This window comes from Miscanthus floridulus, chromosome 5 (genome assembly GCF_019320115.1).
Source record: "Miscanthus floridulus cultivar M001 chromosome 5, ASM1932011v1, whole genome shotgun sequence".
Taxonomy (NCBI): domain Eukaryota; kingdom Viridiplantae; phylum Streptophyta; class Magnoliopsida; order Poales; family Poaceae; genus Miscanthus; species Miscanthus floridulus.
This window is the reverse complement of record NC_089584.1, coordinates 105364027-105434327: the sequence shown is the minus strand read 5'-3', so window position 1 is coordinate 105434327 and position 70301 is coordinate 105364027. Positions and strand designations below refer to the sequence as shown.

At 46.6% G+C, this 70301-nt stretch overlaps 5 protein-coding genes and 1 pseudogene across 11 annotated transcripts; all 6 read right to left on the bottom strand.

Moving 5' to 3' along the window:
- Positions 1–15359: 15359 nt before the first annotated feature.
- LOC136450399 (protein SPA1-RELATED 3-like) lies at positions 15360–24462 on the bottom strand. 3 transcript variants are annotated; one of them, XM_066450806.1, is made up of 7 exons: positions 22255–24462; positions 22019–22176; positions 17825–18767; positions 17603–17749; positions 17165–17476; positions 16435–16494; positions 15360–15944 (listed from the first exon to the last, which is right to left on the bottom strand). In XM_066450806.1, the coding sequence occupies exons 1-7, from the start codon at positions 22795–22797 to the stop codon at positions 15756–15758; spliced, it is 2352 nt and encodes a 783-aa protein (XP_066306903.1). In that variant the 5' UTR covers positions 22798–24462; the 3' UTR covers positions 15360–15755. The 3 variants fall into 3 exon arrangements, with proteins under 3 accessions (XP_066306903.1, XP_066306904.1, XP_066306906.1); XM_066450807.1 differs by lacking the exon at positions 16435–16494; XM_066450809.1 differs by lacking the exons at positions 15360–15944; positions 16435–16494 and having other exon boundaries at positions 17183–17476; positions 17580–17749.
- A 20666-nt stretch (positions 24463–45128) lies between these two features.
- Positions 45129–48021, bottom strand: LOC136450398 (ultraviolet-B receptor UVR8-like). Its single transcript, XM_066450805.1, has 5 exons — positions 47730–48021; positions 47456–47629; positions 46918–46953; positions 46674–46801; positions 45129–46565 (listed from the first exon to the last, which is right to left on the bottom strand). Exons 1-5 carry the CDS (start codon positions 47785–47787, stop codon positions 45270–45272), a joined length of 1692 nt encoding a protein of 563 aa, XP_066306902.1. The 5' UTR covers positions 47788–48021; the 3' UTR covers positions 45129–45269.
- A 580-nt stretch (positions 48022–48601) lies between these two features.
- On the bottom strand, positions 48602–52737 carry LOC136452883 (CASP-like protein 3A1). 5 transcript variants are annotated; one of them, XR_010758919.1, is made up of 6 exons: positions 52604–52737; positions 52295–52479; positions 51371–52080; positions 51113–51248; positions 48748–49048; positions 48602–48633 (listed from the first exon to the last, which is right to left on the bottom strand). XR_010758919.1 is itself a non-coding variant. In XM_066453465.1 (5 exons), exons 3-5 carry the CDS (start codon positions 51883–51885, stop codon positions 48833–48835), a joined length of 867 nt encoding a protein of 288 aa, XP_066309562.1. In that variant the 5' UTR covers positions 51886–52080; positions 52295–52479; positions 52604–52737; the 3' UTR covers positions 48700–48832. The 5 variants fall into 5 exon arrangements, 4 of the variants coding, with proteins under 4 accessions (XP_066309562.1, XP_066309564.1, XP_066309565.1 ...); XM_066453465.1 differs by lacking the exon at positions 48602–48633 and having other exon boundaries at positions 48700–49048; XM_066453467.1 differs by lacking the exon at positions 48602–48633 and having other exon boundaries at positions 48700–49048; positions 51371–51778.
- Positions 52641–53962, bottom strand: LOC136455072 (pentatricopeptide repeat-containing protein At1g77170, mitochondrial-like; annotated as a pseudogene).
- Positions 53963–54003: 41 nt separating this feature from the next.
- Positions 54004–54899, bottom strand: LOC136452884 (lachrymatory-factor synthase-like). The gene has a single exon (XM_066453469.1). The coding sequence runs from the start codon at positions 54755–54757 to the stop codon at positions 54212–54214; it is 546 nt and encodes a 181-aa protein (XP_066309566.1). The 5' UTR covers positions 54758–54899; the 3' UTR covers positions 54004–54211.
- A 1772-nt stretch (positions 54900–56671) lies between these two features.
- LOC136450397 (ABC transporter G family member 38-like) lies at positions 56672–66316 on the bottom strand. The gene is made up of 21 exons (XM_066450804.1): positions 65551–66316; positions 65231–65390; positions 65038–65114; positions 64884–64931; positions 64295–64385; positions 63893–64194; positions 63127–63408; positions 62681–62997; positions 62418–62578; positions 61986–62095; positions 61758–61908; positions 61450–61590; positions 61177–61340; positions 59622–59954; positions 59082–59372; positions 58916–58999; positions 58596–58729; positions 58018–58245; positions 57744–57915; positions 57322–57576; positions 56672–57224 (listed from the first exon to the last, which is right to left on the bottom strand). The coding sequence occupies exons 1-21, from the start codon at positions 66208–66210 to the stop codon at positions 56955–56957; spliced, it is 4431 nt and encodes a 1476-aa protein (XP_066306901.1). The 5' UTR covers positions 66211–66316; the 3' UTR covers positions 56672–56954.
- Positions 66317–70301: the final 3985 nt, after the last annotated feature.

Sequence of the window (70301 nt, the reverse complement as noted above, 5' to 3'; positions counted from 1 at the left end):
AACATCTGACTCAGATTGACAGAGACCTAAAACAGAGAAGCTTCCAGTCTAAAACAAAATTGAGTATGAGACTATGAAACCTTCAGGCGTTCAACGATTGCAGGACCAAGGCCGCATGATTCAGATTGCAGGATCAAAGCTGAAGTTGTCGGATCATGAACAGTAAGTGAGAGGAAAAAAATCCTAGAAGTATGTAGTGCTTCCAGCGACGTGCGTTGGGCGTCTGTGTGCGCGGTGGCCACGGTGAGCCTACATTGGGCAACAGCGTGCGCGGCTGCTGTAGGGAGCCTACGTTGGGTGACGGCGTGCGCGGCGGCGACGAGCCTGCGTTGGGCGACGGCATGCACAGCAGCTACGGTGAGCAGGCGTAGGTTTGGATCTCCGAACTCCTTCTGCCACGGCATCTTCCGAGTTCCGATCGACCGTGCAAGAAGATGAATGGGCACGCCGGCAACAAATGACGTCGTTTCTTGGTCCTGCATGCAATTGCTCCCCACACGGATGTAATCTCCTTTCATCTATTGTGCCTGAGTGGTAATCAACGTTGGTTATTTCCTTGTTGGTCCTGCATGCAATCTCCTTCCATCTATTGCGTCGGGCGGACTTCGATCGGGGCAGGACGTCGTTCTACTGGGTGGACGTTAACGTTCCCGGAGATTACCTTCTTTCTATTTGCCGGTGATTGACCATCCTTCTATTTCGCATGGTGCGGGCAGAGCATCGCGGTGGAAAAAAAATCATACGGGGTGAGGCGAAGTTTTTGTCACACCAAAACGGTGTCTCCTCTTTAGTCTTTTTAGTTGTGACAGAGAAGAGATATAGAACTCCTAAAAAAGAAGAGTTTTCCAACAGATTTGCTATTTTTCATTTTGTATATTAAAAAAATGCCATGTCACCAACAACCACAGACCTATTCTTGGTGCTTGAAACTTTCCATGAACCTATTCCTTCGGACTCATCCGCAGCAACATACTGGCGGCTCTACTCCTTCGTGTGAATAGAAGACTCCGTGCATTCTGGGCTCCTGGCGGCGACATCGCCATTGCATGCGTCACCAGCACGAGACGCTAATCTTGGCGGCGACAGGCAGCTGCTACCCTGTAGGTGTTCCAACCCATCATCGTGTATGTTGCTTTGCTTGATATCAAATGAGTAGATACATTGTTCATGCATCAACATATATATGCCCTGTTCGTTTGGCTGATAAGCCATGTCGGAAAATACTGTTGGCTAATTTGTTATGAGAGAAAAATATTGTTCGTTGGCTGAAAAAGTACGGCTTATAAGCCACGCGAACAGGGCGATATGTAATGGCGTAAATGTCAAAAGCAACTCCTTTACTGAATAATATAGATAACAAGGTTCATGCAAGAACATTAATCAATCTGATATATTGTGAACTAAAATGTTTTAGAAAATTAGACATGTCTCACACTATGCCCAAATCTAAAAATTAAAGATCATGATACTACTAATTTCCAAGCCGTCTTGCAAGTATTTTCTTCTATTGATCATCGTAGAACTGTTGTTGTCTTGTTGACATGGTGCTCATATCAATATTCATAATTCTTTTTTCTTCTCGATCCCACTTGAAATCAAATTTTTCTTTGTCAAGTTTTATCATTTCTTCCTGCAAGGCAAGGGCTTTTTGGCACATCTCTTGTTTCTTCAACTCCCTCTCCTCTTTCTTCAACTCCTTCTCAGCGTCCACCTCTTTCTTCTTTGCCAATAAATAATTTCTTTCTCAAGCAGCTTAATATATTGTGTAAAAAATAGTCATAAGCAATTTTTTCTTCTCATGCACTTCCAATTAGATGAGTGATCACAAAGACGTTGTACTACTATGTGAAAATTGCACATATTTTTCAGTTGAACAGACGCACTTTAGCTCTAATTCCTTACTTATGACAATGATTTAGAACGTTCAGCTGATGAACTCATGATTTCAACACAGACTGCAAAACTTGACTCACCAGAGCACACATCGAGGAATGGATTCGATGCAGCAGTAGCACTGTTGGGTGGAAGGACTCGTTGTCGCTAGCTTGCTTACGTCGCATTCTCCAACCAAGGCAACACCGGTGAGTCCTGCTCCTCCCATCCGCCTGACGCCGGAGCAATGGGGAGTGAATATAGGGTAGCACAGTTGGGATCTCCTCGGAGCACGTACGGTGGAATCTCTCCTTGAGGATGCTGCGACATCACGATGAAGAGGAAAAGACCGATTCTGAGGGGAAGCAAACAGTAGCTTCGGCGGTTAATGGGGTGGCGGTGGTAGGGGAGGGGAGGAGGCGATGGACGACCGGGAACCAAATCGAGTAGGTCAGGCCTGTGATCCCCACAATGGGAAAGTGGCTGTGGGGGAGGGGAGGAGGCGATGGAGCTGAGGACCGAATCAAGCACGAGCGCGGGAAGGATTGCGCATGCGATCGGAAAGTTTAGCATGAGTGTCGGGTTCATAAAACCTGGGGTCCCTCGGGGACCGGCTTCCACGCCAAGGCTCGGCCCAAGAGTCTAAAATGACAGGCTGGAAGGGCGGCCCAGTCACTGATCGGAAGGTCTAGCCAAAGAGGAACATCGCCTGCTCGTCGGCTACTTCGACCCACCTCTCCGACCGGAGCGTTCGCTTCGACTCTAGCTACCTTCGAACGGTCCCTCCGATCAAAAGGCCTGGCCCAAAACACTACTCACATGCCTCTAGGCATCAAACAATATTTGCAGGTACCGACATCTACCATCCCTAAAAAAGGCAGCACGACCTCCCACATGCATCTGACATTCTACAGTGACATCAACAGTGTTGTAGGCACCTACCATTATCTTGTACCCACTGGCGTGGGCAACAAGGCTCGGTAGGCATGGTCAACAAGGCTCGGTAGCATACATACCCTCACCCTCTCACTTGTAAAGCCATCCCCTTTATCTATAAAAGGGGACGTGCCCCCTCCAACAAAGGGAGAGCCCTTCTTGAAGATAACAAGCACCGATCAAGTTCACTAGCTCACGACCACAGAACCGTCGGGTTCAGACTCCAAGCACACACTTGAACACTTACTCATAGCGCAGCTCCTATCGCTCTCGGCCCTTCCGACCAGAGCCGACCGGACCTCCTATACACCCCTTCTTCGTCCTTCTCGTTTGTAACCCCACAGCAAACTTTGAGCACCTGGGCTCAGGAATAAAGTCACTAACCAACCCAAACTGGACATAGGGCATGTTGCCTGAACTAGTATAAATCCTGTGTCATTGAGCGCTAGGCCACCTCCGATCACAACGTACAGCAAAACTACAAATATTCACTAGTTGGTCACTTTCTGCACCGACAGTTGGTGCCGTCCATGGGGAAGACGCTGTACATTCAACACTTTTTGGTCATCGGATGGCCCACTTTTCCACCACCCTCGCCGTGGCGGGCTCAGGCGATATGATTCGTTTTGGCTCGTTGGAGTTTCCGCACTCTCGCCTGCTGGGATACGGGTTCCACCCGTCTTCGAGCCATCCTAGGCCTTCCTCTTCAGAAGCCTAGACTTTGTTGCCGACCAGCTCGGCGTGCTACACCTCCGCGAGGAGGCTCACATCTCGACACCCATCGGAGGAGCGCCCTCCATCAACTCCGGGACGCATGGCTTCGACGACGCGGCATCTGTGCTTCTTTCCGAGCAAAGTCTCTGCTCAAACCCTGCTGTGAGTAATGTACATGTTGTTACCTAGAGGAACCCCGTTGTCCCCGATGCAACCACCGTACGACCGGTACCCCTACGGCCTCGCATCTTCCACAGACACATATGCCCGGGGGCTCCGAAGGATGCCAGCGCCATGCACTCTCGCATCCGAATTCATGGGAATGGCAAGCTATGCTCCCACCTATTTCCTCGACCTCATGGATGACGATGGCGAGAGTGATGGCTCCAGCATCGGCGACATGGCACCTAGCCACCGTCCATCCTGGGAGTGCACCATGGCGGACGCTCCGGGACACCCGCCGATGGAAGCAGAGTCCTCATAGACTCGCACCTCACCGTGCTCTCGTATGGAGACCCCCGAGCTCACACGGGAGCACGGCGAGGCACTATGACAACAGTGGCTACACCAGCCACCAACTGCACTGGCACGCTCGGTGCACCACACTGCGCCCCACGTGCATGGACCGGTGAGCGGCGCCTAGGGGCACACCCGTCAGGTCCGGCACAACACCATGGATAGGGGAACTGATCCCTCGCAGTTCGCTCGAGCCAGTCAGAACATCACCATGGTGGCAATGCTTCTGTGTGGCCTGTCTGAGCCAAACGACCCTCGTGAATAGGTGATCCACCGGAACCTCCGGGCACTAGTGGAGACCGCCACCGTTCAACAAGCGGAGTGCTCCATATTGTGACGCCGACTCGCATCCTCGCTCTCCGCCAGGGGAACGAGGATGCGGCAGATGGGTCGCTCCACCTGATCACCGCTACAATCACCGAGTGCGGCATAGGAGGCTGCACTGGCACCTCGTCTTGACTTAGTGACCGCTCTGCACCAACCACCTATATTCACATGGCTCGGACCGAATCAAGACACATGCAGCAGCAACCGGAGTCCTAGCCCTGATGGCCTGGGACTATGGACCTTTATCCAAAACCCGCCAACAAATGCCGCTCCCACCACGCTCCGACGGAGGCCGGTGCAAGGGCAAGGCCAAGCGCTGGGATCAGGATGAAGGCCCCTCCACATAGAGGGGGAAAAGAACAGAAAGAATCGTCGCCGACTGGCCAACTCCGCGTTGGTCGCCACGGTTGATCATGCAGGCACGCAGCCCTAGCAGGGCCCTTCCGGCCACTTCCATGACCTCATGGAGAGCCCATCCACCAACCATGACTACCCCGTAAAACACCTCTATAAGGACTGCCAACTCCTCAAGCACCTTCTATGGTAGACCGGTAGGCCGAAGGAAGAAAAAGGCAAGGAAGCAGCAACCAACAAAGGGGGCGTAGCGGGCCAGGATCCAAATGACTAAAGGACGAAGTTATCTAACCAGACACGTACCGACCGAAGGACAACAACGACACCCATCTCTCCAAATGACTGGAACAGCTATGTCATTTTTTCCTAAAGCTTCAATCTTACCATTGTTTACTTAGTATATCCTCCTGTAAAAGCACCCTGACTCGAACACTTTCTAGCCCGGGGCACTCGGGGGCTCCACTAGGGTACACTACTATCATTATGCTTAATGACTACCTCCCTGTTTTGTTTACATATGGTGAAACTCCTTCCTACCCAACCAATGGGATAGTTTGTTCCTTAGTTTTTCTTTACATAGCTTTGCTTTAAAAACATTCCAACCAATCACACTCTGCCTTTCCCTATGGTTATGAGCAGCCGAGCCTCGCGAGCCATGCCCTGGGCTCCCAAGATTGTGGCCTATGGGACAAATGGGTAGGTATGAGAAAGAAAGAATAAAAAACAAACTTAAGCTAAGGGAAAACTGAGGAATGAAAGGGAACAAGCTCCCCCAAACGGAGCAATTCCATCATAGAAAACAAAACTGATGATAGTCATTAAGCACACAGTAATGTTTACACAGGGGCTCCCCCACAAACTTAAACTTCTACATTCACTAAATTACTTATATTTTGCAAGCTATTGGACCGGCCCGATGGCATCTGCTGTCGGAGCGACCGACGAGGGCGTGGGCTGCTCACTCCCCGGTGGCATGACATTTGGCTCGGTTAGGGCTAGGGCGACGTTCACCTCCGACCTAGGCTCTGCGCCATCTGTAGAGTGGGTAGCGTCCTCCCCACGCATGCTTCTAGCCATGTCTTCATGATGGACGTCTATCACCCACTGGGAAGAGACTTGCTTCGCCACCGACCTTGCGTGTGACAGCAAGCTCTCCCCGATCGATTGGATGTCCTCCATGCTCAAGCCTTCAGCATACCCACTGCAGATGGCAGCAAAGTCCAGGTTTGGATGGTGCATCGCCATCGAAGTCAGCACACCCGATGCTCTGTAGAACAGCCCGCTCCTGATAAGGTCCCGACCTACATCCGGGACCTCCACCAGCTAGACCGCGAGCGCACTAGTGCTAGGCGCCGACATGAAGACGTCTGAGATGACAAGCTGGGCAATGTTGCGGATTTGGTCAAGATCCCCCTCGAGAGCACGTCGCTCTTCATGGGACTTGGCTAGTTCCTTCACATTTTGGCTAAGGGTCGCCTTGATCATCTCCAGGTTCTGCTCCAGCGTCTTCACCTTTCCACCCAGCTCTGAGAGAAGAGCGACAAGCTTAGAAATAGGCTAAAGGAAAAACCAACAATGAAGAACAGAAAAGGCACGTACCAACGTGGAAGTTCTCAAGGATGGAGAGATCCTCTGCCTGTCGAGCCACCTGCTCACGCAGCTAGGCACTCGCATCCTCTGTCCCCATCACCCGACCTCGAAGCACGAGCACCTCCTGGTCCGCCTTCGACCGGGCCTTCCGCTCTGCCTCTAGGGCCTTCCGTGCCAACTCTAGGGCGTTCTGTGCCGACACCAAAGCGGCCCGCTCTGGCTCAAGGGCTACCAAGGACTCTCGCAATGCCACCTCAGTGTTTGCTAGGGATGTCCGCAACCCCACCTCGGTCTCTGCCTGACAGGCCTTCGCTGCCTCGAGCCCACGCTCGACGGTAGTCGCCCGCTTGGCTGCACGCTGCCCCTTCGATCAGGTCATGAAGGAGTCTTCCTACCAAAGCCCCCTCATGGCAGCGTACTGCCAAGAGGTGCGCAAGCTCAAGGACAAATTCTAGGGGATCGAACTGCATCACGTCTCTCGAAGGGACAACGATGTTGCTGATTACCTTGCAAAATTGGCCACTAGGCGGGATCCATCCCCAAGTGGGGTCTTCATCAATGATGCCCATGAGCCGTCCGCCCGCATCCTAGAAAGTCCAATCCAGACACACCCCGACGCCTAGCTGGTGCTCAGGGGCTCCAACCCTGATGCCAAGCCCACGCTCGGGGGCTCTGATCCCAGTACCTCTATGACAACATCACCCACGAACGTCGCCGTATTGGCACTCGATCAAACTGACTGGCGAGTACCACTACTCGCCTACCTCCTCGAGGAGGTTCTCCCACCCAAAAGGACTAAATCCTGATGGATCGCTCGACGCGCCAAGACCTTTGTCGCACTCGGTGATGAACTCTACAAATGGAGTCCGTCAGGGGTACTCATGAAGTGTATCCCCACCAAACCAGGGGAAGCAGCTCCTCCTCGAGGTCTAGGCTAAAATTTGTGGACATCATGTGGCCCTAAGGTCACTGGTCGAAAAAGCCTTTCGTTAAGGTTTTTACTGGCCCACCGCGCTACGAGATGTAGAGGAGGTTGTCCGTAGATGTGAAGGATGCTAGTTCTACGCTCGGCAAACACATCTGCCGTCATAGGAACTCCAAACCATCCACATCACCTGGCCATTCATGGTCTGGGGCCTTGACATGGTGGGACCCCTCAAAAAGGGCCCAGACAGTTTCACTCACCTACTCATAGCAGTCGACAAATTCACCAAGTGGATAGAGGCCAAGCCCATCACAAACATCTGCTCAGAAGAGGTGGTCAAATTCTTCCTCGACATTATCTACCAGTTCGACATTCCTAACGGTATCATCACTGACCATAGAACCAACTTCACCGGAAAGAAGTTCCTAGACTTTAGTGACGGATATGGCATCAGGATCGACTGGGCCTCGGTCGGACATCCACGAACCAACGGTCAAGTCGAGCGTGCCAATGGCATGGTCCTCCAAGGACTCAAGTCACGCATCTTTGACAGACAACAAATACATCGGACGATGGGTGGCAGAGGTCCCAGCAATCCTCTAGAGCCTAAGAACGACCCTGAACCGAACCATAGGGTTCACGCCTTTCTTCCTAGCTTATAGAGCTGAGGCAGTGCTGCCCTCCTACCTCGACCATGATGCCCTAAGAGTGAAGGCTTTCAACTGCGACCAAGCCACGAAGGCTTAGAAAGACACAGTCGACCTGCTCGAGGAAGCCCGCAAGATGACCGTCATCCGCTCCGCTCACTATTAGCAAACTCTCCATAGGTACCACAAAAGAAAGATCAGGGGGAGAATCCTCGAAGTCGATGACCTTGTACTCTAGAGGACCCAATCGACAAAGGAAAAACACAAACTCTCTCCGCCATGGGAAGGACCCTATACGGTGACTGAAGTAATCAGACTGGGCACCTACCGACTGGAGGACAACGACGGCAACGCTCTCACCAACACTTGGAACATCGAACAGCTACATTGTTTTCCCCTAAAATTTGGTATTACTGCTTTTTTAGTCAACACTTACTCCTGAAAAGCACCTCGGCCCAAATAGTTTTAGCCCAGGTCGCTTGGGGGCTACATAAGGGCATAATACCAAATATTACCTCATAATACCGAATATTACCTCTGTTTTTATTGTCATGTGGTAAGCAAATTTATCCCCGAATGGAAGCACATTTCCTTTCCTTTAACTATCCTACGTAACTTTGTTCTCACTCCTAACCGAACGCACCCCGCCACAACCTATGGCTACAAGCAGCCAAGCCCCGCAGGCCATGCCTAGGCTCTTAAAAAAGCTACAGCCTACGGAACTAACGGGCAGGTGCAGAAAAGAAAGGACAAAAACAATAGCTACGCCAGGATAAAAATAAGGAACGGATAGTGATTCTGTCATAGAGAACAGGACTGATGTGTTTATTAATACAAAAATAGTTCACACAGGGGCTCACCCACGAACGATGAGCGCGGGTCCTGGTCAGACATTTCTGACTGAAGCTCTCTAAATCCCGTCACTCTAGCCATCAAGGTGAGCACTACCAACCTCCTCTATTTCCTTACAATCATTTCATACATCCATACGCGCATTCATTCCATACGCCCGAACCTCCCAGACGATTCGGGCCCTGAACCATCCGGGGGCTCAGGAACTAAGCATCGCACGTGCAGTGAAATGCATCACAACATTCCGTGTTCCGTCACAAAGCGGTGGTTGCCTCATTCAACATGAGCAACCAACAGAGCTAGGGGAGAAAAACGTAGATGAGCCCCGTACGGCCCTCGCCCGGTCTAGCAGACTAGGTCATCTCAACCTTCTCGTTCGATCCTAAATCTCTCACCAAACCCACAGAATCTCCATCAAAGGGAGGCCGTTAGGCCACCCGGGTCGGTCTCTAGAATGACCTAGGCATCTGCCGGGTTGTAGGTAAAGGAGTAGTGGAATGTCACAAGAGGGCTATGCCAACCCCGTCATGAACGATGCTCGATCACACCCATTAGTGAACTCACCGAGCGTGTCACTTGAGCCCGAGCGATCGGGACAAGTGACAAAACTCAGCCCCTCTGGTTGTGAGGAACCAAGGATGGGGTAACGCACACAACTCACACCGACCCCTACTAAGGCCCAACAGGGCTCGGGGGCTCATGACAAAAAGCCTGGGACTGCAACCCCGAACTCGCCCCTTCTGACTGCGCTCCAAAAACCTAGGTTTGCAACCCTGATCTCGCCCCATCCGGCTACGCTTCCGACTGCGCTCCAAAAAAACCTAGGTTTGTGACCTCGATCTCACCCCATCTGGCTACGCTTTCGACTACGCTCCAAAAAACCTGGGTTTACGACCTCGATCTCGCCTCATCAGGCTACGCTTCCGACTACGCTCCAAAAAACCTGGGTTTGCGACCCTGATCTCGCCCCATCTGGCTACGCTTTCGACTACGCTCCAAAAACCTAGGTTTGCAACCTTGCTCTCGCCCCATCCGGCTAAACTTCCAACTGCGCTCCAAAAACCTAGGTCTGCGACCCCAATCTCGCCCCATGACTCTGACTCACCCAATCCCACGGCACGCATCGACGCCAGGATCAGTAAGCTCTGTCTCGTCCAAGACTGGCTCCCTCGTTCGACCCCATGGCACGCATCGACGCTAGGATCAATGAGCTCTGTCTCGTCCAAATCCCTTGACTGACTCCCTCGCTCAATCCCACGACGCGCATCGATGTTAGGATCAGTGAGCCCTGTCTCGTCCAAAACTAATTGCCTCACCCGATCCCACGGCGTGCATCGACGCCAGGATTAGTGAGCTCTGTCTTGTCCAAAACTGCCTCACCCGATCCCACGGCACGCATCGACACTAGGATCAGTGAGCTCTGTCTCGTCCAAATCTAACTTCCTCACTCGATCCCACGGCGTGCATCGACACCAGGATCAGTGAGCTCTGTCTCGTCCAAAACTAACTGCCTCACCCGATCCTAGGGCACGCATCGATGCTAAGATCAGTGAAGCTCTATCTCGTCCAAAACCCTTGACTGACTCCCTCACTCGACCCATGGCGTGCACCGACGCCAGGATCCATGAGCTCCCTCTCACCTAATCTCTCAAAACGACTAAAAAACCGCCTCGGCTGCACGCCTTGGTCGATAAAACATCATCTCAAACAAAAAAAACTCCCCCACTGACAACACAGGAAACCCCCCAGACGGTTCTGCCCGAACCGCCCAGGGGCTCGGGGGCTACACCCGTGGGTGCGCTCGCGCGCACCCGCCGACAAGACAAAAATCCCCCGGATGATTCTACCCGAATCACCCGGGGGCTCGGGGGCTCCTATCGGGTTCATAAAACCCAGGGTCTCTCGGGGACCGGCTTCCACGCTAAGGCTCGGCCCAAGAGTCTAAAATGATAGGCCGAAAGGGCAGCCTAGTCACCGACCAAAAGGTCTGGCCGAAGAGGAACAACGCCTGCTTGTCGGCTACTTCAGCCCACCTCTTCGACCAGAGCATTCGCTTCGACTCCAGCCGCCTACGGACGGCCCCTCCGATCAGAAGGCCTAGCCCAAAACACTACTTCTAACTTCGACCCTGCATCTTCGACCTGGGTTTGTAGGAACCCTGCTCACCGCTCTTTTCCGATCGGCACAATCAGAGCCGACTGGAGCCATCCGACCGGGGTCGCCCGCTCGGTGGGAACCAGAAGACGTGTGGAGAAAAGCAAGGCAAGGCTCATAAGTCAAAACCACTGTACCAGGGACCATACCCTGCATGGAACAGTACTCTGCAGCCACCCTGATACAAATAGTATTGTAGGTGCCAACATCTCCCTCTACAGTGTTGTAGGGGCCGCTAAAACTCCCATACGGTAAGGCCCCCAACGTGCCTCTGGGCATCGATAGTGGTATGGGCGCTAGGATTTACCGTACCGAGTGAACATAGCTAGACTCCTCACATGCCTCTAGGCATCAAACAGTATTTGCAGGTACCGACATCTACCATCCCTAACAAAGGTAGCACGACCTCTCGCATGCATCTGACATTCTACAGTAACATCAACAGTGTTGTAGGCGCCTACCATTATCTTGTACCCACCGGCGTGGGCAACAAGGCTCGGTAGCATACGTACCCTCACCCTCACTTGTAAAGCCATCCCCTTTATCTATAAAAGGGGACACACACCCTCCAACAAAGGGAGAGCCCTTCTTGAAGATAACAAGCACCGATCAAGTTCACTAGCTCACGATCACAGAACCGCCGGGTTCGGACTCCAAGCACACACTTGAACACTTACTCATAGCGCAGCTCCCGTCGCTCCTAGCCCTTTCGATCGGAGCCGACCAGACCTCCTGTACACCATTTCTTCCTCCTTCTCGTTTGTAACCCCACAGCAAACTTCGAGCACCTGGGCTCAGGAATAAAATCACTAACCAACCCAAACTGGACATAGGGCATGTTGCCTGAACCAGTATAAATACTGTGTCATTGAGTGTTAGGCCACCTCCGATCACAACGTACGGCAAAACTATAAATATTCACTAGTTGGTCACTTTTTGCACCGACAATGAGCGTGGGAAGGATTGTGCACGCGGGCAAGCACCATGGCGAGCGATTTCGGCAGATGGCTAGCGAGCACGGCGTGCTATCTATGCCGAGCGAGATTCCAGGGATAGCACGTTTGTTATTTTAGAAAACCATTTAGCACACCCGTTGGAGCTCAATTTTTGTTGTAAAATTCCAAATATAGCATACACAACAAGGATACCACATCTATTGGAGTTGCTCTAAGACATTACATGACTTTTATTATGCACCTAGATATATATATCAATGTCAAATTTTTCTCTACAACTAAAACATTCATAACTATTTCGTCCACAGGTGCGACACCAAAACCGCTCGCTCCCGTGCATCCCCAGTGCGATCCCGAAAAAAATGAAGCCCCACGGCTCCCTGGCGCACCGCGACTCCTCTCCCCCGCACACGCAAGACGTGATGACTACTCTCCCACGACGTTGCTCCGGGACGGGAGGCCACCAGGGCGCCGGACCACAGGACACCGGCCGCCAGCCATCCGCAGCAGCAGGAGGCGCATCCGGTGTCGTAGTCTTCCAAGCCCTCGGTCGTCGAGGAGACCGCTTCTGGCCGGTCCCCTGTCTCGCAGTGGCGGTGTGCACAGGAGGATGTCGATGGCGTGCGGATGCATGCGCCGGAGGGGAGCCTCCTAGCAGTGGCGGCGCGGCATCACTGATGCTGGAGCAGGTATTAATCCGCCAATTCATGCCTTAGTTCGGGATTTAGGGTTCCAAGTTTGGGGGAAAAATTGGGGATGATGGCGGCGCGGCGGAGGTAGACATCAAGTCAGAGGCAGGTTTGATTTGTTCTGCATGTTATGGTGCTAACCGTAGTTTTGTGAGAGAGGGTCTATGATCGATTCTAGCAGAATTGGTGCCTTCTGATTGCAGCAGCAGAGTTGTTCCGTTCCGATCAGGAGGGTCTATGATCAAACTAATCTGACAAGAGACAGTAAAGCAAATATACATCAGGAGTAAGTAGCGTATTCTTTCTGAACTCTAATCTATAATATGATTACAGAGTAGTCATTTTTTTCTCCAAACCATAGTTTTATGAAATCTCGATTTGGAATTATTTGCAGACAAAGGCTTCGAATTATTCAAAGACAGAGACTTCGAGGCATCTATGATCTCCAGCCGCACCATACCTCCTTTGTGAGGATCCTACGTTCCATTCCCTCTTTTTTTAATCATTTGATAATTTGGTGTATGATACTTTTTGTGTCCTTTAGAAAACCATACAAATAGTATTGTAATATTTTTTGAACTATTAATCTATTATGTTATTTAGTACTTGTATATATTAAATTATGAGACAAATTTTGAAATGGATTACTGAATTGCTAAATATGTTTTAGCAAATTGCACATGAAATTTTCTAGATCCGCGACTGTTTGGTTGAGATCATGTCAACTAGCCATCTGTTTAGTCACTGTTTTAGGAATTTGTGAAAGCATCTGACATCAGCCGTGTTGAATCATATATTACTCGAGCACTAAAAACTTCAATGACAAATATTGTTTTCCACTTGCATCTCAGGTGGCTAAGTTGCTAGAAGTTCTACCAAATCGATTGACCGCTGATGTGCTGGAGCAACTTCGTCTAAGTAAACAAGCATCGGTATAAAAACTACATTCTGGAATCAATTTCAGCGGCCACTTCTCAAAACTCTATTTTGATTTTATTTATGTATGTACTCATGTGTCAAGGTTGAGCTAGGTTCACGAGCAGGTGACCTCAAACAGATGCTTGTTGATCTCCTGAATGAAATTGCACCCTTGATAGATTGAGTGATAACATGACCTATTATGTCTTGCTATGCATGAGTGTTTTTCGGATTAAACTATGAAAAAAAAATATCGTCATTTGGTTGTTTTCATGTGCATCCCTGAGATAAACCCGTGGCGTAGACACGCCTAAACCCTAAACACTCGCAGGTTCCGGGAGCGGACGATGTTGGTGGCAAGCGGGCGGCCTCGACAGAGGCAGCGCAGCGAAGGAATACACGCCTGAACCCTAAACCCTCGTAGGTTAGCATCTATACTTTCGTCCTTAATTTATTCTATACTAAAACTACATAGATAAGATAGCAATGCGGATGTGGTAGCTGGATAGAGATAGCAACGCAACGTCCTGATATTTGCATCTTTCAGTTTTCTACGGATCCAAATCCAATAAATGAATTCTACTGTGGTTAATTAAAAACAAAAAAGGCCATGCCGTGCTCCCTCATGTGTAAATGACCGTGGACTGTGGGAGGATTTCATCAGAGTCGGACGGCCATGTCGCGTGCCCTCAGTTGAAAATGACTGTTTTTGCTTTGCCATCTTACAAGTTGAACTGGTTTACTGTTCTGTATAGTGTTGATGCAAATTTTTCTTCTGGTTATCTTTCCTGAATTGAAAATGCATGTCATGTGGTCAACATTTATTATGCTCATCTAAATCCCCAATGGCGTACTGCTTGAGGTCAAATGGCTACATTAAGAAACATGGCGTCAGGTAACTTCTTAATTTTTTTGTGAATGTCGCTCCGTACATTAAGAAACAGTGATGCGACAATTGAAGTTGATGTTTTTGTTTTGCATTCAAATTTAGAGTTATATTTTAACCATCTATCTTTCGTGAAGACTTATGTAATATTGATTAGAATATTATGATTGCGGTATCTATTTTAGATAACAGTATAACATACGCTCATACATATGTTATCGTGGTATTATGCGTTCCCGTTGCAACGCACGAGCATTTACCTAGTTATTGAAAATTCTTGTATCCTCTTGCACAGCTCCTCTCCTCACGTCTGCAGACGAACGCCGAGAAGTCCTAGGATGCGTAGAAAACCATATTGGCCCCGTTTGACTTGCTGAATTTTGACTGAAATTGGTTGAAAAATGCTATTCTGACTGAAATATTGTGAGAAAAAAACACTGTTCCGACTGAAAAAAAAAAAGAAGTTGAACAAGCCAGATATAGAGTAAGCCAAACGGGGCCATTACCTGATCGAAGGGTGCGCATGCCTGAAAGCTAACACATTTATCAATATTATATGGGGAATAAAAAAAGAGAGAGCTAAGAGCATCTCCAAGAACCTAATATTTTCTTTCCCAAAATAAGGAGGTTTACAACTCCTAAAAAAATATTGAAAGGAATAAAGAAAAAAATATTGGAATGAATAAAGAAGGCCATCTTTAAGAGTTTCTAATAATCCACTCCTAAAATAGAAGGTCTAAATTATCCTAACCATTTTTATATGTTCTTTCTTTTTTATACATTTGCATCAACGCCCTTCCTCCTTTAGATTAGTCGACAAACACGCACAGGGAGAGAAGATACACACGACTCGAAAACATGTAACTTTACGCGAAACATGATGACTTTTTCCAAGTTCTAAGAGATTAAGAGGATGGATTAGGAGTTGTTGGAGAGGGGTTTTTTCTCATCTTGCTAAAAACTAAGAATTAGAAAGGAATTTAGGGAACTCTTGGAGATGCTCTAATGAGCCAAATGCTGATCTTTGATTCAACAGACCCACTTTATACTTTTTGCCTTTCAAGTACCACTATCGCAAGAGCAAAAGCCTGATGCTGCTAGGTAAAAACTGGATTGATTGGCTGTACAAGTATACCTCGAACCAATGATGTACTAAACCTTTCCTTCCCACGCCTCAATTATGTTTCCTATTTATGCTACTTTTGCTACCACGCTAATCTGTAATCCTATCAAACCATGCTAAAATCTGTTACAGCTACTCCTACCTCTCCCAACTCTGCAACTCGGATTAAGCTGCACCTCGCACCGTTGGCAACTCTGAATTTAATTGCCACAAACTTTGAAGCCACACACGCGCACAACCTTGGTAACAAGTCAGTCCATTTATAGCCGAGACTCAGCAGATGCAAACTCCAATCCTCAGTCCATTTCTAAGATCTTAATGTTGCCGCTGGAGTTTGCAGATAGAAGAGTTGAAGACTGCCCTCTCCAGCTGACGCATGAAATGAACTGTGACTGATCATCAATCTCCTGGCCTGATATAGGGTCTGTCACGCTGAACTTATATGCCAACACTGGCATGGGAAATTCTCTGTGGTAGACAAAAACCTGTGGTACAGTAAGAAGGAAAAAGTGAGTTAAACATTTTATTTGATGCAATTCCTCATAAAACAGGATATGAATAGGCATTGGAGACATATACCAATCTATCAAAAATTAAAGGATACTAAGTTCCTGCACTATTGACAGTTTGACACAGCAAATGCTGCTTCACCTACAACAGGATATTCGTTTGCACCTGCATTCCATCATAATTACATTTCCTTCCTTCTATATAAAGATAGAACTTAGAAAAGTATGAAAGCTACTTGTCTCGCTGTATGGCATATACACATGGCATAGCAAATGAAGACTAGAACATGAGCATCCTGAACTACACTATATCCATCAATAATAAACATCAGCTTCCTTGCAACAAATGCAATGTTTACTCTGCGTACCCTATGATTTTGCATAAAGGTAGGTAAAGTACTGGTCAATCTAACTAGCAGTCAGATGTCCAGACCAGTTTGTGGAAGGTTAGCTATGGAATGCATACCTCATTTGTTTCAGAGCCAGTAGCGATGTAACCATCAGATATGGAAAGGCCAACAAAGTTCTGGTCAAAAGGTTTAACAAATAAGTAAATCGGTCACTCAATGAAAATGTCACTGTCTTTCAGCACAGAAACTCATCAGCATACAAAGGGTATGATGGAATAGCTGAAGGGCAACCTCTGTATACATGAGTTAATTATGAACTCAACTGAGAGACTAAAATATTTCATGAGATCAATCAACTGCTCAAACTACAAACCACTATGTTAATATGCTACAGGGATAAGCTGGTAAGTAAATCTGCAGGAAACACACTAAGTGAAACAATTTAAGGTTGTCAAGCAGTCTAAATATCTAAATAAACAACTGGTGCAATGGAATTTAAAGCACTTCCTTTGCACACTGATCCATCAAAAGAGAAAAATCTTACAAATTGTCTTGTCTCATTGATCCAGAGAAAAGGAAAAGAACATGATGTATCACTAATGTTCGTGACTGTATAACATCACAGATCAATCAGATACAGCTGTAAAAGGCACTGTAGTTGTATATACGATAGCACAGATAATTGTCACAATAGGATACTCCATACATACAGTATTAGTGTTTCATTGCAATAGTACAACTTTCAAAATTAAACTAGCAAAGTATGTCCATCAGATAAAACTAGACACTCACTTGTAGAGCAATAGTATGAAAAGAGAACAAGTATGTGTGAAAGTTTTATCAAACCTTTGTGTTTGTATGCCCCGTAAATGTTTGAATTGGACTGTCAATTATCCTTCCTCGACTCATCGACAGGTCCCAAAGCTTCAATGAGTTGTCAGTAGACGCAGATACTATTGTTGATGCATCCAGATACTTAACATAGCTTACAGTCTTTGTGTGCCCAACTAGTGTACAATAAGGAGCTCGTATGTTACGAAGATCATAGCAGTAAATTTTGTGGTCTGCTGAGCCAATGGCAATGGAGCGAGCAGTATCAGGTTGAAATTGCACAGAACACACGTTTGCCCTTGTCCTAATAGTGCCAATACTCCCAGCCTGCACAGTTCATAAAAATGTGTTATAACAATGGAGAGAAGCAATTCTACATTCACAGACAAGTTCGATAACCACGCTATCGTTAGTTCAAAAGCTGACATACAGTACGTGCAAGAATAAAATTGCCTGATTCATATCCCACAGCTTCACACATCCATCATCACTCCCACTGACCAATTTTGTTGGGTCCACAATTGAGAAGTCCACCGACCACACACGTCGCTCATGCTCCCTCATCTCAACAAAAACTTGACTCCTGGTAACATCCCAAACCTGAAAATACAGGGATATTATGATAATTGCATCAAACACAAATTTAATTATAAAAAAGCATGCCACAGAGCTTACCTGTACTATACCCTCAAAATCACTAGATGCTATATGGCTCTTCATATAACTGTTCCAGCAAATACAGCTCAGTTTTGATCTATTAGACATCTCTACCACAGGATAGTGAATATCATGGTGTTCATTTACAATCATATTATACTCAAACACTTTTATCTTCTTATTTACACCAGCAGTTGCAAAAAACTCTCTATCCCGGTCAAACCCTAAGGAGCATACTAAGTTTGATGAGTTCAGCAAATCACAATGCTTCAGTTCTGCCCGAACTTTCAACTTACTGAATGACAAGTACTTGCACAACCCCTCAAGAAAAGAGTTCACCCAGCCTCTTTGCCTTCTACCATATTGCCTTTCCAAAGAAAAATCATCTATTGAACTTCCCTCGGTCCCAATAGCTGAACCAGTAGCCCTCTTAACAACTTGATGACTACTTATTTGGTTGCCAACTTGCTTCGCCAACTCGGACCTTGTTAGAAAATAAGCTGTTTCAAGTTTTTTGAAGTTCTTCATCAACCTGGAGCTTTTTGACAGAACACTTTCCTGGATTAACTCAGAGGATGGCACTGTTCTTGAACATTCTTCCAAACTACGATTATTTTCCTCCATGTCAACACCTTGCAGCTCAGGTCTGAATCGCTTCCTGGATCCGCAATCACTCTGATCTTCAACAGTTCCAGAGCACACCTCTTTATCGAAATCGGATGAGAAGTTCACACAGTGGCCAAGTGCAGATTGCTGGTGGAGTACCTCATTGATGTCAGAAGAGAGGAAAGCAACAGTGTCCTGCAAACTGTCTGCTATATCCTGCTTTCTTTTCTGCAACTGCTGAAGAAAATCCAGCAATAATTCTTGTTCTTCTATCTCTTCGCGTAACCTAAGTGCCGCTTCACGCTCTTCCAGGCTATTCCTTGACTGATTAAGGAACTCACTCTGCAACACTTCACTGTCAAACAAAAAGAAACAAAAAATAAGAATGGGGAGGTCAATGTGGCACCACCTCATTGGATAACACAAAGATAATATGCAGATACATATCTTTATTTAATTTTCTTAAATAATTACGTCAAGGGCAAGCATATGACCAACTAGCAATTGAGGTAGCGAGAAGGCAATGAAGAAAAAAATGTTAACCTCAACTAAAATCCACCATGGTCTATTGTCCAAACAGAAGTCTCTAGCCAAAGATAAAGATCCACTGAGGAACTCCTAAAACAAAAAGCAGTGTGCTGGCACTTCCATCAGTTGCAATACAGCCACATTTTTCTATTGAAGATTTGAAATAAACATGAACTATGAATAGTATCAAAACCGAAACAGTATAGGACAAATGACATGTCTGACTTTCACAAATTGGCAGAATTGTCCTGCAAGTGCATGGTATGATGGTTAGTTATAATTTTTTGATTGTTTGCTGCATTTTTTTCCACATAAAATTAAGGCTAGAACAAGAGTGACAAATCTAGAATATGTGGAGCAATGTTAATTGTTAATAAATTCTATTGTTTCAAATTGCTGATAATAATTCTAGTGTCTAGTACTGCCTCATGAAGATTGACTTTGTCTTCGCAAGAAGAAAGGACAAACGAGCATGCTTGGGTTGCAAGGTGATACCAGGGGAGTGTGTTGTTTCTCAACATAAGCTTTTGATGGTAGACTTTCGTTTTCAGGTGCATGCCCATAGGGATAAACAAGCTAAGATTGAAAGAACAAGTGGTGGAAATTGAAAGGAGAGAGGTCAGAGGTATTCAGAGAAAGGGTTCTCAAAGAGGGCTCTTGGAAGAAAGAAGAAGACATAAACAACATGTGGGAGAAGATGGCAACCAACATTCGGAAGGTGGCCTCAGAGGTGTGTGGAGTAACCAAAGGAAGTGGAGGCGAGGCTAAAGATACTTGGTGGTGGAACGAGGAAGTCCAAAGGGCTATTAAGGAGAAGAAAGAATGTTATAGACACTTGTACCATGACAGGAGTGTGGACAACATAGAGAAGCACAAGGTGGCAAAGAAGACTGCAAAGCGAGCTGTAAGTGTGGCAAAGGGTAGAGCGTACGAGGATCTTTACCAACATTTGAGTACGAAGGAAGGAGAGAAGGACATTTATAGGATGGCTAGGGTTCGTGAGAGAAAGACAAAGGACTTCAACCAAGTTAAGTGCATTAAGGATGAAATGGAGCATCTCTTGGTGAAAGAGGATGAGATCCGACATCGATGGCGAGAGTATTTTGACAAATTGTTCAATGGTGAGAATACGGACACAACCTTTCAGTTGGATGACTCTTTTGATGACACCAATAGATGTTTTGTGCGGAGAATCCAAGAATCTGAGGTCAGAGATGCGTTGAAAAGGATGAAAGGAGGTAAGACAATGGGACCGGATGGTATCCCAATCGAGGTGTGGAGATGCCTCAGGGACATAGCTATAGTATGGCTAACCAAGTTGTTCAACCATATTTTTCGATCGAACAAGATGCCTGACGAGTAGAGGAGAAGTATATTGGTACCGATCTACATGAATAAAGGGGATATTCAAAGTTGTACTAATTACCAGGAAATTAAGTTGATGAGTCATACTATGAAACTATGGGAGAGAGTTATCGAGCATCGCTTGAGAGCAATAACGCGGGTCTCTATGAACTAATTTGATTTCATGGCAGGAAGGTCAACCATGGAAGCCATTTTCTTAATAAGACAAGTTATGTAGCGGTATAGGGAGAAGAAGAAGAACCTACATATGATTTTTATTGACTTGGAGAAGGCTTATGATAAAATACCAAGGAATGTTACGTGGTGGGCTTTGAACAAACATAAAGTCCCAACGAATTACGTCGGGCTCATTAAGGACATGTACAACAATGTTGTGACTAGTGTTCGAACAAGTGATGGAGACACGGATGACTTCCCGATTAGGATAGTACTACATCAGAGGTCACCTTTGAACCCTTATCTGTTTGCCTTAGTGATGGATGAGGTCACAAGGGACATACAATGGGACATCCCTTGGTGTATGCTTTTCGCGGACGATGTAGTGCTAGTTGATGAAAGTCGGACAGGAGTGAATCAGAAACTGGAGTTATGGCGGAAGACTTTGGAATCCAAAGGTTTTAGACTCAGTAGAACTAAAACTGAGTATATAAGATGTGACTTCGGCACTACTACTCGGGAGGAGAAAGATATTAGTTTGGAAGGTCAAGTAGTGCCTAGGAAGGATACCTTTCGATATTTAGGATCAATACTACAGAGAGACGGGGATATTGATGAAGATGTTAGCCATAGAATCAAAGCAGAGTGGATGAAGTGGCGCCAAGCGTCTGATGTCCTATGTGACAAAAGGGTACCACAGAAGCTAAAAGACAAGTTTTATAGGACGACGATTAGACCTGCTATGTTGTATGGTGTAGAATGTTGGCCTACGAAAAGACGACATGTTCAACAGATAAGTGTCGCGGACATGCGTATGTTGCGTTGGATTTGCGATCATACAAGAAGGGATCGAGTTCAGAACGATGATATACGTGATAGATTAAGGGTAGCACCAATTGAAGAAAAGCTTGTACAACACCGGTTGAAATGTTTTGGACATGTCCAACGAAGACCTCCAGAGGTACCGGTGCATAGTGAAATCCTAAGCCAAGATAGTAACGTGAAGAGAGACAGAGGAAGACCAAAGTTGACTTGGGTAGAGGCAATAAAAGGAGACTTGAAATGATGGAATATACCCAAAAACTTAGCCTTAGATAGGAGTGCTTGGAAAACAGCTATTCACGTGTTTGAACCTTTGCTTTTGTTGGGTTTCAACTCTAGCCTACCCCAATTTGTTTGGGACTTAAAGGCTTTGTTGTTGTTGTTGTTGTAGTAGTACTGCCTCATGAATATTGGTTTTCCTCTCTTGCTGCAAGATTTAGCCAATTTTCCAGGCAAGCTTGATCTTCAAACAACTCCATGCTCATGTTTATCAAACCCACGTTCTTTGTCTTACAAAGTGTACAACCACAGCACATATACTAATAAACAAATGCAGGGTCTGTTCGGCTGGTATTAAAGCCGGCCGATAAACCGGCTGAAGCTGATTTGTTGTGAGAGAAAAATACTGTAAGATCATAAAGGACTTCATGCTACCTAATGTGAAACAAGAAACCGCTCATGCAACCTTTCTCCTGGGGTAACACACTCAAGCATAGTACACGACACGCGACGCACCTCATCTTCGGTCTGGTTTCTGGCACAGGGTGCATTAGCAACTGGCAGAAGGATGCTTCCTTGGGCCACTTGAGTAGCAACTGTGGTGGCAACACCCGGTGCCGCAGATTCGCCATTGCCCGCATCTTGTCTTCCATGGTTTCGAATGTATAGAACAGCTGCAGTCCGCGAAGCAAACACAAGCGATGTCAAGACGTGCCGCAAAACAGAAGTATATTGATGTGAAGCAAACGCACCTCGAACAAGAGCACGCCCAGTCTGTAGACGTCAGAGGCGAAGGTAGCGGCGCTGTCGTCCGCCTCCTCGGGGCTGGTGTACCAGTTGAGCTCCATAGCCAGCACGCTCTTGAGCGGGAACGACTTTCCCGCGCGCTCCTCACCGCGGCCGGCGCCGTCGCGTCGCCGCGGAGGCGAGGCGTCCGGGTCGGCGTCCTCGGAGGCGTCAGAGCCCGAGCACGAACCCGAGGCGTCGGAGCCGGAGGCAGACTCGATGAAGGCGATACGCGCGAAGGGCGGCGACACGACGAAGCACGACGGTCGCGCGCTGCCCACGGCCACCCCCTGCGCGTGCGCGACGGCCACCGCCTCCGCCACCTGCCTGAACACGTGCACGCACTCCGCCGCCTCCACCGCCCGGCCCGGCCGGTCCAGCCACTCCCGCAGGCTCACCTCGCCCCCGTCCTCCCCTCGTCTCCCTTCCCCCGCCGCATCGCCCTCCGCCTCCGCCTCCGCCTCCCCCCAACGCCGCCCGCCGCCAGCAGCGCCACGGAACGGCTCCATACCACACACTCCACCCCCTCCACTCTACCCCATGACCGGGATCACCTCATATTCGCCGCGCCCCGCACCTCCACGCACCGCTCCGCCAGACCCATCTTCTAAAGCAGAAAGGACAGCTCCAAGCTCCGAACGGCCTCGATGCAGCGAAGGGGATAAGGATCTGAACCAGCAGCAAGCAGTCACCTGAGCCCGCCGAAGAAACGCGAGGTGGGAGGAGCAGTGACCAGGTGAGAGGAGTGGAGCAGAGGCGGGCAGCGAGCCACACAAAGCCGCTTTATAAAATCGGGGCTCTCTCGTCTACTACCGCTTTCCGTCGCCTCGGTAGCCGCCTCCCAGCCGCACAACGCCCGCGACCCTTACCCACGAACACCTCGCCCTCGCCCCAGTTCGGAGCGGCAGCCAGCGGCACAGCGACCAGACCAGTCCATCTCCCTCGCCCCCGAAGTCCCGAACTGCTACAGGACCAGTAGACACCAAACCTGACCGCGGAGATGAAACGGCGACGACGCTGTCTTGACTTGACGCCCACAGAACATCCCCACCACTGGCTGCCGCGCCGCGGAGGTGGAAGAAAACGGAGCCGGCGAAGCCCAGGAACAACAACAACTCGAGCGCCGTACGCGCCCCTACTCCTCGAGCTCTCCCCCGGTCTACTGATACTTCCCCGGCGATTCGCAAAGAGATTTGCCTCGAGCACGAGATCAAGATCAGAAACTATCATTTAAAATTCCCGAAAAAGCAGCCGCTTGTGACGTGGCGCTACTAATAATGGAAACCGCGGGGACCACGCAAAAGACGGAAGCCGTCAAGCCACGCGGCCGGTACTGTTGCTGTCTCATGACAGCCGGGCCAGGCGAGCCCGGAGTGGCCCAGCGACCGGTGACTGCCGCCTGCCACGGCTCGCGTGACAAACCGCCTGCCACGAAGTGGATCAAAAGGGCGCTTGTTTTCCAAAAGCGCGCACCTGGGCTTGATGATAATTAAAAGCGCCACGTATCCGTACCGGGCCCACCCGTCGGCCTGCAACCGGAGCATCATCGCATGGGCCGCCCGACCGGGGACTGAAGAGCGGACCCCGTCGCTGTCCGGGGGTCCGCCTTATATATTCCGCCGAGGAGCCCAACCGTCAGACTCAGAGGGTAGGCACCTGGGCGTTGGGCGAGGGCCGGGTGCGGCGGACGTGGCGCAACGACGGCCGCACGCCCGTGGTGGGTTGGGACTGGACTCGAGGCGCCCCAGCACGGGCCACGTCGCCGCGCCACCGGCTTCGCGCAGCCGGAACCGCCAAAGGTGTTCGGGGTTAGACTAGTTTAATCGCGATCCGGGATCTGGGGCCGAGAGCGGTGTCCGGGAGTGGTAATACATTTGTTTAGCGGGAGCACGTTTTGTTTCCCTTTTGATCCGTTTTCAGCTGGAGTGGGCGGCACGAGTTTCTGTGCACTCGCACTCGCACTCGCACTCGCACGCCGGGGCGGGCGGACCTCTTGTTCGGGACAGGCCGGGCCGGACTCCCACGACCCATGTGAACCGCACGGGGTGACGGTGCCACCGGCCGCACAAGTCAAAGTCTTCAACAGACAAGAAAAGGAACGGATGCGACACTGTGCACTGTGCATTTCTATTTTATATACGGCGCGCGTAAGACTATCTCCGAGAGCAGAAACCTAAAGTAAAGACACGTTCTAGGACAGGTCATACACAGTAAAAGAGCCCCTCACCCAATACTTTTCTTCTCCCACGGCGACCGCAAAAGCAGAGTACCCAAAACTGTCGCACCGCTCCAGCCGCTCCCCGCCGCGGACCCCACCGTGGACCCGCCTTGCCCTGCCGGCCATGCCCCGCTCCCACCGCGGACCCGTCCCAGCCCCCCTGTAACAGAACCGACCAATTATACGAAATTAAGTAAGAAAATCATCCGCCAGAGCAGACGATTTAGCAAACTTAAGCCCGTATAACCCGGTAGTCCGTGAAATCACGAAGGATTTCAAACCAACTTCCATTCCAGCCAAGATCGTAATAAGTTTAGCGGTCACCATCACAAATTACATAAAAGTTCGCAATCTCAGATACATCAGAGTTTCAACATAGTTATTACAAAACCAGTTCGAATAAAAGTAGCGGAAGTCATTTGTTCAAACCACACACAATCACGCGGAGTTTAAATATAGTGCCAGCGAATGATCATCTCCAACAAAAGCATCAAACGAGACGTAAGGAATGGCCATGCCCATGGTCCTAAGCATCACCCATCGCAGGATAAAGGCAGTTGATACAGTACCCGTAATACATCTGTCCATCTGCAACAAGTTGGAATAAAACCCTGAGTACGAGAAGGTACTCAGCTAGACTTACCCGACATAACCGAAAATAAATAACACCAAGGATTATGAAAGGCTTTACAGTAGGGTAGCTGACTCATTTGCAAAAAGAAGCATTTTTAGCTTTTCAAGAACCTTTCTAAAAGCATTATTGTCAAGTTAATTATTATTAACCTATCGACTAGATTTGCACCTATACTAGAGTAAAAATGTGATTAAGCAGGTAATGATAACCAATGATCATTAAACAACTTCCATACTGTCATATTCATTATAACTGTCCAAGTGTTCCATAAACATTTACTACGATGAAGTAACTCAAGTCAAGTGCTCACTGTCCAGGAGCGATGGCGATTCGAATCGATTCCTAACCAGCTGGTGATTTATTCCTTACACAAACCTCACTCACCCGCTAAAGTGAGATATTGATCACCGAGTCAACTTTCTAGGAATCTCGAGTTTGCCAGGAACCACATGTACCCGGGGGCCGACCGACTGCACTTTGGTCTTATCATCCCGCCCCCGTGTCCTACCACACCTGCTCCGGCACAATGCGTTGCGGGCAATCTACTCGGCCCGAAAAATCTCCCAGCTTCGCGGTCGGAAGGTACTTTATCCGGTCAGCTAAATGTAAGGCATTCGTTCAACATGACTCGAGGCCCAACAACATTCGGTCCTTAATCGACACAGACGGAAACACTACAGTCCAAAACTCTGCAAGTCTCCGTCCGGTCTCAACTTCATTTAACACTTAGTTATACCATGACTTCATAGTCTTCCAAGTAGATCCAGGTAACCACCTATAGCTCGCAGGTGACAGAGAATCACCCGACTTCTACCGGTCTAAGCCAGCTAAGCATTGACTCGACTACGGATACCCGGGTAACAAGGATATAGTATAACAAAGGTAGACAAGGTATAATGCAGCAACGGTTGCAAACAACTCCTGAACGTAATGCATCAATTAAAGTAAAGCATTTAATTAAATCATTGCAAACCGAGAGAAAAATACTCCGGGGCTTGCCTCTCTTGAAGGAGCTCGGACGGTGATCGGGGCACTCCGGAAGTTCCTCAACGTCCTCCTCGTCGGCTTCTAGCACTTCCTGCGGCTGCACCTCGAACTGCTCCTCGGGCTCCTCGGGTATGACGACTGGGTTCTCAGTTTGCGATCCTGTATGATGCAATGTGCGTAAGTGCTTATGCAATCGGTGCATCGGATGAGATGAATACAAGGGATATGTTTAAATGCAAGGTAGTCAACATCATCCAAGAAAATATACTACAAGCACATGTCATCTACTGCATTCTCTTCTACTACTAGTAGGTTAAGTCAACATATTTTATTAAATGCTTCAAAGATACACCAAAACTTTACTACTTTCTTAAACACACATAAAACAACCCTTAATTAAACCCTAATTAATAATAGGTTTGAATAGCAACCTCTATTTTTCTTACTTAGAAAAATCTTAGAAAATTACAATAGCACATTACTACCCTAAGTAGTCTACCATCAGATTTTCATGGTGTTTGAATGAGTGGGTTAGCCTACACAAAAATAACAAGCTATGACATGATTATGAACATGAAAATACTTTGTACTGTGAAAAGTGTCAAACAACAGAGTTAGTATTTTTCCTATGTTCTTCATAACATACAACTACTTTACAAAAATTATCACATACATGTTTTATATAAAGTTTGCTCTCTAGCAAAAATAACAAAAATCAGCTATTAAAGGTACTTGAACTACACCTCAAAATTTTCCCACCACACATGCATGAAACATATTTTTTCTAGGAAATTCATGACATAAGAAGATTAACAAACTTGGAATCATATTTTTTTTGAAGCCTATAGATTTTTCTACATATTTTTCAAGTTATCAGCAATATTCATGATTAAATAAAGTTCTATAGAAAAGTACTTCAAAAATGACATGCAATAATTTTCCCAAGTAGATCTGGTGATAAGGAACCTAGCAAAATTTGTTTCAACAAATTTGGAGCAAATTTGAGTACCCAAATATTTTCCAAACCATTTCTATTTTCAAATAATAAAGAGAAATTGAAAACGAATTATTTCTACTCCTACTGGGCCGGCCCGTGGAAACGAACTGGCCCACGGCCACAACCGGCCTGCTCAGTCCGAGCGAAGGGGCGAGCGGCGGCCTAGCTCAGGGTTCGGCCCACGGCCATCCTGGCCCAGCATCGGCCGAGGCGAGACGCCACGCCTACGCCGGCGGCCAGGCACCACGGCGGCGCGGCATACCCACGGGCGGGCGCTTCCGGCCACAGCAAGCCACGGGAAGGCGCACACAAGGGTCGCAGGGGCAGAGCGGTGTAGATGCGTGAGAAAAGGATGACAGGGTTGGAGCGGGTCACCTGCGCAGGCACGAGCTCCGGCGAGCTTGCCGCGGCGGAGCGGAGAAGAAATCGGCCACCACGGCCTCTCACCTCGTCTACGGCAGCCACACGCGGGCGCAACCGAAGAGCTTGACGAGGCGGAGCAGTCGGCAGGAGGAATCAGGGAATGAGGTGCGGGAGGAGGAGCAAATTGCCGACGGAGCGACTGCGGCGCTTCATGGCGAAGCTCGCTACGCGCGGGAGGAGCTGCTGCGGCTGGCTGAGTGGGGAGTGCTGCGCTCAGACAGCTTGAATGCGAAGCTGCGGTGGCGTGATATCGGCGAGGCGCGCGTGCTTGCGGGGGCCACGGGACGCCACCCAGCCGGCGTCGCTGGCATGCGCTCACCACGCGGCGCGGCATGCCTGACGCGGTCGGGCGCGGCGCGCGGGTGGAGAAGATAGCGCGCGGGAGGATTGGGCCACGGCTATCGAGCTAGGCCGAGGCGAAGGCGAGGATGCAGGGTGGATGTTGGGCTGGCTTCGGCAGGCGGGCCAGAAGCGAGGCGGCGGCCCGCGAAGGAGAAAAAAAATACTTTTCCAAATATATTTTCAAGGAATTTTTACATGCCATCTTTCAAATATTATTTTGAGCAAGAAAATAACATCTTTTGAAAATAGTCCAAAAATGAAAGTTGCTTAGAATTAAATCCTCTACAACTTTGCTTTTAAGACCAAAGTCCAATTCTTGATAGATTTTGAATTACAAAATTAAAGTCAATGTTTAACTCCAAACCCTAATTTTTGGGAAATTACTTTTGAAGCCAAATTTTGAATTAATTTGAATACAAACCTTGCTCCAAAAATTGAACTAAACATTTCTAGATGATTTACCATGATAGCCAAACAAGTTCTACTAACCTAGCAAGAAAAATTCAGGGCAAAACAATTCTAACAAAGGTATGCAACATTCAGGTTTCACACATGTTTCAAATATTTCGAAACAATGTTTCAGTTGTTATTTACATGATTAGGCATATGTGATTAGAATGCTTGATGATGCATGATATGCATGATTTGTAGTGCCTAAATGCAGGCATAACACCGGGGTGTTACAGCCCTCCCCCCTTATAAAAATCTCGTCCCGAGATTTGGGTTACGAACCATTTGTTATAAAATTCTTCATAAGCTTTTTATAGATACTCTCCTGTTTCCCAAGTTGTATCTCCCTCATCATGATGATCCCACTGTATCTTGTATGTTTTCACCACACTATTCCGAGTAGCACGTTCCTTAGTGTCTAACACTCGGACTGGTTGCTCATGATACACCAAATCTAATTTGAGTTGAATACCTCGAGGTTCTATTTTTTCCTTCGGAACACGCAAACATTTCTTGAGATATGATACATAGAAAACTAGGAAAACGGTACTCATTGTCTCAGGTAACTCTAACTTGTAGGCTACCGGACCTCTTTGTTCTAAGATCTTGTATGGTCCTGTCGATGTTTTACCACCGGCAACCCGCCACGGGAGTACCCGGGGCGGTGATTTGTTCGGAGGGGTATCGGCTTTTGCAGGAACTCGATGGTAAACGCAGGGAGAAAACAATTTATACTGGTTTGGCACGCCGGAAAATCACGGCGCCCTACGTCCAGTGTGGGGTGGATAGTATATTGCACCCTACGCTATTTGTTGTGTTGCGAGGTATGTTGTGGTTGTGAGTTCTATTGGTTATATGTCTGTCGCTCCTATGTCTCTTATCTCTGCCGATCTAGGGACCCCTGCCCTCCTTTATATAGTCCACGAGAGGCGAGAGTCCTAGTCGGTAACAAAGTAGAGATCCTAGTAGGATTATGTGTAACTAGTTCTAGTAGGATTACATGTAGGGAATCCTAGTTGGACTAGGTCTTCTTCTCTCTTCTCCGTGCGAAACCCCATGGGTCCCGTATCGACAAGCCCCCGAGCATCTCATGGATGAGCTTCGAAAGCCTTCTTGTTCTTCTTGGTCTTCGTTGAGTTGTTGTAAATCCGTTCGAGGTTCTTCTTGAAGTGAAACCTTGAGATGATCTTCTTTGTCTTTTCTTCGGCTGATGTGCCCTTTTGGATAAAAGTGCACTCAGTGAGTGTAGCCTCCGAGCCTCTTGCTTGTTGGGACAAGGAGCCAGAGGGTCCCTTTAGTCTTCTTGGTTGCTCCGAGTTCTTTTTCGGTGGGTGCAATTTTTCGTAAAAATTGCACTCACTGAGTGTAGCCTCCGAGCCTCTTGCTTTTGCTTGCAAAAGTTGGAGGGTCCAGATTCTTGTCTTCAAAAAATTTTTTGGGGTTATGTATCCCGCAGCCCCCGGGCCTTCTCCGAGTACTTTTCTTTAGAATAGAAATCGGATGAAGGGTCTTGATGTGTTGTCTTTGTTGTAGTCTTGAGTACTTGTATTCTTGGTTTTTCATCCTTGAATTCGAGCCCCCGAGCGTAGTTGAAGCGAATGTCGAGCCCCCGAGCTTAGTTTTTTGACTAAGCCGTGATGCTCTTCCGAGTTATTTTTTATTCAACGAGGTCGTTTCTAGACTTCTCTGGTTCTTGATGTCTCTCTTCCAGGTTGTTTGCACTTCGTCCAGGTTCTTTCTGAATTTGTATGTACCTCATCCAGGTTGTTTTTTTTTATCAATCCGGGTTCTTTCTGAAATGTTCTTCCCGGTTGTTTTTGATTCATCCGGGTTCTTTCTGATCTTGTCTTGGTTCTTGCCGCACCTCTTCCGGGTTGTTTGCACTTCATCCAGGTCCTTTCTGAACTTGTATGTACCTTATCCGGGTTGTTTTCTGATCAATCCGGGTTCTTTCTGAATTTGTCTTGGTACTTGCAGCACTTCTTCGGGGTTGTTTGCGCTTCGTCTAGGTTCTTTCTGAACTTGTATGTACCTCATCCGGGTTGTTTTCTGATCAATCCGGGTTCTTTCTGAATTTGTCTTGGTACTTGCAGCACCTCTTCGGGGTTGTTTGTGCTTCGTCCAGGTTCTTTCCGAACTTGTCTTGGTACTTGCAACACCTCTTCGGGGTTGTTTGCGCTTCGTCCAGGTTCTTTCTGAATTTGTATGTACCTCATCCAGGTTGTTTTCTGATCAATCCGGGTTGTTTCTGGACTAGCTCTCAGGAGCATGTTTTCCTGATCTCATGGTACCGATGTAGCTCCCCTGCATGTTAAACATAAAAATATGTTGTAAATGACATTCCGGATATGAAGTGGGGAGCATGTCCCATATTTGAATAATCAATCAGGGTCGGGCCCCGGCATTATGAAATGCATATAAACTTTTTGCGTCTTGCTCTTGCTAGGCCATGCAAATTCCTCAGGTAGTGTCCTGTTACGTTTAAGCACTTGAATCTCTGGCGTATGGTTCAGAGGTTCATGACGTGACCATGTGAGCCTGGTACTCGGTTCGTGACCGTCCATGTGAGTAGACAAGCTTCACGGATTAAGGCGTGTTCTACCTGAGGAATTCGGCGACCGTTATGAGAAGACCTAGAGCGCTATGTTTGCTTGCATGATGATTTTTTTGTATGTTGAGCACTATGTTTGCTCGCATGATGATTTTTTGTGTCTTCCCTTGCTAGGTCGGTTAATTTCCTGGGTAGTAGCCTGTTACGTTTAAGCACTTGAATCTCGCGTTTGGTTCAGAGGTCCATTGACGTGACCACCCGTATGGTTTAGAGGTTCTTTGACGTGACCATCCGTATGGTTCAGAGGTTCATTTGATGTGACCATCCATTCGAGAAAACAAGCTTCGCGAATTAAGGCTTACTATCCGAGGAAACTAACAGCTGTTAGGGGAAGATGATATGGCCACAGAGGCATACGAATAATATCTGAAATGTAAAAAATTAAAGTGTTACTTAGCTTGGTTCATGGCAGAGTTGTCCATCACCGCAGCCGAGTTGTTTGCGTTGCATTCAGCGCGGCGTGCAGCCAAGTAGTTGGAAGGAGATTTGATAGCTCTCTTGTCGCCGGATGTAGTCGAACACCTTGAAGTAGTCGAACAGTTCTGTCGAGTACTTGCTTGTACTATGCCTCGAGATGTCGGGTTGCTGCTAGTGTACGCGCACCTTCCTAGCGGCAGCCTGAACGATCGATTGGATGTACGAGGACGTCGCCGAGAACATGCGCTTCAGCGAGTTGTCGAATGATGCCAATGACAGCCGTGGCGAATCATGATTTTGAGGTCCACCGAGCTCTCGAACGCAAAGCGCCGAGGTCCCCTACCTGGCGCGCCAGCTGTCGATGTTTTACCACCGGCAACCCGCCACGGGAGTACCCGGGGCGATGATTTATTCGGAGGGGTATCGGTGTTTGCAGGAACTCGATGGTAAACGCAGGGAGACAATGATTTATACTGGTTCGGCACGCCGAAAAATCACGGCGCCCTACGTCCAATGTGGGGTGGATAGTATATTACGCCCTGCGCTATTTGTTGTGTTGCGAGGTATGTTGTGGTTATGTCTGTCGCTCCTGTGTCTCTTATCTCTGCCGATCTAGGGACCCCTACCCTCCTTTATATAGTCCAGGAGAGGCAAGAGTCCTAGTCGGTAACAAAGTAGAGATCCTAGTAGGATTATGTGTAACTAGTTCTAGTAGGATTACATGTAGGGAATCCTAGTTGGACTAGGTCTTCTTCTCTCTTCTCCGTGCGAAACCCCATGGGTCCCGTATCGACAGGTCCTACGAATCTCGCGGTAAGCTTTCTTCGGATTCCAAACCTTTTCTTCTTCATTGGCGTGACTTTCAGATAAACATAGTCACCAACTTCAAACGCAAGGGGTCTTCTTCTTTTGTCTGCATAGCTTTTCTGACGTGATTGGGCAGCTTTCATATTCTGCTAAATAATATGAACTTTCTTCTCGGCTTCTTCTACAAAGTCAATGCCATAATACCTTCTATCTCCAGGCTCGACCCAATTCAATGGTGTTCTACATTTTCTGTCATATAAAGCTTCGAATGGGGCCATCTTGATGCTTTCTTGATAACTATTATTATAAGAAAACTCAGCTAACGGTAATCATGACTCCCATGATCCCTTAGAAGACAATACACAGGCTCTTAACATATCCTCCAAAACAGCATTCACTCGTTCAGTCTGACCATCTGTCTGAGGATGATAAGCGGTACTGCGAATCAAACTAGTTCCTAAGCCTTTGTGTAAATGTTCCCAAAAGTGAGCCGTGAACTATGAGCCTCGATCAGATACTATGGTCTTTGGTATACCATGCAACCTCACAATTTCTGCGATATACTTCTCGGCATATTGAGGTGGTCGATAATCTGTTTTGACCGGCAAGAAATGAGCGGTCTTGGTAAGACGGTCCACAATTACCCAAATCGAATCATGTCCTTTTTGAGCAGTGGGCAAACCCGTGATAAAATCCATGCTTATATCGTCCCACTTCCAACCAGGGACTGATAAGGGTTGCAACATACCGGTAGGCTTCATGTGAATGGCTTTCACTCGACAACATGTGTCACATCTGGCAACATATGCTGTAATTTCTTTCTTCATTTTGGTCCACCAATAGCGAGATCTTAGTTCTTGATACATCTTACTACTTCCGGGATGGATAGATAGCTTAGAAAGGTGAGCTTCATCCATGAGTTTATTCCTAAGCTCTTGATCCTTGGGAACCACAAGACGGTCATCAAACCACAACATGCCCTGTTCATCCACTTTAAAGTGTTGAGACGACTTTTCTTTTATTTTCTCTTTGATGTGGAAACCCTTATCGGTTTTCTGGCCTTCTATTATCTTACTTTCCAAAGAGCAACTAATCTGAATACTATGTAACACAGCAGGATGCATTAGATCGAACCCATCTTCAAGTAATGGCTACACATTCAAGTAATGTGACTTTCTGCTCAAAGCATCTGCCACTACATTGGCTTTACCAGGATGATATTGCACATTCAAGTTGTAATCCTTTATTAATTCCAACCATCTGCGTTGTCTCATGTTTAGCTCTAGTTAGGTAAAGATATACTTAAGACTATTGTGATCCGTGAAAATATTGTACACATTACCAAGTAGGTAATGTCTCCAAATTTTTAGGGCGTGCACAACTGCAGCAAGTTCAAGATCATGTGTTGGATAGTTGACCTCGTGCTTTCTCAATTGACGTGATGCATAAGCAATGACTCTCCTTTCTTGCATAAGAACACAGCCCAATCCAGTCTTCGATGCGTCGCAAAACACATCAAATGGTTTCTCGATATCTGGTTGTGCTAGAACAGGAGCAGTGGTCAACAGTTTCTGCAAAGTGTGGAAAGCTGCTTCACACTCCTCTGTCCACACAAACTTGTGATCCTTCTGTAGAAGACTCATCATCGGTTTGGCAATTTTTGAGAAATCTGGTATAAAGCGACGGTAATAACCGGCTAGTCCTAAGAAACTTCTAATCTCAAAAACTGTGGTCGGTGCTTTCCAATTTATAACTTCTTGCACCTTACTTGGATCGACTGAAACTCCATTCTCTGACAGAATGTGACCAAGGAAAGGAACTTCCTTCAACCAGAATTCGCATTTGCTAAACTTAGCATACAATTGATGATCTCTAAGTCTGGTCAAGACAGTTCTCAGATGCTCTTCGTGATCTTTCTCGTTCTCAGAGTACACCAGAATGTCATCGATGAACACTACCACAAATTTATCCAATTCTAGCATGAAAACTGTATTCATCAAAAACATAAAGTATGCAGGAGCATTTGTCAAGCCAAAAGACATGACAAGATACTCATACAACCTGTATCTAGTGGAAAATGCAGTTTTTGGTATATCCTGAGGCCTAATCTTGATCTGATGATAACCGGATCTCAAATCTATTTTTGAGAACACCTTGGCCTTGGATAATTGGTCAAATAGAACATCAATATATGGCAAGGGATATTTATTCTTGATGGTCACAGCATTGAGTGGCCTATAATCTACGCACATCCTTAACGTGCCCTCTTTCTTCTTCTTCACAAATAAGGCGGGACATCCCCATTCAGACTTGCTTGGTCGTATAAACCCCTTTTTGATAATTCTTCTAATTGCTTCTTCAGCTCAGCTAACTCATCTGGAGGCATCTGATAGGGTCTCCTTGAAATCGGAGCTGTTCCGGGGACTAACTCAATTCTAAACTCAGTCTCCCTATCCAGCGGAAGACCAGGTAGCTCATCCAGGAATACATCCGGAAATTCACACACTACCGGAATCTGATGAATAGGAATAACTGCCGTAGCACATATAACACTTATAAGGTCTGTTCTCCGAGGCAATGGTACTTGGAAAGTACCCTCACCCAGGGGATCCTTAAGGGTAAGTACTCGACTTCCAGTATCTATGACTGCTCCCCAATCCTTCATCCAATTCATCCCTATAATGACATCCAAGACTAACCCAGGCATAACTATCAAGTTCACTCGAAACTTTCTGCTACCTAATTCAAAGGTTGCCCCTCGAACCATCCGGTTGGTCAAAACATCAGCCCCTGCTAAACTTATATGGTACCCATACCCCAATTCTGTGCATAGTTATCCATGTTTCTGTGCAAATGCTTGACTCATAAAAGAATGCGATGATCCAGAATCAAATAGAATAACTGCAAGGTTTTCGTTGACAGGAAACTTACCAGCAGTGATGGGTTCTCCCTCTGGAATTTCATCCACTGTCGTACTATGCACTCTAGCATTATAAGTCTGCTGCTTCTTCTTGGGCAGGTACGGACAAAACCTCGAGAAATGGCCAGGTTGATCACAGTTATAGCAGGGTCCTCTCACTGTCCTGGTAGATCCCACAGCTCCCTTAGAACTGCCTTGTACCGTAGTTGCGGCTGCTTTGTTGGGCTGTACTGCCATCTTGTACGGCTTTTGAGGTCCACGGAAATTCTGACTTCTTGGTTGAGGTGGCCTGAACCTAGCGCCAGGTGCCGATGGGCGATATGGAGGACGACCTCCCATAGGTGCTCTAGCTTGCGACGGACCACCTTCAAAGGCTCTCTTGCGTGTCTTGGCTGCGGTGCTGGCGTTGTTATTTTTCTCCTACTTCAGACAGTCGCTGATGAAGTCATTGAATCTGACGCGGTTGTTGGTACCAACATGCTTCATCATTTTTGGATTGAGACCCCTCTTAAAACTGGCTATTCTTTTAGCATCTGTGTCAACCATGTTGGGAGCATAGCGACACAAGTTGTTGAAGGCATGCAGGTATTGCGTCACGGTTTTGGTGCCCTGGTTCAATGCCTGAAACTCTCCCAACTTCATTTCGGTCAGCCCGGGTGGAATGTAGACTCCACGGAAGGCCTTAGCAAACTCTCTCCAAGAAATATGAGCATTTGGAGGGAAGGTGGTGCGATGGTGCTTCCACCGCATTCCCACCGGTCCCTGCAATTGAAGTGCAACATACTCCGTTTTTAGAACCTCAGTCATCCTCAACACACGGAATTTATCTTCCATCGTGTTGATCCATTCCTCAGCATCGAGTGTCTCTGTTGCTTCCTTGAATACTGGCGGCCTGGTGTCCATGAAATCTTTGAAGCTGCTGTATTGATTCACTCCCATGCCACCACCTTGATTGTTACCACGTTGAACGTTGTTGGCGATGGTGCGCAGAAAATCTTCCATGTTCTTCTGAGATTGTTCCGCGTTGCGCTGACTCCCGAGCAGCTGTGCGAGGAACATCTCGGGGGTAAACGGGGGAGGAGGTGGCAAATGCGGTTCATGGGGAGGCTCATTGTTGTTGCCGTGGTTTCCACCACCACCACCATCGGTCCCCGCACCGTTAGCACCGGGCTCAGCGGCCTCACACGTGGTTCGGCGAGTGTTTGCCATCTGCATATTTCAGCAACAAGTAATGATTGAGTGAAGCTATAATAATTGCGAGTGAAGGAAAAATTATGCCGTACTGAATTTACTGAAGAGAATAAATTCATGCAATAAAACAGAGGCACAACAATCGCATCCCAATTAAAACAACAGCACTTAATCGAATTACTTCAACGGCAAACATCGCGTCCATACAATCAAATTGCCAGCATACATACACTGGACTTTTTATGCGTTCAGATATCGCATTCGAAAATCAAGTTCCAATCACATGCCAAGTCTCATACGTTCAAAGCAACATACCATAAGTTACATACCAACGAAAGAAAGGTCATCGCGACAGGACCTAGATACTAGCGCAAGGCAACTAGCCTACTCCTCGGGGCCATCGTCGGGATCGGAGACGTCACCATCGCCTCCAGGTGAAACTGCAGGCTCGTCCTAGTTGTCGTCGTCGATGTCCATGCCAGCGGCGTCTGGTGGAGCATATGGGCCAACCCCATTGTAGAGCGCGTGAAACTCCTCGTGCAAGTTGCCGTTGTATTCCTCTAGCTCATCGACTCTCTGTAGCAGAAGGTTTCTTGTGTTCCAGGCTTCATTCATTTCCTGAACCAACTGTCCAATCATGCGGTCTGCATTGTTGTTGGCTTGAGTCAACGTATGCACTCGCTGCATAGCTCTATCACCTCTCTCAACCGCCTGTTCTCGCTGTAAGTTCATATCAGCCAACTGCTCCTGCAAGCTAGCTATAGCACGTGCCTATCTCTTCTTCTGCTTTTTTCCTTTTAGCTTATCCTCACTATGCAAGCCAGTCAAAGTCCAGTAGGTACCCTCGAGACCCTCATATGCTCTGATGGCGGCAAACATCGCACTCATTGCCTGGTTGTCGCTAGCCTGTCCTTCAGCTGGACCTCTGACCAATGCACTTCTCTAAGGCTGAACCCAAATGGCATCACGAGGATCATCCCTAGGAAAAGTACCAGCTAGAGCTGCTGCAAGCTCACTAGGAAATCTGCTCATAATGTCCCTGATGACACGGAAGGCGGCTCCCTCTGCACCCTCAGCTGGAGTGCGACCCTCAAACTCCAAATGCCAACCATCTCAATCTGGAGTATCACCGAGAGCAGGAACCGTGATCTCCACCACTGCAAGTCCATCCTCTACTAACTGGCTCTCATTCCAAGAGTACACCGGCTCTTGACCCTCTGGGTACCCCACATCATGGAGCACTCTCCAAAGCAAAGTTGGCATGCCAAACTCGCTCAAGAAGGTGTCCATGGTGCGGTGCTCCCTTAGGGCCAACGGATGTCGAGGTGCTCTTCCTCCGGTGGACTTACGGGCGGTCTGCTTCGTGCGGGCCATCTGTAGCAAAAGTTCTCTTATTACCTCGGGGAAATATATTTTAGGTGATACAACTTTTATCAAAATGAGATAATCAATTTATAAGGGGAGGAATGCATGAGATGAATGAAATGCACAAGAAACATGATGTATGTACGTGTCGTACGTTCTCACAAACTTAGGAAATAAATAATTTCTAACGACGAATTCGGTGGCATACAACGATCTCTCAATACGTAGCTAATACGTTCTACACGATAGCGTTGTTATGTACCTGCAGAAGATTCATTTCAGCCCAATTCCCAATGAATGCATAAAAGCAGTAAGGTTTTATCTACACGCTCTACACGAATTCGCAAATACGTGTACAACGGTAGTAACTACCCGAACCATCGTCCTATTGACGGCATCGCCTCAACAAACGGAAGACCCATACATGAGATACCTTTGTAAAACATGCGTAGAACATGTAATTACTCCAGCATCATATAAGCATTCACCCTAGATCGGCGGTGTATCCGATCATGCTCTCACAGCTCACACTTACCGATGCGTAGAGGCAATTGATCCATACATCACCACTCAAACAAGTGGTACTCATACAATAGCACGCCGTATGAGCGACGAAAGAGAAATATGATGCAAGAACCCCAGTCAGTACTTAATTAAGCCACCTAAAGTCCTTAACTGGGCATAAAGAATATGATCACTGGCACACTTTATATTTTGAAAATCACATTTTCCAAATGCCTTTTTGTTTTAAATACACTTGTGAACAGTAACACGCTAAACCATGCTCTGATGCCAGCTGTAACAGAACCGACCAATTATACAAAATTAAGTAAGAAAATCATCCGCCAGAGCAGACGATTTAGCAAACTTAAGCCCGTATAACCCGGTAGTCCGTGAAATCACGAAGGATTTCAAACCAACTTCCATTCCAGCCAAGATCGTAATAAGTTTAGCAGTCACCATCACAAATTACATAAAAGTTCGCAATCTCAGATACATCAGAGTTTCAACATAGTTATTACAAAACCAGTTCGAATAAAAGTAGCGGAAGTCATTTGTTCAAACCACACACACACACTCACGCGGAGTTTAAATATAGTGCCAGCGAATTATCATCTCCAACAAAAGCATCAGACGAGACGTAAGGAATGACCATGCCCATGGTCCTAAGCATCACCCATCGCAGGATAAAGGCAGTTGATACAGTAGCCGTAATACATCTGCCCATCTGCAACAAGTGGGAATAAAACCCTGAGTACAAGAAGGTACTCAGCTAGACTTACCCGACATAACCGAAAATAAATGACACCAAGGATTATGAAAGGCTTTATAGTAGGGTAGCTGACTCATTTGCAAAAAGAAGCATTTTTAGCTTTTCAAGAACCTTTCTAAAAGCATTATTGCCAAGTTAATTATTATTAACCTGTCGACTAGATTTGCACCTATACTAGAGTAAACATGTGATTAAGCAGGTAATGATAACCAATGATCATTAAACAACTTCCATACTATCATATTCATTATAACTGTCCAAGTGTTCCATAAACATTTACTACGATGAAGTAACTCAAGTCAAGTGCTCACTATCCAGAAGCGATGGCGATTCGAATCGATTCCTAACCAGCTGGTGATTTATTCCTTACACAAACCTCACTCACCCGCTAAAGTGAGATATTGATCACCGAGTCAACTTTCCAGGAATCTCGAGTTTGCCAGGAACCACATGTACCCGGGGGCCGACCGACTGCACTTTGGTCTTATCATCCCGCCCCCGTGTCCTACCACACCTGCTCCGACACAGTGCGTTGCGGGCAATCTACTCGGCCCGAAAAATCTCCTAGCTTCGCGGTCAGAAGGTACTTTATCCGGCCAGCTAAATGTAAGGCATGCGTTCAACATGACTCGAGGCCCAACAACGACCGGTCCTTAATCGACACAGATGGAAACACTACAGTCCAAAACTCTGCAAGTCTCCGTCCGGTCTCAACTTCATTTAACACTTAGTTATACCATGACTTCATAGTCTTCCAAGCAGATCCAGGTAACCACCTATAGCTCGCAGGTGACAGGGAATCACCCGACTTCTACCGGTCTAAGCCAGCTAAGCATTGACTCGACTGTGGATACCCGGGTAACAAGGATATAGTATAACAAAGGTAGACAAGGTATACTGCAGCAACGATTGCAAACAACTCCTGAACATAATGCATCAATTAAAGTAAAGCATTTAATTAAATCATTACAAACCGAGAGAAAAATGCTCCGGGGCTTGCCTCTCTCGAAGGAGCTTGAACGGTGATCGGGGCACTCCGAAAGTTCCTCAACGTCCTCCTCGTCGGCTTCTGGCACTTCCTGCGGCTGCACCTCGAACTGCTCCTCGGGCTACTCGGGTATGACGACTAGGTTCTCGGTTTGCGATCCTATATGATGCAATGTGCGTAAGTGCTTATACAATCGGTGCATTGGATGAGATGAATACAAGGGATATGTTTAAATACAAGGTAGTCAACATCATCCAAGAAAATATACTACAAGCACATGTCATCTACTGCATTCTCTTCTACTACTAGTAGGTTAAGTCAACATATCTTATTAAATGCTTCAAAGATACACCAAAGCTTTACTACTTTCTTAAACACACATAAAACAACCCTTAATTAAACCCTAATTAATAATAGGTTTGAATAGCAACCTCTATTTTTCTTACTTAGAAAAATCTTAGAAAATTACAATAGCACATTACTACCCTAAGTAGTCTACCATCAGATTTTCATGGTGTTTGAATGAGTGGGTTAGCCTACACAAAAATAACAAGCTATGACATGATTATGAACATGAAATACTTTGTACTGTGAAAAGTGTCAAACAACAGAGTTAGTATTTTTCCTATGTTCTTCATAACATACAACTACAGTACAAAAATTATCACATGCATGTTTTATATAAAGTTTGCTCTCTAGCAAAAATAACAAAAATCAGCTATTAAAGGTACTTGAACTACACCTCAAAATTTTCCCACCACACATGCATGAAACATATTTTTCCTAGGAAATTCATGACATAAGAAGATTAACAAACTTGGAATCATATTTTTTTTGAAGCCTATAGATTTTTCTACATATTTTTCAAGTTATCAGCAATATTCATAATTAAATAAAGTTCTATAGAAAAGTATTTCAAAAATGACATGCAATAATTTTCCCAAGTAGATCTGGTGATAACCTAGCAAAATTTGTTTCAATAAATTTGGAGCAAATTTGAGTACCCCAAACATTTCCAAACTATTTCTATTTTCAAATAATAAAGAGAAATTGAAAACGAATTATTTCTACTCCTACTGGGCCGGCCCGTGGAAACGAACTGGCCCATGGCCACAACCGGCCTGCTCAGTCCGAGCGAAGGGGCGAGCGGCGGCCTTGCTCTGGGTTTGGCCCACGGCCATCCTGGCCCAGCATCGGCCGAGGCGAGACGCCACGCCTACGCCGGCAGCCAGGCACCACGGCGGCGCGGCATACCCGCGGGCGGGCGCTTTCGGCCACAGCAAGCCACGGGAAGTCACGCACAAGGGTCGCAGGGGCAGAGCGATGCAGATGCGCGAGAAAAGGATGACAGGGTTGGAGCGGGTCGCCTGCGCGGGCACGAGCTCCGGCGAGCTTGCCGCGGCGGAGCGGAGAAGAAATCGGCCACCACGGCCTCTCACCTCGTCTACGGCAGCCACACGCGGGTGCAACCGAAGAGCTTGACGAGGCAGAGCAGCCGGCGGGAGGAATCGAGGAATGAGGCGCGGGAGGAGGAGCAAATCGCCGGCGGAGCGACTGCGGCGCTCGGTGGCGAAGCTCGCTACGCGCGGGAGGAGCTGCTGCGGCTGGCTGAGTGGGGAGTGCTGCGCTCGGACAGCTTGAATGCGGAGCTGCGGTGGCGTGATATCAGCGAGGCGCGCGTGCTTGCGGGGGCCACGGGATGCCACCCGACCGGCGTCGCCGGCATGCGCTCGCCACGCGGCGCGACGTGCCTGACGCGGTCGGGCGCGGCGCGCGGGAGGACTGGGCCACGGCGATCGAGCTAGGCCGAGGCGAAGGCAGGGATGCGGGGTGGATGTTGGGCCGGCTTCGGCAGGCGGGCCAGAAGCGAGGCGGCGGCCTGCGAAGGAGAAAAAAATACTTTTCCAAATATATTTTCAAGGAATTTTTACATGCCATCTTTCAAATATTATTTTGAGCAAGAAAATGACATATTTTGAAAATAGTCCAAAAATGAAAGTTGCTTAGAATTAAATCCTCTACAACTTTGCTTTTAAGACCAAAGTCCAATTCTTGATAGATTTTGAATTACAAAATTAAAGTCAATGTTTAACTCCAAACCCTAATTTTTGGGAAATTACTTTTGAAGCCAAATTTTGAATTAATTTGAATACAAACCTTGCTCCAAAAATTGAACTAAACATTTCTAGATGATTTACCATGATAGCCAAACAAGTTCTACTAACCTAGCAAGAAAAATTCAGGGCAAAACAATTCTAACAAAGGTATGCAACATTCAGGTTTCACACATGTTTCAAATGTTTCGAAACAATGTTTCAGTTGTTATTTACATGATTAGGCATATGTGATTAGAATGCTTGATGATGCATGATATGCATGATTTGCAGTGCCTAAATGCAGGCATAACACCGGGGTGTTACACCCCCCCGCGCCGGAGTTCCTCTTTCCCTTGGGCGGGCGTGTGGGAGCTCCGCTGCATGACGCACTTGCTCCTGCATGACGTCGTAGAGGATGGTGGATGAGGCGAAGGGCCACGCCGCGCTGCCGTCAGGTGCCGCGTGCGGAGGAGTGCCGGGAGCCACCACTGCAGCGTCTGTCGGAGCGGGCCTGGTTCCATGACTCCTGCGACCTACCTCCGCTCTCTCGCCCCGCTCGTCTTCGATGTCGCAGGATTTTGTGGAGCCAAGGCCGGATCTGGCAGTAGGGCAGCAGGAGGTGGTACGGGGCTGGCGGATCTGAGGGGTCACCGACTCGTGGGGAGACGAGATTAGGGAGGCGCGACGGATTCGCGAGCCAAGGCAGAGGATGGTGAGGAGGAGGTGGAGGGCCACGGGCGCCATGGCCGCGTGGCGGTCGCCGTGGGCCGTGATCAGGGAAACAAGGCAGGGCGGATGACCACGCGGGGCGCAGGCGATAGCAAGTTCATCGGGGGCAGGGCGAACGGCGCTTATTTGGGTCGTGCATCGCGTCCCACCCAAAATGCGTTCCTCGTTTGCGTCGTCCGTTGGAGCGCGTTTTCCACCGATAAAGCAACCTTGAGTATGCATTTTGGGTTTGCATGCCGTGATACATGAGTTGTTGGAGGCAGTCTAACGTAACCTCTGACCGGTGGATCAGTGGATTTATTTTTTTCGGATGCAGCGAGAGCGGCGAGATCCGGTACCGGGAAGCCCGACCACTCCTCCCTTGCGATTGCGAGGAGATCCCAACGCGACTCTTGTGCTTCGGCGAGGTATCGACGGTTCCACCCCGGCTCCTGGCGTTCCGACAGCTCGTCTCGGCCGGCTAACCACTTGGTTATCTTGCTCCTTCACGCGCGCATAAATCATGAAGTTGTCATGGCCCTCAAGGTCCCCAACTAGGATTTGATTAAGAACAAATTGGGGAACTAAACAAGGATTCCTTGAGAGGGGGAGATTGAAACATGCCGAAATCAACATCGACACTTGAATCAAGGACCCCGATAACGCGCGACCGGTTATGCTACCCAGCTCCACGTCATCTTCCTCCCCACCCTACCATCCTCGTGCCCTTCCTGTCCCACCCTGCCTTTCTCACCCGCCGCCCCCGACTGTGCCGCCCATCGACCCTGCCCTCCCCTGAAGACAAGGAAGCTCATCGGCGCCATCCTCGTCCTCGCCCCCACCCCCGCCCTTCCTAATCCTAGGGCACGACATCGGCGAGCTCTGCCATGATGCCCCCGCTGCTAGCCCCGCCCAACCACCTTCTCCCGCCGCCCCACCCTACTGCCGTCTCGCCCGCCTCCACCGCCATGTCGCGGCCACCGCCTCCAAACCCCATTCTAAGGCCGCCGGGGAATAGATCTACTTACCTAACATCGACGAACTCCTCGTCTCCGATGCCGGCGAGCTTCTCGCTGGAATCCTAGCTGTCGTCTTCTTCTTCGTCTCCGGTGGGACGTGATTGCGGGCGTCGCGCGCTTGGCTCCAAGGGCGACGGTCACGTAAAAGAAATTCCGTTCAATCATTGGGAGATACAGCTGGGTACCAAGACCATCCGCTAATGAATTAGGAAAAATATCCTATGGTGGCCCATTAAATAAAAACATTATTAAATGGGCTGCAGCTTCAAGCATCTACTAATGATTTCGAAAATATCTTAAGGAAAAGAAAAAAAACAGCGCTATGCGCTATATATAAAGATAACTATATACCGATGATGTTGCTTTTAGAAAAAAAACTACCGATGATGCACATTATGAAGTACACACTATAAGAACCAGAGATTAAAGGCATGCGTTTCAAAATAAATTAATGAAAACTATACGTGACCATTGACAAAATAAATTGTTTAATTTTTCTACTGATAATGTAAATTTAATATTATATTCAATACAGTCATAAAGATGAAAACAACAAAAAGAAAAGTAAACAGAAGTATTTTTTAAACAAAAAAAAGGCCCGAACCCCGAACTATTATGGCAAAAAGGAGAACATATATGCAAGTCTAAAACCTTTGGAAAAAGAGAATCCAAATAAGCATTGGATCTATCGTCGTACATGAGTAATCTGGCAAATGATCATTACGGCAAAAAGGCAACTATTGATCCACGCAAGAAAAGGTATAAGATGATTCAAAATTTAATACCGGAAGATCTTTGTGAGAGACATGCAGTAGAGACTCATGAAGAGCGGATAAATACAACAAACAAAAGATAAACTATTTGCAAAAATTCAAATGAACAATCTCAAATGTTACCATGTTAAAAAAAACTAGCTACCCGCACTATTTACGCGCATCACCTTGATAGTATTTATAATTTAAACTAGTATTTGCCTAAGACTTTTCCAATAACACTAACCATATATTCTTGTCCGTCTATGACAACCCATAGAGAAATCCTTTACACAGGATTCAATTTCTCTAGGATGCATTTATCATATAAAGAATTTCATAAACAACATATACGCTTATATGTCAGTGTCAGTAATGCCGTCTTTGTGCAATGGTCGACCGGGTGATGATCTTGATGGCAGGGTAGATTTACTCACTCACTTTATATTTGAAGAAACAGATGCGACAGTGGGTTGGCATAAACAGGGTTATTGCAATTTAGTTGAGACCAAGTTTGGTGACACTGTACCCACTTGCAGTCCAGTAACAATTCATAAACAACATATACGCTTACAAGTCAGTATGAGTAATGCCGCCTTTGTGCAATGGTCGGCCAGGTGATGATCTTGATGCCAGGATAGATTTACTAACTCACTTTATATTTGAAGAAACAGAAGCGACAGTGGGTTGGCATAAATAGGGTTATTGCAATTTTGATGAGACCAAGTTTGGAGATACTGTACTCACTTGCAGTCCGGTAACAAGTATAATCATTCAATCAATTCACTTATCTTGAGGGTTTTGCCTCCCTGCTGAGAGTGAAATAATGCATTGTTGGACCATCTCTTGGACTCTTCTCTTCAGAAGCTTGTCTTTCATGCCAGAAAGCATGCTGCGGTAGAAGATCTCCATACGATTAAGTTCATCAGTGTCTGCTGCATCCAAAATGTTCTCAAATTCCTTTCTGATATCAAAGACAGAAGATTCCTGAAGTGAACGTGGTAGCGCCCGTTCATCAAGTGGCTTACGGAAGATTGAGATGTGAAGTATATTGGCATATCTCTCCATCAGTGTCAGTTTTGACCTTAGGAATTGTAACTCCTCTGAGGCAGCAGATAGCTTCTGATTCAACTCAGTGCTAGTGCGATCATTCACTCTTGATGTTGATCCTCCCGCTTGGTCCTCATGGATCTCTTGGAAGTTCACATCAAGAGGAGGCCACATCACAACGCATGGTATGTAACTGTCAGCAGTCTGGCCTCTCCCAAGCACACCACTGCGGCCTCTGCCCCATGCCCACATCCTATACCCATCACCAGCAACAAGAACAGTGTGTGCAGCTCCACAGGTGATCTGCACTGGACCAAGAAACTTGAACCCATTTGTCTCAGGAGACTGAATCCTTATTGGATATAAAGCATCCCCTTCATCGACTCCCGAAAAGCTAGCATCTGGGCACAGTCCAAGACCTCTCTCCATTCCCCAGCACCACACCTCTCCATCAGAGGAGACTACGGTTGTGTGGAACAATCCACAGTCAAGAGAAATAAGGAAGGATCCAGTTGGTAGTCCATCGACAGGTTGTGGTGTGCAAATGGTGGCTGTGGTTCCATGGCCAAGCTGCCCCTTGTCACCAAGGCCAAATGTCCAGCACCGAGATTCTATCTGGTCAGAAGACTTCTTATTGGCGAGGACTGCAGTGTGGGAAGCCCCGCATGCAATTTCATACACCTCCCAAGAAGATCCTTCGCTAAATGCTGAGATAAGCACAGGACGGGATCTACTTTCCTTGTCACCTAGACCCAACTGACCATGGTTGTTATTTCCCCAAGCATAACAAACAAGGTCACCTTCAGTATAGGTCTCGCCAACACTAACTGCAGCTACTACATGCTCATTACCACAGGCAACCTTAACAACAGTGTGTCCATGGAAATCCCACACAGGTAGTGGGATAGAGCTACTCGCAATACAAAACTCTCCAGCATCAGTCTGTTGTGGGCAACTTCCCCACATCCAAAGGCCCCCCAAACTGTCTATGGCAAATGACATCATGCCACCTGCTTTGACAGAGGATAGCTGTAACAAAACATACATCACGGTTATCAAAATAGAAAGCCAAACTTTCTTAACGATCATAAAGCTTACATAGTTTGGGAATTATCGAAACTGATGGTACGCCCATACCTTTAAACAAGTTCTATCACGTGTGTTCTGGTCTTCATCATTCAGAGTTTCAGGAGAACCTAGATCCTGAAATTGCTCAACCAAACATGGAAAAAGGGAATTCTGATCCCCATAGCTAAGTTGACCATCTGTTAAATAGTCAAGGAAGTGAAGTACATCCGACAATGGCAGGCATATCAATTGAGAGATTTGCAGCTAACAATTTTTTTTAAAAAAAAAATAAGTCAAGAGCTGTAAAGGATACAGAGATTGTAACCCCATGACCAGAGTGAACCTTCATCTGTCACATTGAATTTATTCAGCAATCAGTATGGCACCCATTTCACATGTATGCTGAGGATCGTGTTAAATTGCTTTTGGCACAAAAAAATGCAGCGATAAACATTTTGCACATAATGGAATTAAATACTCACAGCAAATGCAAAACGTAAAGTTATATTCATACAAAAACCTAGATAATCTACGGATTTTTCTCTGTAGTGGCCAGTGTGACATTGTGGATTCAGCCATTTAATGCAGACTCGGTCAGACTAATAGCAGGAAGTCCTAAAAGACGAGGTACAGAAAATTTCAAGGCAAAGATATTGAATGGCATGTGCAGGAAAATCAAAGTGCCAGTCGGCAGCCGCGAAGTTACCCTTCAAACCCACTCCTACGGGCTGGTCAGACTACTGTAACTACTCGGGTAGTTCTAAAGTTCTAGAATAGCTTATAATTTGGATCACACAACCGCTTCACCACGAATATAAGCAGAGAGCGGAATGGGGTAACAGAGCACGAACCGTCTAGCGCAAGGCTATGGTAGGCACCAGCGGCGACGGCGACGAACCTGGGCCGCGGTGTCCCGCCGGCAGAGACCGCGGGCGCCACCGCGGTGGGGACCAGCTCGTCGTCCTCGCGGCCGGTCCCGAGGCGACCGAACGGCCCCCTGCCCCAGGAGTACACCTGCCCGTCACCTGCAATTACAGGCAACGAAACCTCTCGTCAGATTACTGAATACTGAATCCCGGCGAGGGAGCAGGATAATTCGCGCGAGTAAGTGGAGATTCCACTCACCCGTGAGGGCGAGTGTGTGGGCCTCGCCCGCGGCGACGGCGACCACCTTGGGCGGCATCTGCGGGTGGCGGCGGGAGTGGGTGGGGAATGGGCGGCACGGTAGATGAGGAGGAGGAGAATGGGGAGGGGAGCGAGGACGCGGGCATCACAAGTGGAGGCACCGCATTACCTCGAGCGGCGGGCGGCGGGCTGGGTTAAAGCCTTAAAGGTTGCCGCGGCGGTAGGAATTCAGGCAAAGGAGAGGCGCTGAGGACTCCAGTGAGTCGGACGGACAGCAAGGCAACGGCAAGTCGGCAAGTCACCGCTGAGCGAGACCCGATCACTTTGCACCAATTTTTCCGAGGTCGCCGGCGTAATTATCTTGATGAGATCCAGGATGCACATGTTCCCTCTTCGCTCCGTCCACGACTGGGTTTGTACGTGTCGCGCGTTGCGTCGCCGCGGACGGCCTGCCGAGAGCCCGTGACTGGCCCCGTTCGGCTTGAGAAACTGGGCCGAATGGGCTGAGAAACACGTCTCTGATTAAATTGCTGTTTGAGAAAAAAAACTGTTTTAGCTAGAAAAATAAGCTGAATAATACGGATTATAAGGTAAGCCGAACAGAACCTATCTCACAGTAGTTGGTGTTGATTGGGGCAGTGGAGTGTTGGCACGGAACTCAACTGAATCTTTGGACCGCGACACTGCAGATCAACATCCAGATCATTCTAATCTGTACAAACAAGCAGCACATAGTAATATTACATCATAAGCCGCTGCGGCTATTATACCATGGCTGATGAAACATGTTTTGAGCTCAGTCGACAGCTATCTTACAGGTACACGTACAGCACTCATCTCGGAGGTGCGGCGCGCATCAGCATCCAGTTGGCCGGGGAGGCTCCGTTCGTTTGGCTGAAATTGACTGGAAGCTAAAGCTGAATTATTGCGAGAGAAAACACTGTTCTGATTGAAAAAAGAAGCCGAACAAATCATCTTTTAAGGTAAGTCGAACGGGCCTTTGGGTTCAGTTGATTACACGGTACGAGTACACACAGAGGTGCAGCCGCGCAGCGCTCGAGTACAGTAGTACTAGTACAGTGCCATCACTCGGATCACACCTCTCACGGACTTGACAACCAGATAACATCGATTACGGCAGAAGTCGCGAGGAAGACGCAGCTGAGGAAGGCACACGCGATGGAGACCGCCGAGAGGTCGCAGAAACGTGGCAGGGGCTTGCAGAAGTTGGGGAGGGCCGTGTGACGGACGCCGGTGCGGTTCAGATTGGCCACCGCCGCCGCCCCTGATCCAGCGCTCATCATTGCAAGCGAAAACACCTGTCATGTTGGCACCACATAGCTGTTATCCTTGTATTCCGTGGAAATGCTGACCATTTACAGGGCTCCAAATGTTCAGCTTGTATTCGCTGAGGTAAACAAAGTTATCGCTTCGTAGGGATACAACTAACGAGGTTAGATTATGCTAGCATCTTGGAAGATAGGTTAGCCTGGGCTCGATTGGTCAAAAAGGCAGGGATGAGCCGATGAACAACGCTTTGGAAGCAAACAAAAGCTAAGGACAAGCATCGTAAATAAAACTAAAATCAAGTCTTAGTCTCCAGGATTCTTATATGGATGCTGGATTATATGGTTGTTGTGTTACCTGGGCTACTTTCAGATATCCTATCCAGAACCACTTTAATGTTCTGACCACGGTACAAAAATATGCAGCACACTTCTGAGGCATTTTCTAATTGGAGACGTCACATGGAAAGTTCATGTTGTTTGTGTGATACACTGGTGGAAAGCTCCACCTGATGACTCGAATAAAATGTTCTTAAGCTCATAATACTATGGAAATCTGGAAACCTCCATCCTACGGATATAGAAGAGTTCAGTAGATTCATCAGACAGGTAGAGACAGAATTGGATAAAATCTGGGCGACTGGGCTTTAGAAGATATAAGAATACTGCTTATTTCCATGCAGTAGCCAAGCAAAGGAGTGGGAAAAAGAAAATAGAGGTTCTGGAGGGCACTAATGATCCAATTGAGGACCAAAAAGGCATGATGGATGTTGATGTTAGTTTCTACGATAAGGATCTTTTTTTTTGGATCTGTTAGAAAAGAAGATAGTCCTAACATCCACCTAGCTCAGGATTTTTGGGAGCACGAGGAAATAGTTACAGAGGAAAATGTTCTTCTTACTGCTTCCGTTTCTGAGAGTGAAATTAAGGAGGTAGTGTTCAGTTGTTAGTTGTAACACTGATGGCGTTCCCGGACCTGATGGGGTATCCTTCATGTTTTATCATAAGTTTTAGATCCAGTAAAGGGTGATCTTATAGCTATGTTTGAGGATTTCTATACAAAGGTAATTTAGATCTAATATAGACTCAACTTTGCTATGTTTACCTTAAATTCCAAAGGAGGAAGGTGCAAGAACCATGCAAAGTTTAGACCAATTAATCTAATTATTAATTGTAGATTTAAAATTTTCTCTAAGTCAAGATTAGGTAAAATAGCTGGTAGGTTGATTTCACCTCACCAAAGTGCCTTTATATAGGGTAGATGTATTCTTTAGAGTGTTGTCATAGCCCATGAATTGGTGCATAGCTTACACAGCAGCAAAGAGCTGGGTATAGTTCTTAAGTTAGACTATAAAATGCTTATGATAGAGTCTGTTGTGACTTGGGACTGGACTTCCTTTTTGAAAGCTTAGAGACTAGAGGTTTTATCCCAACTTGGATTAATTGAATAGAGAACTTAGTCAAAAAAGGCTATGTGGGAGCGCTTAAGTTTATGGAATGACAATGTGGGAGCACACATGTATCATTTAGCTAATGGGAAAGAGTAAGTGTGTTAACAGAATTTGGAGGATTAGGCATTCCCAATTTGAGAGATCTTAATGTTTGCTTGTTAGCCAGAAGCTGAAACAAACAACCTAGCTGTTGAACTATCTTCCGAAAAAACTAGAAAGCTGATTTTTTAGAAAATAAACTAAAAGTTGAAAAACACGCTAAGAGAAATTTTCCTGACATTTAGTGTGTTGAGAAACCCAAAAAAAAATATTACAAAGTCAATAGCAAAAAGTCAAAAGGCCAAAAGTTGCAGCTCAAAGAAATGGACCCTAAATTGTTCTAGTCATTTTCCAACAAGATCTTGGTCTAACTAGTCTAAACTCGAAGTTGAACTAACTCAACTAATACTACCTACGCTGGCAATGGCTGCTGACCCGTCCATTAAACATCTAGAGAAAGCACAAAATACACGATGCAGCCACAACAAACAAGACGGAATATAGTACAAAACAGCAAATACTAGAAGTATAGTGACGCAAAAAAACACGATAATTAGATGGACGTCGCAAAATCACATAAAAATGGCCAAGGCAAGAACTGGCAAACCTGATCCACGGCAAAGAGCAGCCATGCGTGGCGTCCAGAAGGAACAATGGGGGCTTTCTTCATGACCTTGTGTGCAATCAAGAGGAGTTGTGCCAGCGAGTAGGCAGCTGAAGCTGCAGACATCGCAACCAGGAATCTAAAATCATGAACAGCACCACCGGAGCAAGTCAGTATTTTCTCTAAGCTCGTTTCAAAAACAAACAAAAAATTCTCTAAGCATAATTACACATTTCAACTTCAAACGGCGCAAAAACTTACTGCAGTGAATAAGAAAAGGACCAATTGGCATAGAGCGGGATCTCGATGCCAAAGATGGTGAGAATGCCTCGCTGCTTGGAGGAGACCATTAGCGACATCGAGAGCAGTGCCATCACCATGGCTGCAGCTCGGGTTGCCACCATAACCACACCCAGCCGTGGCCATCTTGGCACCCGAGATGTGGTCACCGGAAGAGCCTCAGGCTCCAGCACCATCTTGCCCCCCGCCGGTGGCATCTGGATGCCGACCACCGAGTCACTTCGGCCATTACCAATGGAACCCATCGGTGGTGCTCCTGGCTGTGGTTTGGTGTTTACTAGTAGACGGTTCAGTCTAGGCAGCCTTTTAACCCTTTTAGCATGTTGTGGCAACAGTATGTGATGCACCCGTGAGTCCTTTCTGCACTTGCTGTTTGACAGTATTTGGAGACCAGACATGGAGACAAAAACAGCGCAGTTTTCAAGTACACTAGCAATGGGATTTAGCAGATTGCGGCAGTAATTGCAACGTGTCATGTGGAAGAACGCTAACTACGGCGCTGCATACTATAAGAATCTTATTTGAAAACTGGTCACTTCATAATTCTGTGTATACTTGCAATACTTTGCAGTCAGCAGGTACCGAGTTTTCTCGGGTGTGCCCCACAGCCCTACCAATATAATACCAACCAATGAAAGACTCAAGAAGCACACAGATTTTTCATTATGGATCTGATAATTGAAATTTAGCATTTCTCAGAGTCAAGCTCAATTGCGTACAAGTAATTTAACAGATGAGAACATATCTCTAGATGGTAACCTAGCTCGAGCAAGTAATGGGAAAATATTGAAGTGTAATAATGGCATAGCACTTATAACAAATATCTTTTTTCCTCTAATACACAGGAGAGTTACATATTATTGTGTTAAGAAGAAGAAAAAAAACCTGTCTGATTACTAGATGTTCAACGATCCTGTCAGTTTTTGGTTTACATGGGCTCCACAAGAATGAAGGCAAATGCTGCTCACTTAAACATTCTTCCTGCCTTTCTTTTTTGTGAGGAATATATATTATGCTTGATCAGACAACAACCATTTTTTATTTATCCGATCAATTATACCTGTTGTTGGCTGGCAACAATAGACACGGGCACGTGATCAGAAGGCAAACAAGGTGAATTTGGTTCTTTCTTGAAAAAGTAATGATCTGTGACGTATGTATTGCAAAAGAAATAAAAGAGAGCAGAGAATAAACCTTAGATGATGATCACTTTTTGAGCTACAAACTGCAGCTACCAGCTAGGAGACTTTGTGACTTTTCTCTCAGACATGATCTTCCTCACCCTACATCCCGACAGCAACATATATGTTCGACAACACCACATAAACCCCGTTGTTCCATGGCTCAGACTCTACAAGCCTTCCTACTACCCACTCACCAACACTTGCATTACCATGTTTTTTGCATGCACCGAGAATTGTTCCTCGATCTCCTATCACCACATTGGCCTCCATTGGCATACTCTGCTCCACCAATTCACCAAAGCACCTGCCTCATCCTGTCATCCACATGGCCAACTCTATCAAGTATATCACCACCACCACATACTGGTAGTGTTCAGCGGTTGGCACTACCATGATTTTTCCTTCTTCCATTTGCTTCAGCAAACCCAACAGTATACCCACCAGCCCTCCGAGCGCGCAAGCAGAGAACACGGCTAACATCATCACCCTATTTGGTTGTATCGTTTCTCTCTGCATATCATGAAACTTGTTGGGTGCACCCTGATCCTCGCCATGCGTTGCAAGCCCTGTGATCATGGTTGTCCATGAAGACACATCACTGACAGGCATTCTCTCAAATACCACTGTTGTGAGGACCGTGCGGCCACACTTGGCATACATATCGGACCAATGCATTGGGCAGTGTCACATCAAGCTGGCCAGAGCGCTAGAACTGTAAGATGCACTTATGCATCTGCCCCGACAAGCCAACATCACCATTCGCAAAGCATGCCAACACAAAACTCACCATGGCCAGATGATCCGGTACCGTGCCGTGCCTCCGCAGCTCATGAAACAACGTCAACGCCTCCTTGGCTCCTTGCGAGAAGCCGCTTATGAAGGCGTTCCACGAACCTAGGCCCCGGTTCGGGTTTTCGTCGAACACCCTTCGCGTGCTGTCGCGAGCCTTCGCGTAGCCGCTGATGAGCGCGCTCTCGGTGAAGACCTGGCGCGCTTGGCAGCGGCGGCGTGGAGCTACAGGCGTAGGGTGGAACCAGGGACGTGTAGCGGTCGGGTGCGGCGCCGTGGGGCGCGGGCTATCATGCATATAGCACACGGCGGATCGAAGTCGAAGCGGGGCGAGCCGAGGCGGAGGTAGGCACGGGTCACGGGCTCACGGCATTCCAGTGGAAGGGCAGCAGGAGGAGGCCGCGGCGCAGGATGCACACGTGGATTCGCGGCGGGAGGATCACACGTCGGTGCAGGACTCGAGCCGGACCGCGGCAAGGTAGGCGAGGTGGAGAAGCAGGAGGGGACCGGAATACGCGGAGTCGCGCGGGCGGCAGGAGACGGGCGCGTGAGCGGCGGGCATAGCACGTACCGGTGACATGGGAATTGGGATGGCAGTATGGTACCATCAGGAAATTCGAATTCTTGCGGAACGGTCTCTGTGTTTGTTGCTAGGAGTAGTATGTTTGTCGCTCCCTGGAGTTGGACTTCAACTCCATCAGAAGAATTTTACACAACACATGTATGCACTTAAAAAAAGTGAATTCTTATCTTACTGTGAAACAGAAGCAAAATTATGTGGAAACACACCCGCTGCCACAAACCAATCCAACCTAGGCGACATCTACCTTCAGTTCTTCACCCACGGCTTCACCATGATCTCCTCCTCGAGCCGCTGGGCGACGCCACGCGCGAGTTTCTCCAGGAACGCCACGAACCCCTCCAGCGTCCAGCCCTTCACCGGGTCGGCCTCGAACGACCAGCTGACCGCGCACCCGGCCGGGTCGTGCTCCACCCGCACGGTGGCCCGGTACCTGCCGAAGCCCTTGTTGCTGTCCAGCAGCTCGTAGCTGTACCACCGCCCCGTGTGATCCGTCTCCAGGAGGCGCTCCTTGGACCACCCCACGGGCTCCCCCGGCGCGGCCATGTTCACGGGGCCCTCGCAGTAGCGCACGCACCCGGGGGCGGGGGCGGGGGCGGGGGCGGGGCGGCCCTCCGGCTCCGCCGCGCCCTCCACCACGCGCCGGCACGTCCGCACCGTGGAGACCCACCGGTCCAGGGAGCAGAAGTCGCCCAGCAGCGCCCACGCCTCGTCGGGCGTCGGCCCCGACGCCACGGCGCGCACCGTGCCGCGCCACACGGCCGCCGCCTCTTCCCGGGCCGTGTCGTGATCCATGGAATGGAGTGGAATCGTGCGCCTTTTGTGTGTGTAAGTGGCGATGCGATGCGAGACGTGGAGTCAGCTGGTCCTCGCTGTTTTATACAACGCCGTCGACTGCTGGCATGTACAAGTGTCCAACCGCAACCGGGCAGAGTAGCCTGATGTGCGTGGCCATGGTTGGCACTTGGCACAAAGGTCAGTCACATGGTGAGATATCGCTCGCTGAGGTGTATAAAGTGGCCGTGTCCAATGGCTGCCGTATTCGTCTCCTCTAGCCTCTAGTCTAGGATGTATACTAGTACCCTCTATAGTACGAAACGTTCAAGCATAGCTTATTTTAAGATGTGGCGTGAGGTATAAACGTCTTATAAATTGTTGGGCCACATATAAAAAAAAACATACTACGGCTACTAAGGGGCTGTTTGGTTGGTGCAGAATCTCATAAAATCTTCGTTACATCGAATATTTAGACACATGCATAGAGTATTAAATATAGACTAATTACGAAACTAATTACATAACTTGTGACTAATTTGCGAGACGAATCTTTTAAGCCTAATTAGTCCATAATTTGACAACGTGGTGCTACCGTAAACATTTGCTAATGACAGATTAATTAGGCTTAAAAAATTCGTCTCAGAAATTAGCCTCCATCTATGTAATTGGTTTTGTAATTAATCTATATTTAATGTTCCTTATTAGTATCTAAACATTCGATGTGACATAAATTTTAGGAGCGACTAAAGAACCAAACACCCTGTAAATCAAGAGCTTTTTTTCTGGCAGACAACGGAGAAGATTCTCTCTCGTTCTTCCGGTCCCTGTTATATGTGCATTATTTTCTACACCAACTCAACGGGGTTGAGATCTGTCCGTATCCAAATCCGGATATCCAACATCCGATACCATATCCGTATCCGAATACTCAAATCGCATATTTATGATGTTGATATCCAATCGTATCCTATCCGACATAATTGACACTATCCGTATTCGAATCCGAATCCGGACAGAAATATGAAAACAAATGTAATATCGGTAATATCCGTTCGTATCCGATCCGTTTTCATCCCTAATAGTAGACATTGGATACCGGCTTCCCGATCAACTATTTTTGTACTAATAATAACTCCATCCCCCAGGCGCCACCACTGATATCGAGTTATTGACTATTTCAAACAACGGAATTTATGGGATTTACTATATTTCAGGTGTCTAAATTTTAATTTTCTTTCAGACGACAGTTATTGCATATATTTTATCCTAAAATTGCAGTTTTAGTTCATTGCAATTTCAGTAGACAAAATATGTAAAGAGGTAAACTGAGAAAGTTGACTAGTTGAGAATGAGATTGTGGCACCATGCCTTTACTTTTTCTACGAAAAAGAAAAAGAATATGCGAAAGAAATATGCCTAAGGGCTCGTTCGGTTAGGGGTAAATCTAGGTAGGAATTGTTCATGGTGAACGATGGCTATATAAGTTATCGTTCATGGTGAACTATGGCTATATAAGTTACACTAGCAATGCTGATTGGAATGATTCCAGGGTACCGATCCATAACAACTGAACGCAGCCTAAATAAATCTATATAGGAGTCATGATGCCTAAATAAATCCATTTGGACAAAGAGGTAAGTAAGAAGGCTGATAAGTGTGATTATTATGCATTTATGTGGCGCAAGTATTTCCAATTCTCTGAAAAAATCAAAAAGAAGAAAAACATATAATAAAAAATCTATGTAGGAGTCATGATGCCTAAATAAATCCATTTGGACAAACAGGTAAGTAAGAAGGCTGATAAGTGTGATTATTATGCATTTATGTGGCGCAAGTATTTCCAATTCTCTGAAAAAAATCAAAAAGAAGAAAAACATATAATAAAATGAAAAATCCGCCCACCGTGGGGTTCCCACGACCACAAGGTTAAGAGTCTTGCGCTATATCGACTGAGCTATTCGAGCAAATATATTGGTGACAAAGATCACACCATAAGGAAATCGTTGGTATCCATGGATCACGGTGCTATATGCAAATCTAGCATTTAAATGGTGCAGAAAAAATCAGCCTTCTATAAGTTCCTTGCATCAGCCACAAGATACATAGCTGGGTGCAACCTAGAACTAACAAGTACCCCTCTAATGAAACCTTAGATATTCTTTTATTTTATCGAACATACACCCTCAATGCACACGACAAACTGAGGCCTGTACTTTTATCTCTGTTGGAAATTAAATCTCTTTATGCAGTAAACATACATAAAAGCAAAGAGGGCAGTAAAGCCAGCCAACACTGCTGCCACTACACCCATGAAGTCCGGGTCATAGCCGAAGTAGTCCTTGATGAAAGTCTTGACTTGCTGATCGGATTTCCCAGGCACCTTGATGAAATCCTCCACATCACCATATTGCGACACAATCAGTCCATAGACTGTCCATGCCACTGGACAAATCCAATAGTACCAAATCCACCACACCGGGATTCTCTGAACAAGACATGATTTGAGTTAATCCACAGAGATTGTAGTGCACAGTGCTTTGAAGTCGCTGAAGTTACTTTAGAGAAGCAGGACAGTGACTCACCGATCTTGGAACAATGAACCCTGAGAAGAGATTAAAGAGACCGTAGAACGCAGCGGCAAATATGGAAGCAACCTGAGGGTTTGGTGTTAGGGCAACACTCATCATACCATAGTAAGTGAAATAGAGGAACGTGAGGAATGTTATGTAGAAGAACCAGAAGAACTTTGCTGGTGTCCACTGGAAAGACATCATTGAGTACACAATAAGAGCATATATGACAGACTCGACGAACACATATGGTATCTCAACAACAACCTGAACAGAGAAAAGAAATGATTACTGTTTCAAATGCTATCAGATAGAACATCAATTCAAATTATTTTGTTTCTGCCTTATGCCACATATTAAATATGTACATCATACTTGGCATAACCTTGCAATGTATTTTTTTCAGTTCAGTTGAATTGCTAGTTCATACTGACCTGTGAGAAAGCATAGGGTATAGCTGAGTACATTCCAGCTGCACGCTCCCTGTAAAAGACCGTCCTTTCCACAGAAATAACAGGCTGAGCAGTTATACAATTGTCAAAGCCAACAAATGCGACAGCAAAATACATTGATCCGACGATGATCAAAAGATCTGCTGAACTCTTCCTGCACCAAATAACAAATAGTTAAGGATCCTGCAATATATATTCACAATAAAATAAATGACTGCAAAGCCATAGTTAACAACTTAGCATGGTAAGAACATACATCTTACTGCCAACCCTCCAAAATATAATCCCCAACATTAAGGCAGTAAATAATGCAAAGACCATTCTGACAAGGTTGTAATCAGGGCTTCTCCAGTAAGTCAACCATTGCTTCCAGAGGCAGAATTTGAACTGATCAAAGGTGCTCTGCGAGTATTGAGTGGGGAAGTAGAGGTCACTGGAACCAGGAGACGGCTTACTCAACTCTTTGACTAATGCTTTGTTCCGCCTGAAAATAGCCAGTCATACAACAAAGTAGACATTACCCAAAAGATCTGGTTGCTTTAAAAAGAAGGAAGAGGTAGGTTTATTCAAGCATGAATTGTAGTATATTTCAAGGCGGGTGGTGTATCAACAGAAATCTGTACGGATCACATGTTGATGGTGCAGTACTGCCAGCACTACAGTGGATGCTTGCTCCTTCGCAAAGCAGCAGGGGCAGCAGACAAGGTTGTGGTGGTTTGAAGCCATGGGTTCAAGTCCTGGTCCTTAGTTTCTCTTACGTATTCTTTTTTTTCAAAATTTAAAAGCAGGCCTAAATACATTGTCACCAAGAAAAAAGGGTCCTGCTGCACTTACTGATGCATAATTGATGACTTGTAATGTTCTGCAAAATCAATCTTCAACTGAACCTCTGTAGAAGCTGAGGTTACATCCAACATCCATGTAGCAGGGTTGCACCCCTCTTTGATCTTTGGGATTCCAGGAACTTCCTGGTTTGATAAAAGGATAAACATATTTAAAAGAATACACCATGATATATAGATTTTAGAAGAAAGAATTTCAAATAGAGAAGGATCAAATGTATCCTTATTACTGCAGAATCTGTTGAAGGTAACACAAGATGACAGAAAGCTAAAAGCTATGTGATAATTGGAAGTAGCTTAAATATCACATACCTCAAAGTATTCAACAACTTTATGTGAGTTCCTACCCAGTGGCCCAGAGTATATGATCTGGCCTCCTCTTTTCATTAAAAGCAGCTGCAGGATGAGAACACAAAGATTGAAGCACTGCTATATGTGTATATGACAATAACATTACTGCAAGATGCAAATGCATTACCTCATCAAAAGCTTCAAAAATGTCAATACTTGGTTGATGGATAGTGCAGACAACAGTTCTTCCAGTATTGACGGTGTTCCGAACAGTTCTCATAACAACTGCAGCAGCCCTTGCATCAAGACCTGAAGTTGGTTCATCCATAAAGATGATCGAGGGGTTTGCCACAAGCTCTACAGCAACCGTTAATCGCTTTCTTTGTTCTGTTGAGAGCCCGTTCACACCAGGGAGACCAACAATAGCATCCTTGAGGCCGCTAAGCTCAACCAATTCCATAACTTCATCCACGAATATCTAAACAGATGTAAACCAACTTTAATGGACTTAATTCACCTCAAAATAACTACACGTGTACCCCAGCAAACACTGCAGGGAGTTATCACGCCTCACTATCTATAAGCAGATGTAAACCAACTTTAGTGGACTTAATTCACCTCAAAATAACTACACGTGTACCCCAGCAAACACTGCAGGGAATTATCACGCCTCACTATCTACAGGCATCAGTTGTTAGTTCATACTGTGAGTAGAACAAGAAAGCACCTTCTTTTCTTGGTCGGTGACTTCCTTAGGAAGACGCAGGAAAGCAGAAAAGAGCAGGGACTCCCTTATAGTGATCTGTGGAGAGTGGATGTCATTTTGTTCACAGTAACCTGATATTCTTGCGAATGTTTCTTGGTTCTTAGGGTAACCAGATATATGAATTTCTCCTTCAATATATCCAGCAGTCTTCCTTCCAGATAAAACGTCCATGAGAGTAGTCTTTCCAGACCCGCTCACACCCATAAGAGCAGTGAGGACACCAGGTCGAAAAGCCCCAGATATCCCTGACAGCAGCTGAAGCTTATCTGCGGTTACTCCTTGACTTTTCATCTCCTGACATATTAACAAACTGCAAATAAGATATAACCACCACAATGCCCAAATAACTCATAAAATAACATGCCATGTTTGCAAGATATGCATCAGCATAATCAAGAGCTTTTCTAGAAATCTATTAACTCAATAGTCCCAATCTGAAATTTTGACAAACCTAATGCTTAGATTCATGCATTAGCTGGTAAAACTTAAAAGCCACCAACACAAAAATGGCATTATTCAAAAATAACATAATGAAGAAATTCATACTCCGATCTAGTTTTCCAGATATATCGTGGTCTACTTAAATTACCTCACAGGCCCTTATTATTGCAGATGCAAGTCATTCAGGACATTGACTTAGTTTCCGATATGACACTTTGACTAATGGATAGTGATTTATATGAAGTTATTTTTTTTTCCTTTCTCGAACACACAGGAGAGTTTTATAGGACGGCGATTAAACCTGCTATGTTGTATGGTGCAGAATGTTGGCCTACGAAAAGACGACATATTCAACAGCTAAGTGTCGCGGAAATGCGTATGTTGCGTTGGATTTGCGGTCATACAAGAAGGGATCGAGTTCGGAACGATGATATACGTGAGAGATTAGGGGTAGCGCCAATTGAAGAAAAGCTTGTCCAACACCGATTGAGATGGTTTGGACATGTGCAACGGAGACCTCCAGATGCACCGGTGCGTAGTGGAATCCTAAGTCAGGATAGTAACGTGAAGAGAGGCAGAGGAAGACCGAAGTTGACTTGGGTAGAGGCAATAAAAGGAGACTTGAAAGGATGGAATATACCCAAAGACTTAGCCTTAGATAGGAGTGCTTGGAAGATAGCTATTCACGTGCCTGAACCTTGATTGCTTCTGTTGGGTTTCAACTCTAGCCTACCCCAACTTGTTTGGGACTTAAAGGCTTTGTTGTTGTTGTTGTTGTTGAACACACAGGAGAGTATACGAAGTTATGTTATTCCAAAATAATAGTTAAAAGGTTGTGAGCATCTTTTCAATGTTGAAATTAGTTATTTCAAATATTCTCAATCTACAAACCGTTTATATATATAGTGATGGTTAAAATTTAAAAGCTTGACCAACACATCCTAAAACAAGTTCCATTTGCAATTGGAGAGAGTAGATAATTATAATGGAAGGCTAATGGTCATTGATATAATAATGGAAAATGACATGGAAATGCAGTGGTGGAAAAAAAGCAATAGATGGACAGGCAACATACTGCAGGCATGTCAACATAGTAATTTATCTCGCTGAAGGACATGGAGAGGGGTTCGAATGGAAGAATCATCCCTCTTCTTGGATGAATTCTGGTAGAAGCATTCATGTGTGACCTATCAGAAGTATTCGGGGACTGACCACGTAACTGTTCAAGTACCTTATCCACTAAAACAATTTAAAACATTAGTAGAATGTGAATTAAAGGTAAAGTAGCCTACCCCTTTTTTCAAACATAAAGGAAGAATGAAAGCGAAACAGATGGAAACAATCTTACATGTGATCATAGAATTTGAGGATAACGGTTCTGGTGTCGGGATTTTTGTTCTCTGTGTTATATCTGACATCTTTCCTTCATCAGTGTTCTCTAGACTTGTATCAGTTTCTTCAGGCAGAATTGCCTGTGGTTTTCCAACAGCTAATTCAAGGAGCAGAATAATTGGTCTAGTAAGATACCAATATCAAAGGACCAAGTGTTGACTCAATGAAAGCATTAGTTTAGCATAGACAAGAACAATACGAATTAAGAAAATAAAGGAGCAGACTGCATGTAACATATTATTAATGTGTAGAGTAGATACTTACGATTTAGGTACATAAGTGACAGTGTGAATAACACATTGAATAGAACAGTGAAACCTAAAAGTGCACCCATAGCAATCCAGTACCATTCCTTGTTGGTGGGGATACTTGAGTTTTCTAAAACTGCCACTCCCAATCTCCTACCATCAGGTGCCTATTGATTCAAAAGAAGTAAGTCAGAAACAACTTTGTATGAGAACACAACAATAGCATGATCACGAGTTAACTTACAAATTTGTCCATCCACCTTGGAGAGTGCATTTCATTAGAGGCAAGAGCAGTGTATGCATAAGTAAGAGGTGAACAATAATAGCCCCATATCAACCATTTTGAAATTGCATCTACAACAATGAACAACAGTTAAGTGATGTCACTTCCACAGTAAGATTCAACACAGAAGTGTCAGTATAAAAAGATTATTAATCAACAAATCATGTTTCTTTGTGTGAGCTCTTTCATAAAACAACAAATGATTTGCTGATTTTGAGACCTCTCAGTTCCCATTGTTTATTCTGAGGTTTTTTAGCACTCAACTGTGAGTTTCAAACCCTTTATATCTGGGAATAACAATATTTATCAAATCATACTACCATGAAACTGAGGAAAGCACCCAAACTATGTCCAGCTACATAGTAAAGGAGAATGGGGATCATGGATGATTACCTTTTGGTAGGATGAATCCTCCTAGTGTAAACATGAAAAGGACTGCAAGTGACCCTGCTGAGTTAGTTATGATAACTGTTCTGCATAAGCCAGAGACAAATCTGAAGAGTCCTGCAGCCATCTGCTGGATAAAGAAGACGAGAACTAAATGTTTGAAGAACCTGTGGAAAGATGAATTGTTGCTGATTTGTTCAGGGAGGAAATGTAAAATTTCAATGTATATACAATTTTATTTACTGGAGAAAGTTATAATAATGGCGCACCTGCTAGCTTCAGGGGCAAAGCCAATGCTGTAGTAAGTTATAGCTACCCAAACTATTGACTCGAATATGGAGGCAGGAACTCTCACTAGAACATTCGGAAGTACAAGAGTCCATGGTTTATAGAACAAAAAATCCCTATGTTTGTAGACTACAGGGAGTCTTGCCAAAATAATAGATGACTCAGCAAAACCATTGAACATGTTAACTATCATGACATAAAGAAGTGCTCCTATATAGATTTGCCCGTCTTCCTCAGTACTTGTATGCATGTGTGTTCGCAAGAACACCGTTGAGGCTACTAGTGCAACAAAAGTTCCCTTCAAAAGAAAGGAATATGATCAGACAAAGAACTATATCCTTGTTAAGTACTCTACCATAGGAAGACAAAGATGTTAAGTTCACATCAAAGGGAGACAGTTTAGAATAGGGACTGGCCTTTTAGGTACCTGAACTGTTTTAAAGACGTACACAAATGAATTCCTCTTCATGAGAAGCCATTCCTTGGACCATGAGGCCTTGAGAAGCTCCAAAGTAGAGACAGACTTTTCAGAGAAGACCAAAGCAGATTTGTGTATTTTTCTCTTGTGGAAAGGAACCGAAAGTTGTTTTCTGAGGTTCTTCCCCATATGAAATTTCTTGAACTTTGCAACAAGTTCAGTTACTGATACATAGTGATATGGTTTTTCATTCTGTATCCAGTACTGTTCCTGATCTTTCTTTGATGTAACCTGATCAAAAGCAATATGCTATTTATTCTGTACTTGAATGTGCCAGTTGAAAGAATGAAAAAAAAACCATTAAGTTTTCCTGATAAACCTAATGGTACAATCTCACGTGACCAATCCAATATTTCTTTCCTATTAGTGACATGGTGGTCCATCTTCATATTATAGAAGTTTCACTACACACTTTCTGAAACAGCATACTTTTTTAACAGACGTTGGTTCACCAAGAAGGAAACTAGATGTATGAAGAAGCTTTACAAACTATAAGAAGTTGGTCTTTCTAGTAACTCTAGAAAGTAGGCTAAATGTGCTAAACCTACTGGCTATTAGTAAACAACACATGAGGCATAGCAAATTTTCAAATAAAGAAGCCCTCTAGATGTTGATTTATATAGTTCTGTTAACTTCATTACAAAAGCATGTCATGTCTGCGAAATAATGTTGGAAAAATATGTACTAGGAAGTTTTCTGCCACGAAGTAACAAACCTCCTGAAGGAAATCAGGGACACCTTTCCTCTGCGGGCACCGGAAGCCACACCTCTCGAAGAACTCAAGCACGTACTCCCGGGGCCCCTGGTAGACGATCTGCCCCTCGGACAGCAGCATGACGTCGTCGAACAGCTCGAAGACCTCCGGCGTGGGCTGGAGCAGCGAGGTCAGGACGGTGGCCTCGCCCATGTGGACGATCTGCTGGATGCACTTGACAATCTGGAAGGTGGTGGAGCTGTCAAGGCCCGTGGAGATCTCGTCCATGAACAGCACCTTGGTCGGGCCGACCAGCATCTCCCCTGAAACCAAACACGCGCGGTTGTAGCAACGGAACGGAGGCAACGCGAGCAGACGCGCGGACGGATTTGAGGCGGATGAAGGAGAGGGCGCGCGGGGTACCTGTGGTGAGGCGCTTCTTCTGGCCGCCGGAGATGCCGCGCATTAGCTCGTTGCCGACGAGGATATCCGCGCACATGTCCAGCCCGAGGATCTGCACGCACCAGCGGCGGCAATGGCATCACAACCGCGGACATCGCCAAATTGGTCCGATTTTTGCTAGAGAAGCCAGGAATGCGATGTGTGCCCCCGTCCTGTCGGTGTGGCAAGCAAGCGAACACCTCGCCTTCCTAGCCTACTCGCCGCCCAGTCGACGCTCGTCGGACAAGGAGGTGTCGAAGCTGTTGCCGTGGAAGGGGCTTGGCGAAACGGAGGGCTTTTCGCTTTCGGGACGAACAAAGGGCTCTTGCAAGGCCCAAGTATGCGGGCCCAAAAAACATTCGGGCCGGCTTGGTTCCCCCTTATTTTTTTTCTTTTTTCCTTTTCCAATTTCCTTTGAAATTGTTTTTGTAGCCAAATAAAATACTTCCTTTTTTTCAAAACAATTGGCTATTTGGTTCCTCGCTAACTAGGGAACAATTTTTCCATCTGATGACCACACGAAAAAGAAAGAAAGAAATGAAGCTATACAGGTTTGGTTTTGGGGCTTTACCCTGAGAATGTAATCCGTCTGCAGAGTGGCTCCATGAACTGAAGTTGCCTACAAATTGTCATCGTAAAAGGAATAAAGAACTGTGTGTGCAACACAAAGTCGAAGCGTACTCCATCTATACCAAGACGGAGTACGGGAGTGAAGGCGTGCACACCTTCATGAAGAGGTCGACTTCCGGGTCGGGATATATCCCCTGCTGCCTCTCCTTTTTCGCCAGTTCCTTGAGCAGCTCTGCGCGCGTCAAGAAGATTATTTATTTATGTAACTTAACTTTAGTGTTAATATTTCTCTAATCTTCTTCAGTATCAGAAGAAAAGAAAGCCGAGACAAGCTCGATCGCCGCTCACCGTATCTCTGGCCCACACCCTGGCACCTCGCGGAGAAGTCGAGGACCTCCTTGACGGTCATCTCGCCGTCGTGGACGTCGTTCTGGCTGATGTACGCCGCCGTCTTCTGCGGCACGAACTCGTCCAGCCCGTACCCGTTGTAGGTCACCTCCCCGCTGACCTGCACGCGCCGTCAGGACGTAAGCCCACAGCCGAACGATGGATATGCATGGATTCGTCGAGACCAATCTGTGCTCTCGATCGATCGGTCGGTTTTGTTGCCAACATGCATGTACAAAATTAAGGATCGAACGATCGAGAAAACTTCGTTCGTTCCCCACCTCAAGAGTGGGGTCCAGTTTGCCGGCCAGGGCCAGCAGGAGCGTCGTCTTGCCGGAAGACGGTGGGCCAAGCAGGAGCGTCATCCTGGACGGCCTGACGACGCCGGAGACGCCCTTGAGGATGTGGAGCGTCCTCCTCTTGCCGAGCTTGACCCCGACGCGTCCCAGCAGCCCCTCGGCCACGTCCAGCGAGACGTTGGCCAGCGTGGGCAGCGCGCGGGTGCCGACGTGGCACTCCGCCTCCACGTTGAGGTCCCGGAACCTCACCTCCGCCGTGGGGATCTGGATGCCCGCGCGGTCGATCCGCGCGCGGAGCTTCTTGAGGAAGCGCTCGTTGTCCTCCTCGGCGACGCGGAACACGCGGTCCACGAAGGCCTGGCGCTGCGCCAGCCCCATCGCGCGCACGTCCACCTCCTCGTGCGCGAACCGCCGCCTCCGGCCGCTGCCGGTGCCGCCGTCGGGGGAGGCGTCCGCCGCCGCCAGCATGAGCCCCGTGCGCAGGCGCTCGAAGGACGGCAGCCGCTCCATGGCGGCCCACTGCAGCGCCTCCTCGTCGTCCACCTCGTCGGCGCCGCTGCGGCGCCGCGAGGACGCGCCCGAGAAGTAGGGGGTGGCGTCGGGGCTCGCCATGCCGTGCAGGCCTCGGCTCAGCATCTCCATGCTTGTACTGGTAGCGACGAACCGTGCATGCACATACGCCCGCCGCGGCGCGCGCCTCGGTTGGCAGGTTGCTCGAGTTGATCGATCAGGCGCGTCGCGAGTGCGCTAGTCTACTTGCTGGTTCGTTCCAGCGAGCCAGTGAGGTGTGTGTTGGGGATATTATATGGTGCCATGCATTTATACGTACGCGAGCGTGTGACGGGACAAGACTCGTGCTTACAAGAATGCCGGCCGGTTCGAGCGGCCGGATCGGAGGCATTGTAAGCTTCGGTGATGTTGATGGGCTACTTGCCAGCTTTAGGAGACTTAGCTCAGTGCTGGCGTCGTTGGTGCCGAAACGCAAGTGCTCCACGGCAGACACAGCACGCAAGTACAATACTCCGATCCATCAACGTCCCGGCCGCTCGAGGTGTGTGTACCGGCTAGGCGCAACGACTGACGTCCCAAGGCTCGGCCATAACGCGCTCTCGTAAGGAAGAAAGCTATGTCGTATATATTGGCAAGGAGATCAGATGTAACACTGTCTCTAATAAGGAGACTCAAACTTAAAATAGGTAGTGAGAGATTCAAAATTAGCCTCCAACAGAGTACATATACAGAAGACCTATTTTGGGTTACCTGAGAGACACAACCCAAATATGGATATCCTCTCTCCTGGAAACTCATTTGCAGAAAGGATTCTCTTTTGGGTCTGGTTGTTGGAGAAGATACCGAATATGTATTGAACCTTTTGCCTATAGCGCTATCCATAGTACGAATAAGTTTTGTATTTTTAGGTGATGTTGTTGGAGATAGCCTAACGCCCAAATTGAACTCATCGGGCAGCAACAAGCACAGGCGTGAGCGTGAGCGCGGGAACTGCTCAGGGAAGCAGCAGACTGACACCCCCAAAGCAGGAGGCGCAGGACTGTTACACCAACTGCCAAGGCGAGATCCAGTAAACGTCGTAGACACAATGCATAGCATTCGACGATCGAAATGTATCGTATGCACGTCGACAAAAGCATGTCTAGGGGCGGATCTAGATGGAGGTTCCATTGATATCACCTCTTTCTTTTTTTATTTGAGAAACCATTGTTGTCATCTCTGCTACACCATGGCTTAACTTCACATGTGAGCATCAATTTGCAATTGAAATCACAGGAATAATCATTGTTGTTACGTGACAGCAATCAACAGGGCTGTCTCCGCCGCCCTGGATATGTCGTACATCTATTTGGGCTTGTAGATGTTAATCTATCTTTCTAAAAACATAGTCCAAACTAGAGAAACTTGATTTGGAATAAAACATTAAAACTAAAGTAAACTAGTATAGTTCAGAAACGGAAAGTATGAGCTAGACAATAAGACAAGAGATGTGGTGCAGTATTAGGCCCCGTTCGATTCGCTGAAAAAATAAACCGAAATATTGTTCTGGCTGATTTACTGTGAGAGAAAAATATTGTTCCGACTGAAAAAATAAATTGAAAAAAAAAACGAATTATAAGAGGGCTCAGTGTTGCCTAGCGCCTAGAAAGAGCTAAGCATCGCCTTTTTGAAAGAGAGGAGTACGGCAGTGCAGGAACCCTATCCCAACGAACTACGAAGTCAGAGCTCCAAATTCCGGTTCTGGCAGCCTGAGATTCTTCGGTGGGATCATGGGAACAGACAAGCGCAGGAAAGCCAAATGGCCATCTGAGGCATCACGCATCGAATTTTCCAATCAAGCTTGTCGTTTGTATCAGGAATAAAAAGGGCCAGGCTACAGGCCTATTATTGGAGCATCGTCTCCGACGGATTATTCAATGGTTTAGATATAGGTCATCATTTGGTTATCTCTGCGCACAACTGATTAAGCGACAAAAGGGCATCGGATTGAGCAGCATGAAGTGATATTCCTCGCCCTCGCCTGATGGTGACTGGAGGACGATGCAGGTTGAGTGGTGGTTGCGAGCTGTGACACAATAACCCCAGTCGTCAGATGGGAGATGGCTTCAGCATTTTGAATGGAGAAAAGGTCGTTCGCATTTGCATCACAGTTCACAGCTGTGATTTATTTTTGTGGTGAAAGCTGATCAAACACCTTTCTCAAAAAAAAAGCTGATCAAACACCAGGTTAGGTAAAGTTTGGATCGAACCGAAAAAAATTGGGTCAAAATCTTTGGTCCGAGCATGACTTGACACACTGATTGTGTTGGGTTTGACTATTTATCAGGTTTTCTCACTTTGGGTCGTTTTTTTTAATTGGATCGGCTCATGGTTCGCAAATTATGGCCTAGACCACACTGGCGAGTCAGGTCGGGTTGTTTTTTGTGAACATATCATGTTAGGTGGCCCATTAACAGATCTAGGCCAAAGTGTCGAGCATGAGTAACCAAATTGGTAAAAGCCTCAAGGGACCACCCGTACTATCGCTGATCTCATGGAGCCCCTTCAAAAAAAAATCATGGCTACTCTAAGAAGAAGAAGCTAGAGGTTAAAGATGACGACTTTAGCCTTTCCTGAACTTTCATTTTAGATCCGTGCCTGAGCGTGCTCTCATCTAGCCGCCCCACCGTGAGGAAGGGTTTGTCACGCATGCTCTGGCGATGCGAACGTGCTTGCCTAGCTCGACCTCACCTGAATGCCGGTGTGTGCTGTCGTTGCCCCTGAAGCGCCTCCTTTACGTCACCAAGCTTTACCTTGTGTGAGCTACCCGCCAAGGATTCAGTGGGTGTGGGCGAGCCTAGAGGGCAGAGTAAACATGGTAGTGATTGAGCTCATGGCTGGGGAGGATAAGTTTACAATGGATATTTCATTCGTGTAAATAGGGGGGAAATGCTATTTCAAAAGATGACAGTGCCTCTCCCTATGTCCGTAAATAAACTAAACTGAATCTAACACAAGAAAGGCATTAAGGTACAAAGTTAAAATTGAAGTAAAGTACTTCCTCTATTTTAAATTATAAGGCATTTTGTCTTTTCAATATACATAGCTTTTATTATACACTTAGGACCTGCTTGGTTCTTGACCAAAATTTTCCATGCCAAAGATTTGGCAGCCAAAAGTTGGACAAAAAAGTTGCCAAAAATTTGGCAAGCCAAATGTAAGAAGTTGGCAAGTTTTGGTAGCCAACCAAATGCTAGCTAAAATCATGGCTTGCCAAATCCTTGGCTCGATAAATTTTGGAAGTGGACCAAGCAGGCTCTTAGACTTCCAAATAGCAAAATTAAAAATACTAAAAAATAAAACGAAGAATCTGAAATTGTTCAGCAACAGAAAACATTTTGCATTTCCAAATAGGAAAATGAAAATAAGAATCTGAAATTGTTCAGCGACAGAAAACATTTTTCATTTCCAAATAGCAAAATTGAAAATACTGAAACAAAATGCGGTGAACGTGGATCGATGGCGCTCTCCCACCTGAGCTATCCCCGCTTTAATAATAAAAAATCGTATAGCATGATCTTCATACGCTAACTGAACAGAATCCAACACAAGAAAAGCACAGAAGGCAGTGTATATGGCCCCTGAGTGAGGCCTGGGCCCAAGCGTATTGTTGCAAGTGCAGTGGAATAAAGGAAAATCCTTCCCATTTTCGGCCCAGACACAGGCACGGCATTCGCACATTGGTGTGAACTCTCGTCCGCAACCAGGAACGGGATCGGCCCTTCACGGTTGCCGTGCGCGCGGCTGCCGGGCCAGCCGCTAGCGAAGCCCTTGTTTTTGTGATGATGCTGTTGTAGATCTGTCCACACCGCCGCTACCAGTGACTCATAACCCGAAGCCAAATATTTTGTGTCACTGGTAGTGCGTCAAATCAGGCTAGTTATCAAGTTTTTCTATTTTGTAGGTTGGGTCATGGGTCGAAAATCATGACCCGGATGCAACCAGACGCAATGGCGGGTCGAATCAATTTTTTTTTGGGTAGGTCAAGTCAGGTCTGGGTAGTTATCGAGTTTTTCTGACTCGGTTTATGAGTCAAAAATCATGACCTAAGCCCAACCTGGGTCAGGTTAGATTTTTTTCAGACAGGTCGGATCGGGTTGATTGAATCGAATGGCTCGTGATTAGATCTACACTCATGTTACCATAAGTTCACCTCTCAGGTTCGTCTGGTGGTAGTAGATATA

Excerpts from the sequence above, each read along its gene's own strand:
- LOC136450399 (XM_066450806.1), bottom strand. The coding sequence starts at position 22,797 with ATGGAGCCGTTCCGTGGCGCTGCTGGCGGCGGGCGGCGTTGGGGGGAG. Across the intron at positions 22,177-22,254 it reads TGGGCGTGCTCTTGTTCGAG|CTGTTCTATACATTCGAAAC; the intron begins GTGCGTTTGCTT and ends CGCGGACTGCAG. Across the intron at positions 17,750-17,824 it reads ATTTTGAGGGTATAGTACAG|GTTTGGGATGTTACCAGGAG; the intron begins GTAAGCTCTGTG and ends CTGTATTTTCAG.
- LOC136450398 (XM_066450805.1), bottom strand. The coding sequence starts at position 47,787 with ATGCCGCCCAAGGTGGTCGCCGTCGCCGCGGGCGAGGCCCACACACTC. Across the intron at positions 47,630-47,729 it reads CCACACACTCGCCCTCACGG|GTGACGGGCAGGTGTACTCC; the intron begins GTGAGTGGAATC and ends CTGTAATTGCAG. Across the intron at positions 46,954-47,455 it reads CCATAGCCTTGCGCTAGACG|ATGAAGGTTCACTCTGGTCA; the intron begins GTTCGTGCTCTG and ends TCAATGTGACAG.
- LOC136452883 (XM_066453465.1), bottom strand. The coding sequence starts at position 51,885 with ATGACACGTTGCAATTACTGCCGCAATCTGCTAAATCCCATTGCTAGT. Across the intron at positions 51,249-51,370 it reads TCCTTTTCTTATTCACTGCA|ATTCCTGGTTGCGATGTCTG; the intron begins GTAAGTTTTTGC and ends TCATGATTTTAG. Across the intron at positions 49,049-51,112 it reads TGCTCTTTGCCGTGGATCAG|GTGTTTTCGCTTGCAATGAT; the intron begins GTTTGCCAGTTC and ends CCAACATGACAG.
- LOC136452884 (XM_066453469.1), bottom strand. The coding sequence starts at position 54,757 with ATGGATCACGACACGGCCCGGGAAGAGGCGGCGGCCGTGTGGCGCGGC.
- LOC136450397 (XM_066450804.1), bottom strand. The coding sequence starts at position 66,210 with ATGGAGATGCTGAGCCGAGGCCTGCACGGCATGGCGAGCCCCGACGCC. Across the intron at positions 65,115-65,230 it reads GGGTGTGGGCCAGAGATACG|AGCTGCTCAAGGAACTGGCG; the intron begins GTGAGCGGCGAT and ends TGACGCGCGCAG. Across the intron at positions 64,195-64,294 it reads GAAGAAGCGCCTCACCACAG|GGGAGATGCTGGTCGGCCCG; the intron begins GTACCCCGCGCG and ends GTTTGGTTTCAG.